General features: G+C 47.4%; 1 protein-coding gene across 4 annotated transcripts; it reads left to right on the forward strand.

Annotated features, from left to right (window-relative positions):
* The first annotated feature begins 27549 nt into the window (after positions 1 to 27549).
* On the forward strand, positions 27550 to 59402 carry Cry2 (cryptochrome circadian regulator 2). 4 transcript variants are annotated; one of them, XM_057780509.1, is made up of 12 exons: positions 27550 to 27768; positions 36001 to 36109; positions 38360 to 38502; positions 39916 to 40100; positions 40639 to 40727; positions 46588 to 46728; positions 48920 to 49231; positions 49433 to 49584; positions 49701 to 49903; positions 50085 to 50177; positions 51047 to 51207; positions 57411 to 59402. In XM_057780509.1, exons 1-11 carry the CDS (start codon positions 27557 to 27559, stop codon positions 51184 to 51186), a joined length of 1779 nt encoding a protein of 592 aa, XP_057636492.1. In that variant the 5' UTR covers positions 27550 to 27556; the 3' UTR covers positions 51187 to 51207; positions 57411 to 59402. The 4 variants fall into 4 exon arrangements, with proteins under 4 accessions (XP_057636492.1, XP_057636493.1, XP_057636494.1 ...); XM_057780510.1 differs by having other exon boundaries at positions 57415 to 59402; XM_057780511.1 differs by having other exon boundaries at positions 51047 to 51188; positions 57415 to 59402.
* The last annotated feature ends 1546 nt before the right edge of the window (positions 59403 to 60948 follow it).

Genomic DNA, 60948 nt, shown 5'->3' on the forward strand with positions numbered 1-60948 from the left:
TGTCTAGAACAAGTCCCAGGAATTCTCCTGTCCTCAGCTACTTGACTGTGATTATAACCACACATGTCTATAAGACTTGCTTCTCCCTGTCTCGAAAAAAAAAAAAAAAAAAAAAAAAAAAAAAAGACTTGCTTCTGTGTGGGTTCTAGGATTGAACTTGGGTCCTCGTGCTTGCCTAAGGGCTCTGCCTACTGCGTTATCGCCCATCTTCACTCATTTAATTTATCACTTTACCTGCAAACGCCACTGAGTTTCGCTGTCTGGAGGACCAGCCTCCAGCAGCGCAGGGCTCGCAAGGAATCCACGGGGTCTTTGGGGTTAGGGAAAGACACTCACACTCTCTCTTGATGCTTTCCTCCAGGCCATTTCTTTATTCCTTTGTATTCTGAATTGTATTCTCTAGTCTCTTTTTAATCCATATCCAGAAATGTCCCTTCTGTTTCTCTTGATGTTTTCCTTCTCCTTCCTTGTAATTCCCTCTAACTCTTGATGTCTTCCTTCTCACTCATTTTAACTCCATCTTTAATCTTTCCCTTACAGCTTATAAACCCCAACTAAATCTTTTGGGCAATATAAAAAATGCAATGTGTTTGCGTTCCGTTTTTTCCAGTGAATACAAGTAAAAAAACAGCATGTTTTCCATATCCCTTACATGATTAAACACTTTACGTATTACAGGTAAAAAACCAATTATCCTAAGAACCCATGTACATTCACGTCTAAATAACTAAGTAACAGAATGTGAGCAAACAGGGTACTTTTTCTCAGCCAATCCTTTTGCTGGGCAGGCCACATATGGCAGGTACAAAGAAAGAATCGTCACTTCATTATTTATCTTGAGAAGCTATCTTGGAAGAAATCTTAGAGGAATGGCAAACCTAAACTTTTATGCATGAAAAACAATCAGTCAGCTCTACTTTAAGTCTTTAGAATATATATGCACTCATCAATAGTTTGTATATCAGGAGGCCGAGGGCGGAAAAGGGTATAAGGAACTAATCATCACCTTTGGTCATCTGCCAGTCCTATCAAGAAAGGTACACCAGCTTTGTTCTTGTTCCCCGACCTTAACAAGTTCCTCATTCAACTACGTGACTTTCTGAAACTTTAGATTGTTTACTTGGGTTTTTCGCCTCAAAGTTGTTTAACAAAAAGCATCTAATATAACCTTAAGTTATTTTAAAAGCTTTGTTTCAGCTACGATGCACTCCAAAATCTGTGAACACACCTCCCAACACTAAGATTAGAAGAATTTAAACTAGCTGGGCTACTGGGACTCAATTATTTTTCTTAACATTTTTTTTATTTATTATGTACACAGTGTTCTGCCTCCATATATGCCTGCAGGCCAGAAGACACCAGATCTCATTACAGATGGTTGTGAGCCACCATGTGGTTGCTGGGAATTGAACTCAGGACCTCTGAAAGAGCAGTCAGTGTTCATAACCTCTGAGCCATCTCTCCAGCCCCTATTTTTCTTAATCTTTAACCACCGTCTATGGCTCCTCAATAGAAACTCATGTGTTCTAGCTGTGTGACACTTCCTTGTTTTATTTTTTATCTTCAAAACTATACTTAAACTAACATTATTATTATCAATTAGATAGTACCGCTTAGAAAGAAATCATCTTCATATAATCCACAGGTAGAAATGCCCAGTAAAATGGGATGCTTCCAGGAGACAAACACACCACATTACAGGCAGTAGGATCTCCCCACACCCACTCACACCAAAGCAGATGCCAGAGGAAGAGGGCAGCAGCAAACGTGAAGGCCCAGCAGAGGACCTTGTCTACCTGAGATCACCCACCAGGGATTTTCCTCCTGATGGCTGACACCTGAAGTAAGTTACTTTCCACTGCTACTCCTCTGGCATGGCCAACAGCAACAGGACCAGAGAGATGGCTTATGGGGAAAGGTCCTTGCTGCCAAGCCCATGACCTAAGATGAATCCCAGGCACCCTCATGATAGAAGAGGACTCACACTCTGATCATTCACACACACCAAGGCAAGAAAGTGTGTACAAACACATAAATAAGTAAGGAAGAAAATCTTTTTAAAGAGTCTTTACACCGGGCGGTAGTGGCGCATGCCTTTAATCCCAGCACTTGGGAGGCAGAGGCAGGCGGATCTCTGTGAGTTCGAGACCAGCCTGGTCTACAAGAGCTAGTTCCAGGACAGGCTCCAAAACCACAGAGAAACCCTGTCTCGAAACGCCCCCTCCAAAAAAAAGAGTCTTTACAATATTCATTTAATTGTCAAAGCAACCCATTGTGGGTACTGTTGTCCCCTGTGTAAGACAGGGAGACTGAGGTACACAGGAATGAATGATTTGAGCTCACATGGCTAGCAAGAGACAGAATTGGGAGTCAAACCCGGTAGTTCCTATCTCAGCCATAAACCATGTTGCTTTTTTGAGTATTAAAAATCTATATTTTACCGAGAGGCTCATGGCTCGTTACCTCACATCTTGCTTCCCAGCAGCTGCTAGCGCCTCCCTTGACGGCCTTCTTTCTGTCTGTCTCTGTTTGGATTTCCTGCCTAGCTGTATTCTGCTCTGCCCTAGACCAAAGCAGATTCTTTATTAACCAATAGTATTAAACATAGTCACAGCACACAGAAAGGCGTCCCACATCATGTGGCCATGTCTGGCTTTTTATCTGGATGGTGCACATCTAAATGCACATCCTCATGATGTTCTGTGAACTCTAACTCTTTGAGGCAGGAGGGCTGGCTACAGAGAGAGGACTTGAGTGTTGCCTGTGGACATACTGTTGCAGCTTCCTTGCTGGCAGGGACCTTGAAACACCATAGAGTTGTGGCAATAAACATGGCTACAGTCGGTACCTCCGCAATGAGCCTGGAAAGCTAAGGAATGGGCTGGATCAAGCCGTCAAAGCCATGGCTTTAATCCTCTCTATAAAGACTCATATGGTCAGAAAGAGAAAGGTATACAGTAAAGAGAGATTCAAAGATGAAGAAAACCTCTAAATGTTTTACAGTGTGTTAAAAATATATGGAGGCTAAAAGTTAAAGTCCTTAAAAATAAAAAAGAAAGAGAGTAGTTGGGTGTGGTGGTACACACCTTTAATCCCAACACTTGGGAGGCAGAGGTAGATTGACCTCTGTGACTTCAAGGGGCAGAGGAAGATTGACTTCTGTGACTTCAAGGTGTGGTAGCACACACCTTTAATCCCAATGCCTGGGGGGCAGAGACAGGCAGACCTCTGTGAGTTCAAGGACAGCCTGGTCTACAGAGTTATTCCAGGACAAAGATATACAGAGAACCTGTCTCAAAAAGTAAAAGTAAAAATAAAAGAAATACAGGTTAAAACAAAGCTGCATAAAGATGGAAAATACACAGAGAATCTTGATACTGTATGCTATCATGTTCTCTTTGAATTGTTTATTTTTTATTTTTTTTAAAGTTTTTTTAGATTTATTTATTTATTATGTATACAACATGCCAGAAGAGGGCACCAGATCTCATTCTAGATGGCTGTGAGCCACCATGTGGTTGCTGGGAATTGAACTCAGGACCTCTGGAAGAGCAGTCAGTGCTCTTAACCTCTGAGCCATCTTGCCAGCCCTCTTTGAATTGTTTAAATGCTGAGGAAGGAGCAACAGCTGCTAAAAGATATTTGCTTATAAATGCTGTTTAACTAATCCAAGATAGATATTTTAAAAATACCTTGACTTCAAAATTGAAGTCGAAAGGTATGTTACTTTGGAGAAGAGATTTTTCTTTTGTTTCCACAGGAAATGAGAGGCTGTGGATCGCCGCCCAACGTGGGGCATGAACCCATGACCCTGAGATTAAGAGTCTCATGCTCTACCTACTGAGCTAGCACTGTCATGTTGGACTGGGCAGGGCAAGCCGGCAGTACCTGGTTTTGACCTAGGAATGTCACAGCTTAGATTCTTCAGTGCTTAGTGATTTAAAACTGCAAAGCAAAAATGCTCATGGATAGTAAAAAATTACAGATTCACAAGAGGACAGATTCATACATAAAAGACCTCTAAATGGGTCATACTGTTAGGTAAACGTAGGCTTGGGAGATAAAGAAAAAGAGTATAAAGAGTCATAAAGTTAATGTTAAAAAAGGGGTAAAGTCTTTAAAGAGACAGAGTACAGATAGTTATAGATTAAAAGAAATAAAGAAAAATAAGATACGTAAAAATAGAAAATTCACAGAGAGTTTGGATTCTGTATATTGTGGGTTTTTTTTTAATTTTTTGACTGTAAAGAAGTACAGAGGCACATCTCATTGTGTGGGCTGCTAAGATAAACCAGGACATATATTATAAAGCTATCTTGACTTCAAAATTTGGATCTAAGAACATGATGCTTTGGAAAAGATGTTCTTCTTTTGTTTTCACAGAGGATGAGACCCTGTGGATTGCTTCTATCCCAATATGGTATGATGGACCACGCCCTCCTGAAAGGTTGCTGTGAACACCTTCAAAAAATTACTTCACTCAACTGCCGACTGAGATGAACCTCACACACAGGTTACACCATGAAAGACCTGATTAACAGTGTCCCTATACAGCAAGAAGCAGTTTGGAGAGAAATAACTGTGCCCATATTCCCAAATATTGTTTATAAATGTTCTTTTACATTTAAAGGGGGATATGATATAGATATGAATAATTTGCATTGGTATAAATTTTATAATTTTGTTATATGTATATGTATTTCTGCTCTTGATTAAGGTATTGTGATTGTGTAGTTCATTTAAAAATGTAATGTTTAATTAGGAAATATAGGTTGTTAATGGATAATCATCGATAATAATCATTTGTAGTCATGTTAGTTAGACTTTCTAGATGTACATAGATATATTTCAGATAGGCATTCTTCATATCTTTCAAAGACTACAGAATATGGCATTTAATGTTTTAATAACTTAGGGCTTTTCGTGACAATGAGACACGTCTGCCCCTGGCAGCACCAATCTACTTCAAAAGGAAGATGGGCATCGAAGAGGCTCCTTATGGAGTTGGTTAGCCATTTGGGCAAGAAACTGCTCTTGCCTGGACTGTTGCATAAACTGGACACAAAGAACCCACAGAGAAAGGACTGTTGAACTTGCCTAAAGATGAGATGGTCTTTCAGGGTTCCTGTTTCATGTGAGACATTCTGCAGGACACAAAAGAAAGTGACTGAACTGTCTTTGGAATTTCCTGCTTCATGGAAAAGTCTGCTGGATACTATGGGCCTGTAGGCTGAAGATAGATGCCCTAACGGTACAAAAGAACTTTGGGTGACTGTACAGGAAGCGAGATATCTCTGTCATTTCTAGAGTTTTGGAAGTTGTTTACTTCTTGTTTATTTGGGTAATATTATATTCTTCTGGAGTCTTTGATAGAGTTGAAGAATGGTTAGTTATAGTTATAGTTTTCCATTGTTATGATAAAAGATAAAATAGATATAAATATCGTAACTGTAATTCTTGCTTGATAACTGTTTTGTTATATGTAATTTTACTATGTTAAAGTTAAAGCCTTCCTTTTTGTTTAAACAGAAAAAGGGGAAATGATGTAGGAGGATCTTCTATCTATCTGTTGTTTCATTGGTTAATTAATAAAGAAAACTGCTTGGCCTGATAGGTCAGAACATAGGTAGGCAGGGAAGACAGAACAGAATGCTGGGAGAATGAAAGCAGAGTCAGGAAGATGCCATGATTCTCCTCTCTGAGATGGATGCTGGTTAGAATCTTCCCAGTAAGCCACCACCTCGTGGTGCTACACAGATTATTAGAAATGGGTTAACCAAGATATGAGAATTAGCCAATTCAAGGCTAGAACTAATGGGCCAGGCAGTGCTTAAATGAATACAGTTTCCGTGTGATTATTTCGGGCATAAGCTAGCCAGGCGGGACGAAATAAGGGGCCTGCACTTCTCATTACAACACACTCTTACCTCCTCAGCCCAGGAAGTGTTTCTGTGGAATCCCCATTATGGCATGAAGGGAATGCAAAGCAGAGGAGCTAGCCTCTGGTGACCAGGACACAGCAGAAAATGCCTTCACCGGTTTTCTCGTTTCCCCTTTTGTCCATCTCAAGGGTTAGCGGCACCTACACTCAGGTAGGCCTTCCACCTTTAATTAGTTTTGTCTAGAAACACCCTCAGAGCCACAGCCAGAATTACTAATCTCCTAGGCATCCATCACAGAAGGCCAGTGACTTGCCTAAAAGATCCCAGGAGCCTGGATCTTTTCATATGAAGATAAACCCTTGTCATCTTAAGAGATCCCTGCCTGTACTTATGTTATAGGGTTATTATGTCACATAGATAATACATTTTTAAAAACTTATTTTTATTTAACATATTTATGGTGTGGGACAATTGTCTATATTCTGTCAATTATATTTTAAATAAATGCTGATTGGCCAGTAGCCAGGCAGAAAGTGTAGGTGGGTCAACCAGACAGGAAGTAGAGGTGGGTCAATGAGAACAGGAGAAATCTGGGAAGGAGGAAGCCCATTCCTCTGGAGTCCTGACCAGCCACAGAAGAAGCAAGATGTGACTACACTGCTGAAAAAGGTACTGAGCCATGAGGCTAACACAGACAAGAATAATGGGTAATATACTTTATAAGAGTTAATATGAAGCCTGAGCTAATGGGCCAATCAGCTTATAGTTAATGTAGACCTCTGTGTGATTTCTTTGGGACTTAATGACTGTGGGAACCATGCAGAACAGAAACCCTGACAGCAAATGGTGCCCAATTTGTGGACGACTGCATCCACATAAAGCCTAACAGAGGTTGGGAAGTAATTCTAGACAGAAAAGAATAGAGTTGAGCATGGCTTATTGATAACAGCATTTTCTCAGATGTGCTCTGTTAACTAGAGGCAAGCACACTCATTTAAGAGAGGCTTCCTGACTCAGCTTTATCTGCAAAACCTTGCAGCTCTTTTAAGAGGTCCTGCCATGAAACACTTAAATGGTGTGGGTGAAAAGCTGACCACATGCTTTTTGGTGGTGGCCGGGACCTTTGAAACACCATAGATTTGTGGCAATAAACATGGCTCTTGCTGGTACTTCTGCCATGAGGCTAGAATCTCAGAAAGCTAAGGAATGGGCTGGATCTAGCTGTCAAAGCCACGGCTTTAATCCTACCCATATTCCTTAGCAAATTAAAGACTCATGTGGTCAGAAAAAGAGAGACAAATACAGTAAAGAGAGATTCAAGGATGAAGAAAACCTCTAAATGATTTACAGTGTGTTAAGATTATATGCAGGCTTGGGAGAGAAAATAAAAAAGTTAAAGACCTTAAAATAAAAAAGAAAGAGAGTAGTTGGGTATGGGTGGTACACACCTTTAATCCCAACACTTGTGAGACAGAGGCAGACAGATCTCTGTGAATTCAAGGTATGGTGGTGCACACCTTTAATCCCAGCACTTGGGAGGTAGAGGCAGGCAGATCTCTGTGAGTTCAAGACAGCCTAGTCTACAGAGGGAGTTCCAGGACAGCCAAAGATACACAGAAAACCTGTCTCAAAAAGCCAAAACTTAAAAGTAAGGATAAAAGATAAAGCCACATAAAGATGAAAAATACACAGAGAGTCTGGATACTATATGTTTATTATGCTCTCTTTGAATTGTTTGAATGCCGAGGAAGATGCAACAGTTACTAAAAGATATTTGTTTATAAATGCTGCTGAATTAATCCAAGATAGGTATTTTGAAAATACCTTGACTTCAAAATTGAAGTCAACAGGTATGTTACTTTGGAAAAGAGGATTTTCTTTTGTTTCCACAGGAAATGAGAAGCTTTGGAATCATTCTGAGTTAAGAAAAATCAGGTTTGATCAAGGAACGCCACCTGAGAAATCTCCGGTAGGAACAGGTGACCCAGATGTCAGAGTTCTACATCCAGAACAGATTCAAGATGCTGCCTGAGATGATCAAGCCCCACAGGATACTTCAGTCAGGACTTGATCATAATTCTAAATTTTATTTAGGTCCCCATAAGATTATCAGCGCCTCCAACCAGCAAGAAGTAGCCTGGAAAACTACACCCACACTTCCAAAAAATGGGCTATGGATATTTTCCTTTGTTTAAAAAAAGAGGTGGAAATGGTGTGAGACAATTGTTTATATTCTGTCAATTATATTTTAAATAAATGCTGATTGGCCAGTAGCCAGGCAGGAAGTATAGGCAGGACAACCAGACAGGAAGTAGAGGTGGATCAATGAGAGCAGGAGAGTTCTGGGAAGGAGGAAGCCCATTCCTCTGGAGTCCTGACCAGCCACAGAAGAAGCAAGATGTGACTGCCTTGCTGAAAAAGGTACTTGTTGTAGGAGGAGCAGGGTCCCTTGTTCAGTCCCGCCTGGCTAGCTTACACCTGAAATAATCACACAGAAATTGTTTTAATTAAATTACTGCCTGGCCCATTTTATCTAGCCTCTTCTTGGCCAACTCTCACATCCTGATCTAACCCATTTCCATTAATGTGTATCACCACTAGACTGTGGCTTACTGGCATGAGTCTAACCAGTGTCCATCTTGGGCAGGAGAACCATGGCGTCTGCCACTCTGTCCTTCCCAGCATTCAGTTCTGTCTACCCCGCCTACCTATGTTCTGCCCTATCAGGCCAAGCAGTTTCTTTATTAATTACCCAATGAAAGCAACACATAGACAGAAGAACCTCCTACACCAGGTACTGAGCCATGTGGCTAACATAGACAAGAATAATGGGCTAATATACATTATAAGAGTTGATCCAGTCTATTTGGTGTTCTGTAAGCTTCTTGTATCTTCATAGGCATATCTTTCTTTAAATTGGGAACATTTTCTTCTATGATTTTGTTAAATATATTTTTTGTGCTTTTGAGTTGAACTTCTTCTATACCTATTATTCTTAGATTTGGCCTTTTCATTGTGTCCCATATTTCCTGGGTATTTTGGGTTAAGCGTTTGTTAGATTTAATGTTTTCTTTGACTGATGAGTCAATTTCCTCCATTCTATCTTCAGCGCTTGAGATTCTCTCTTCCATCTCTTGTATTCTGCTGTTTTATGCTTGTGTTTGTGGGTCCTGATTGTTTTCTCATGATTTCCGTTTCTATAATTCCCTCAGCTTATGTTTTCTTTATTGTCTCTATTTCAGTTTTCAAGTCTTGAATAGTTTCTTTCATATGTTTGATTGCTTTTTCTTGGTTTTCTTTAAGGGATTTGCTGATGTCTTCCAATTTTTTGCTTGTCTTTTTATCCATTTATTTGAGAGAATTTCTCGTTTCCTCTTTAAGAGTTTCTCCTGAAGTTATTTTTTTAGGTTATTTTCTTCTGCTTCATCTATATTTGGTTGTTCAAGTCTTGCTGTTGTAGGTTCTCTAGAGTTTACTTATGTCATGTTGTTATTTGTGGTGTTGTGTGTGTTCTTACCTTTTCTACTCATCTCTTCCTCTGATAGGTGTGGTTGGGACTGTCTGTGATTCTGGTGATTAATCTTCTAGGTGCCAGTGGATCCAAGGCTCAGATGGTTGTTCCTTATGGTATAGTCAGTGCCACTGTTGTAGTTTCCCTATTGGTCACTCTGTGTTCCTGGAGACCACTCAACGCTACTGGGCTTTGCTCCGCTTCCATGGAGTTTGCTGTCTCAGGCCTGCTCTGGTCTAGGTTGTTGGCTCAGACCTGTTTCTGTAAACGTTCCTGGTCTGGACCCACTGCTGCAGAGTTCCCAGGCTTGGGGTTGATCCTGCAAAGGTCTCTGGCTCTGATCTACTCCCTTGGAAGTCCCAGACTCGGGTGTGCCCAGATCTGCAGAGGACCTGGCTCAGGCTTACTCCCTCAGAGGTCCCAGACTCACTCCTGGACTCACAGAGATCTCTGGTTCCTGCCTACTCCCTCAGAGGTCCTAGACTCACACCCAGACCTACAGGGGTCCTGGCTCAGGTCTACTCCCTCGAAGGTCCCAGATTCACGGCCAGACCCACAATGGTCTCTGGTCTGGCCCATTCACTCAGCAGTATCAACCCACTCTTGTGGGAGCTAATCCACTCCTGAGACCAACTTTAGTCCCACCACGAATCACCTCCTAGTAGGTCCCCTCCTTTGTCCAGATCTTCCCACTGGGGACTTGTGGTATAACCATCTCCAAGCTATGGCAGGCCTAAATTTCTAGAACTTCTTTGCAAGAGAAACCAGAAATCTGAAACTTTATATTCAGCCTCTTGGTCTTGAAAGGAAATTCAGGTTGTAAGATACTCTGTGGGCTGGGTGGCAAACATGCATGCTGGCTGCAGCCCAGAGCCCCCATATGCGGCTTTCTTGGCATTTCAATTCTTTGAAAGCTTGCCACATCTGTGAGAAGGTGAGCATCACACAGGACCCATGGGGCAAAGATGGCAGCAAGTTTATAACTGCGGGCTGCCATGGCCTGGCCTAAATGCCCTTCTTTCTCCACCTCCACGAGAGAGAGCTTTCAGAAAGATCTTTCTGGCTGCTCCCACTACTTTCTAAGGCACTAAACAACTTGGGACTGTAGTGAGCCTTTCTTGTCAGACTTTCTTGGGGACCTTCAGCCCCAAATAAATACATGGAGATGTAGTTTTAATTATGAAAGCTTGGCCTTTAGCTTAGGCATGTTCCCAACTAGATCTTATAACTTAAATTGTAGCCTCCACCTGTAATACAGGAGTGGATGTGAGCCAGGAAAGGGGCCTGGAGATTTAAACACATATGCACACAGACAGTCAGAGACACAGGGACATGGGTCATCCTTGAAACAAGAATGCCAACTTTATTGTGTGCAGGGGCAGCTTATATAGTGCTCCGGCCACGCCCCAGCTCTCGGGATCTTTCAGCTGCAGACACCAGAACCCACTTGCCTGTCTCGTGTTCAGAGCAGCTGCAAACTCAGGAAAACAAGTTGTTTTGCTCAGAGCAGCTGCAAGCAAGTTGTTTACAGGAAATTCAGGGTCTGGGGGTCCACAACCCCCAACATTAAATTAGCCTGCTTCTATTAATCTATGTTCTGCCATGTGGGTTTTTTTTTTTTTTACCTCTCCGCCATTCTGTATGTCAGACTCTCTCCATATCTTGCTGGCATCTCTCCATATATCTCAAATTTCTCCCCTCTTCCTGTTTCCCCTGTAATCCCACCTATCCTCTCCTGCCTAGCTATTGGCCATTCAGCTCTTTATTAAACCAATCAGGTGCCTTGGGCAGGCAAGGTAAAACAGTGACACATCTTTACACATCTGTTCAAATATCCTGCAACACTGGACTGTGTGTGTGTGTCTGTCTGTGTCTGTGTAGGTGTGTGTCTAGGTAGGTGTATGTCTATGTGTAGGGGGTGTGTGGGGGTAGGAGAGGTGTCTGTGTAGGTGTGTGGGGGTGGGTAGGTGGGTGTCTGTGTAGGTGTGTGTGTGTCTGTGTATCTGTGTCTGCATGTCTATATAGGTGTGTGTCTATGTGTAGGGGTGTGTGAGGGAGTGGGGAGGTAGGTGTCTTTGTAGGTGTGTGTGTGTCTGTGTGTCTTGGTAGGTGTGTGTCTGTGTAGGTATGTGTGGGTGTGGGTATGTCTGTGTAGGTGTGTGTCTGTGTGTGGGGTGGCTATCTGCATAGGTGTGTGTCTGTGGGGGGGGAGTAAGTGGCTGTCTGTGTAGGTGTGTGCCTGTGTAGGTGTGTGTGTCTGTGTAGGTGTGTGTGTGTGTGTGTATGTAGGTGTGTGCCTGTTTGTGTGTGGAGTGTGGGTGTCTCTGTGTGTCTGTAGGTGTATATGGGTGTATGTGGGTGTCTGTTCTGTGTGTGTGTCTGTATGTGTCTTGGCGGGAGGGGGGGGATTTAGGGGACTAGGATGTTCCACAGTCTTCTTGCTCCTTGATGGGAGAACAGTTCTATGGTTGGTGTTGCGACTGTGATGACAACAGAGTGAATGGAGGACTGGCAGCAAGGCTGGCTGTTGTCCTGAAGACCGCCTGCAGGGGCAGCAAGGCTGGCTGTTGTCCTGAAGACCGCCTGCAGGGGCAGCAAGGCTGGCTGTTGTCCTGAAGACCGCCTGCAGGGGGAGCAAGGCTGGCTGTTGTCCTGAAGACCGCCTGCAGGGGGAGCAAGGCTGGCTGTTGTCCTGAAGACCGCCTGCAGGGGCAGCAAGGCTGGCTGTTGTCCTGAAGACCGCCTGCAGGGGGAGCAAGGCTGGCTGTTGTCCTGAAGACCGCCTGCAGGGGCAGCAAGGCTGGCTGTTGTCCTGAAGACCGCCTGCAGGGGCAGCAAGGCTGGCTGTTGTCCTGAAGACCGCCTGCAGGGGCAGCAAGGCTGGCTGTTGTCCTGAAGACCGCCTGCAGGGGGAGCAAGGCTGGCTGTTGTCCTGAAGACCGCCTGCAGGGGCAGCAAGGCTGGCTGTTGTCCTGAAGACCGCCTGCAGGGGCAGCAAGGCTGGCTGTTGTCCTGAAGACCGCCTGCAGGGGCAGCAAGGCTGGCTGTTGTCCTGAAGACCGCCTGCAGGGGGAGCAAGGCTGGCTGTTGTCCTGAAGACCGCCTGCAGGGGCAGCAAGGCTGGCTGTTGTCCTGAAGACCGCCTGCAGGGGGAGCAAGGCTGGCTGTTGTCCTGAAGACCGCCTGCAGGGGGAGCAAGGCTGGCTGTTGTCCTGAAGACCGCTAACAGGGGGAGCAAGGCTGGCTGTTGTCCTGAAGACCGCCTGCAGGGGGAGCAAGGCTGGCTGTTGTCCTGAAGACCACTAGCAGGGGGCACGCGAGTGAAGACTCAGCACTGCAGTCTACGCACAGTTCCCTCTTCCTGCTGAGAAAGTACCTCTCACCCTCCCTGCAACGGGGCCTTGAGCCAGCCCAGTTGGTCTGGATTGCATCAGTAACCCCTGAATATTGGTCTGGATAGTGGCGAGTACGGAGCTCAGGTCAAAGCAAGTTGAGGGGAGGCATCATGGCAGAGAGGCATCTGATTGGTCATTTTGCTGCTGTAAAAGTGGCTGCTCCATTGAAAATGGATGCACAAAGAGGCAGGAGGAAACTGGGTACTTTATCAGTATTTACTTCATTAGGCACTCTAGCCTTCTGGCATCCATGTTCTCAATTTTCCCTCCTACCTCATAACCTTGGTCCATGCTACTCGCTCTTAATGTGGGATTCCCCTCTGACTGCTGTGAATACCATTGGTGAATAAAGAAACTGCTTTGGACAGAACTTAGCTAGGCAGGGAAAACTAAACTGAATGCTGGGGGGAAGAAGGCAGAGTCAAAGAGAAGCCATGGTGACAGACACACTGAAACCTTGCCAGTAGGCCACAAGCCTTGTGGTAAAATATAAAATAATGGATATGGGTTAATTCTAGATGTAAGAGCTAGCTAAAAATATGTTTAAGTAATTGGCCAAGCAGTGATTTAATTAATACAGTTTCTGTGTGGTTATTTCGGGAGTCTGGGCAGTCAGGGAAACGAACAAGCGACTTCCTAACTATACCCTCTATCTGCAGTATTTCTCCTTTCTGCATCTATTTAGTACCCACTGTCCTTTCTGATCTCAGATCAAATTGTCAAATAAAAATAAACATAGACCTAGTGAGGGAGAGAATTTGGTCAGAAATAAAGACTTTGAAATGGTGACTATAATTAAAAATATAACACTGTATGCTGTAATTTGCTAAGAGTAACTTTTAAATATCCATACCACTAATAAAAGGATTAATACCTGAGGTGATATGTAGGTTAATTAGTTTGATTACAACAATCATCTCATATCATATTCAGACATCAGAATTTTTCTTTATAAGCCTTCAAATTATAAAATTTTTATTTGCCAAAATTAAAACTCAACAAAACCACAAAAGGAAGGAAGGTAAGTAGGGACAATAGGAAGGCTGTCCTGGCCTTAAAATGGAAATGAATTTTATTGACAGGCAATAGAAAGGCCCGCAGAAATGAGTGGTGTGTGTTCTTGGGTGGCCAGACAGGCAGCTAGTAAGGAGAGGAAGCTTCTGTTCTCCTATACATGCTCAGGGTTGAGCAAGTGAATCTCAGACCTGCAGCGAGGACAGAAGCCAGAGCCAGGTTTGCTCAAACAAAGCCGAGCATAAGAAGAGGGCACTGTGCACACTGGTCAACAGCACACTCTCAGAGAAAACCTCTCTCTGCAGCTCTGCCTCTGTGGCCAGACTGCCTGGGATTGAATCTCAGGTCCGCCACCTGCCAGTTCTGTGACTTTGCACAGGGTCTCGTGGATCTAAGGTTGGCCTCAAATTTCCTGTGTAGCTGAGCATGACTTTGAACTTCTGACCCTCCTGTCTCTACCTCCTGACTGCTGGGACTACAAGTATATGTCGCCATATCCAGTGTGTTTCATCACTTAGCCGGTACTGGTTAAGTGGCTAGTGTGGGAGGCTCTTTAAGTGTTCTTGTTTGTTGTTTTGAAGAATTCAGTCACACAAACCACAAACAGTACTCTGGTCTGCCAGAGTTTGCTAAGAGCCTGGGAAAATCCTTGCCCCCACATTGAGCCAGTTGGCCAGTACATAAACAAGAAGCAATATATCAGCCTTCAGATGTTGTGATAAATAAAGATGGTGGAGGCTGGGTTTGTGGCTCAGTTGGTAAAATGCTCTTCTAGCATGTAGGAAGCCCGGTTTTGCATTGCATAAAATCATGTTGTAGTCCACATCTGCAATTATCACTCTCGGGAAGCAGAGACGAGATGGCCAGAAGTCCAAGGTCATCAGTCCAAGGTCATCCTGAGCTACACAGCAAGCTTGATGCCAGCTTAGGCTACACGAGACCCTGTCTCAAAAAATAAATGACAGCGATGAAAGAGCTTGGCCAGGGCACATGATTGTGTTTATTGTGCCTAGAATTGGCAAACCTCTAGAGACAGGAAATGGATGGGTGACTGCCTCAGTCTGCAGCCCCCCTCTGAGGTGGGAGGGAGACGAGATGCTCTAAACTTGTGGTGGAGGCGGCTGCACAGCTCGGGCTGTAATAGAAGCATTGACTTGTACATTTAAGTGGGTGTGACCTCTGCCCTCCTGGAGTCTCTATTCATTCTGCCCCCTAGTCCTAGCATGTCCTTTTCTTCGGCTCCTGTGTCTGTGGCTGCTTCCTCGGTCTCTCCGGCCTTTACCATCTAGCTCAGTTCTCAATTAGAAGCATTAATTGTCACAGCGTGAGAGGTTGTTATGATATCTTCTGGGTAGGAGTAGAAATTCTGCTAAACACAGTAGTCAAAATATCCCCCAAATGACAAAGAACTACCTGGTCCAAAGTAGAGAGGTTGTGCCAGGTGTGATGGTATACATCTATAATCCTAGCCTGTAGGGCACATCTTAGGTGTGGCAAAGCTCAACTCCTGTGGCAGGAGGATTCTGCAAGTTCAAATCTAGCCTGAGCTAGGTAGAGAGGTGTTCTCTCAAAAATGAATTAATTAGGGCTAAAAGGATGGCTCAGCAGTTAAGAGCACTGGCTGTTCTTTCAAAAGACCTAGTTCAGTTCTCAGGACCCAAAGGCGGTAACAACACCTAGAACTCCAGGTCCATGGGATCCAGTACCTTCCTTTTGTCTCACTGGGAACCAGGCACGCACATGGTTTACAGACATACACGCAGGCAAAGCACCATACACATGAAATAATAAAGGCATAAAAATAAAATTAGTTAATAAAACAATACCAGTGTTGGAAAACCACGCACCTGAGGTGACATAATAGTCCTAATAACCAATTATCATAATAATTCTAACTCCACTGCTCAACACTCAGGGTGAAAGACTCTAAATGCATTTGTAAGCCCCCTCAACCCTAAGAAAATGTAAAACTTTAAGAAAAATCTAAAGCCATTTCTGATGACTCTCAGTACTTCCCCACCTCCCCTGGGAACCAAGGACATAACAGCTATGCATGCACGTACTGAGATGTTAGAAACTTTCCATCTCCCTGAATAGGGGCATGATAACCCTTAGGTTATGTCTCAGTTACTGATGTTTTGACTTAGTCCCTGGGAAGGGGCAAAGTGACCTTCAGAAGTTTCCCTTTACCTCATCTGGTCTGGCAATCACTCTCCAGCTAATTATTGGTAATAACCTTTTTAAATAAGCCAATCCAATAAGTTGGAAAACAACCTACAGGTTCTGCCCCCTTGTCTCTGTGGTTTTTTGCTTTAAAAGATGGGCTGTAACAGCTATTGATGTCCTTCATATCCCGAACCTGGGGGACCCTGTCATGACAGAATAAAAAAATCCTCTTGCTGTTTGCATCCGCACGAGTGGTCTCGACTGGTCCTTGGGTAGGGGGTCTCTCCAGAAGAAAGACATCCTTCGGGGGGTCTTTCAAGGGCAGGGTGTACCACACAATTTAGCAATCCTTGCAATAGCCTAGGAGGGAGGTAAGATTATGAGTGCCTTCTTTTTTACTTTTATTAATTTTGAATGATACGTGTGTGTCTGTGAGGGGTATGTGCACATGAGTGTGGTACCCACAGCGGCCAGGGGTGCAGACTCTTCTGGAGATGGAGGTACAGGCTGTTGTGAGACAACTAACGGAGGGGCTAGGAATTGAACTCGGGTCCTCCGGAAGAGCAGGACATGTGCGAAACCATTCAGTCATCTCTCCAACCCCATGAACTCTGCTTTATAGCTATGGGAGCTGCAGCTGGAGAGTTAGGGGCCTTGCCCCGAGTCATCCAGCAAGGATCAGAGTTGGAAAGGCAACACACGCACACACTTTCCTTCCTTGAGCTTAAGCACAAGTTAGTCTTCTTTCATTGGCAACAAGCCGTGAAATGTCTGGTTTAGCAGGAGCAAGGCTACAGGCTGTTTTTAGTTCATGGTTTTTCTCTGCTGCATTAGCTCTTTGTTAATGACAGGTCCACTGTCTTGGCATGCTCCTTGTCACCGGGGCAGGAACTGAGAGCTAGAGGTGACCCTTGGCTCAGTCCCAATGGTTCTGAACACAGCCTCCCACCCCTTCCCTGGCCACACCTAGGCTGGAAGGGCACATCTTAGGTGTGGCAAAGATCAGAATGGCATTGCCCTTAACTCAGGTCAGCAGAGACTGAGGTTGCCTGGCAAGAAGCCAGAGCCAATCTCACTCACTGTAGCCTCGTCCCAGCACCTAGGAAGGCCTGACCACAAGGCACCCAACCACTTTCTGCTGAGGCGAAATCCTGTCTACAGAAGCCCAGGTATTGCCAGCAGCCAAGCTCAACTCCTGTGGCCGGCACAGCAGTCCTCACCGGTTCCTAGGGAGACCCCAGGACACCCTGAACCTACAGCAGGCTCTCAGACCTTTCCAGTCAAGAGTCATTGCTCAGTGAGAAGGTTTATACAACACTGGCTATCTAGCGATATAAAATAGGCATGCAGAGCCAATAAAATGGCTCAGCAGTAAAGGTGCTTGCCACACAAACCTGGTGACCTGATTCCAATCCCCGCGACCCATTTAAATATGAAAAGTATGCTTTTAGCAGGCAGATAAAATTTCCACTCTTCTAAGACCATAACGGTTGATTATAGGAGACAAAGACTGTAATACTTTCCTGTGGCTATTCTTCAGCATGCGAGGATCGCGTTAGTGCCCTTTGGACTGCGTTAGAACTTCATACACATACTAGCGTGCACTTGTGTGCACACACACACAATAATAATAGATAAAATATTGAAAATACATATGCATATCAGATATTACCAATAATAAATAATAAAGAAATTTATTTCAGAACAATTCTTTTTTTTTTGGATTTTAGTAAGGTCTGATTTAATTATTGCTTTTTAAGAAATTGTCTTTAAAATAAAGGGAAAATAATGAAGGCTGGTTAGTTCTTCTTTTTCCTCATCCCCCTCCCACTCCTTCTCCCCCCCAACAATTCTTTAATATACATACAATTTTTTAACTTTTATATACATATAATTTTAACTTTTATATACATATAATTTAACCATTCATTGGCAATGAAAGAAAATTTGCATGCTAATAAAAAGGATGTGCTTGTTTATTTTTATAGAAAGAATTCGATCTTGGCTGAGTATTTGGCACTGCAGGATGTACAATATCTTCAGCATTTTCAGAGTTAACTGAAATTCTGTTCTAATCCAAGCCAACATTGATATGATTATTTTAGTATTTGTTAGATTTTATTTTCTTATTCATTTATTCATTTGTGTGGTTGTGGGTGTGTGCACCAAAGTGCACAAGTGGAGGTCAGAGGACGTGCAAAAATTGCTTCTCTCCTTCTCCACTTACAGAAGTGAATCTCTGGAGTTTAACTCTGGTCATCAGGCCTCTTAGCAGTCTTTTTACCCAACAAGTCATTTCATCAGCTCAAACCTGATTTTCTGTGAGACACAAGCCAGCAGCTTAAACAACAGTTTTTAAGATCAAACATTCAAAATTAATACAGTTCAAATGGCACTAATGGGATACTTGCATGCTGAGGGATAGTCACAGGGAAGTATTAAAGTCCTTGTTTCCTATAATTAACAATTATGGGTTTTTTGTTTGTTTTGTTTTGTTTTTTATTTTCAAGACAAGGTTTCTCTGTAGCTTTGGAGTCTGTCCTGGAACTAGTTCTTCTAGACCAGGCTGGCCTCAAACTCAGAGATCTGCCCACCTCTGCTTCCCTGGGATTAAAGGTGTGCACCACCACCGCCCAGTCCATTATGGCTTTAGAAGAGCAGAAATTTTACCTGCTTGCTGAAAGTACTCAATTCATAGTGTGCTGAGGTGTTACAGGCAGAGTTCCTTGGTGTTGTGTGACCTGCAGCGTGCATGGTGCAGAGGGCAGATGTTGGTCCTCCCATGGCAACATAAAGTGTCCAGATTTGACAGCGCCCATATGCCCAAAAAGGTTGGGGTGCTAGGTAGGAATTTCCGTCTGGCCCCTGAATGATCCAGAAAGCCCCATTCCCATCTCTCTCTCCAAACCCTGTCTGCTCAGAGAGCCTCCAAAGAAAGGTGTCAGAAAATCCAGTGCGCATGCTTGGCAACTACTGCAGCTTCCTCCCCTGCTGCCTCCAGCAGCCCAAATCCCCACCTAACCGCTCAGCTTTTGACCATACTTGGACACAAACTCAGTTGGTGGCCCGCATGTCATCACCCCTCACCTACAACCTCTAAAGTCTCCCTGCTTTAGTTCGAGAGCCTGGCTTCCAAGGCCTCGCTCTCTGTGACCGGAGAACTCACCTGGGAGTTACTTTGCTCAAATAAACCTGCTGTTATACTTTTTTAATGTGGCTCGATCTGGCCCACTGCTTCAGCAGAGAAACCTATTCAAAAGGACAGGTACATCTGGGGGTATGGGGTGGTGGTGCACACCTTTAGTCCCAATACTTGGGAGACAGAGACAGCAAGATCTCTGTGATTTCGAGGACAGTCTGGTCTACAGAGATAGTTCCAGCCAGAGCTACACAAACCAAAAAACTCAAAAAACTCAAAAAAAAAAAAAAAAAAAAAGAAAGGAAAGACAGGGACAAACGGGTGGAATCTGAACCATTACACCAGTCCCAGCTTCAGCACCACTTTTTCTTAAGCCTCTGAACAAGAGCCCAGCATGGATGCTGTCTTAGTTACCTTTCTGTTGCTATGATAAACACCATGACCAGGCAACTCCAGGAAGGACGGGTTTGTTTGGGGCTTACGGTTGGCAGGGAAGCATGGCAGCAGGCACACATGGAGACTGGTGCTCACAGCCAAAGCTGAGGGTTCACATCCCAAACCAACGGCAGGAAGCAGGGAGAGCACACAGGACACAGGGCAGGACATTTGAAACTTGAAAGCCTGCCCCCAGTGACACAAGTCTTCTAGCAAGGCCAAACCTCCTAAACCTACCCTGTAGCAGGAGGGGCTGCTTGTTGGGGTTTCAGTCCCACCCAGTCCCCCAGTCATTTTAGTCCCAGAGAAAATCACACAGAGGTGTCCATAAGATTATAAACTGATTGGCCCATTAGCTCAGGCTTCTTATTAGCTCTTGTAGCTTATATTAACCCATTATACTTATCTATGTTAGCCACATGGCTCAGTACCTTTTTCAGCAGGGCAGACATTCTGCTTCTTCAGTGGTCTGTGCAGGACTGGGGGAAGAGCTTCCTTCTTCCCAGAATACTCCTGTTCTCATTGCCTCACCTCTACTTCCTGCCTGGCTATCAGCCAATCAGCATTTACTTAAAATGTAATTGACAGAATACAGAATTGTCCTGCACCACTACCCCAACAGTGTCACCCCAATTAGGGGTACTGCATTCAAACCACCACATGTACAAACACAGGGATTAATATAAATATACATAGAAATCAAATATATTCCAGTGGAATGGGAGAATGAACATCAGCTAGATGTAGAACTCTAGCCCATTCCGAAAACTTTCATAGACGCACCCTCCGACCCTCTGAGTAAGTGGCCACCACTGTCCAGAGATATCTAAAGTCATATATGGCTTTTTACCGTTGTTTTTAACTTACAAACTTAGGCCACTTCAGTATGGACACAATGGACCTGCTTGTTTAAATTCTTATAGCCGAGCAGTGATGGTGCACACCTTTAATCCCAGCACAGAGAAAACCTGTCTGGAAAAATAAACAAACAAACAAATAAATGAAAATTCTCGTAAACTAGGTGGTTGTGGCAGCACAGGCCTCTAACCTTAGCCTCGGGGCAGGCTCTATGAGCTGAAAGGTCAGTCTGATCTATGTAGCAAGTTCCACGCCAGCCAGGGCTGCACAATGAGACCCTGTCTCAAAAACAAACAAAAGTATTAAAGCCAGCCACATAATTCAGGTAAATAAAGAACCTCATACAGCAACAGAAAACCAATTTTGGAAAAAACAACCAAACAAACAAGGAAAATTGACGGGAACAGTGTTAATGGCTTTTAGAATTTGAGTGGAAAGTTTTACCCTGGAGTCCTGTGCTGAGTTAAGTTTATTTTACTTTTCTGTGGCAATACTCTGTAATTTTTCTGCCAGTAGATTTGTTGAGATGCAGTTCCCATTCCATAAACCACACTGCCACACAGGACACACTTGAGAGACTTAGCTTTTTATGCCATCATTACAACCCGCTTTAGAACACTCCCTTCTTCAGATTCACCCTCAACCCTCTTAGCGCCTTTTGTTTGGAGACGCTTGGCTGCCCTGGTTGCCTTGAGCTCACTCTGTAGCTCAGGCAGACCTTGAACTTGTGATGGTCTTGGCTTAGCCTTTTAAGTGACTAATACTAATATCTCCAGCCCTTCTAACCCCAGAAAACACATTTTCTCTCTCTAGATTTGCCCATTTTGAACATTCTACGTAAGTGGAATTCTGACACATGATCTTTCGCTACTGGCTATATAATATATTTTCAAGATTCACCCATGTTGTAGTTTATGTCAGGACTTCCCTTTTAGAGATTAATTTTATTTCTTTACATGGATATATCATATTTTGTTAATTCATCAATTGAATGATGGACATTTGAGTTATTTCCTCTTTGACTATTTAGCACCAAACATTACTTACTGGTTGTGAACTTCGCATGGTGGATATGTACATTTTAAATTAACTCTTTTTTGTCTGGCTTCTTTCTTTTATGAGGTTCATCCTTGTCCCCATTTCTAACTATAGGTTACTGGTTTTACTCCTGCGTAGTATTCATCTGGTAAGGTATGGTAAATGTGTTTACCCATTCATCCGCTATGGGCATTTGCATTGCTTTCTATTTGAACTGTCATTGCTAACACTCTTGTGAAGATACCAGTGCGTGTCTTTCGGTGCACATGTGCTTTCACTTTGTGTGTGCTAGAAGCTAAGTTCCGGGGTCACAGTGTGCACCGTTTTGGAGCATCCACAAGAGAAGACTGCTCGACAGAGATTTAGGCCAATAGGCACGCCTTAAATCCCAGCACTCAGGAGGCAGAGGCAGGTGAATCTCTGTGAGTTCAAGGTCACCCTGGTCTACAAGAGCTAGTTCCAGGACAGGTTCCAAAGTTACAGAGAAACCTTGTCTCGAAAAAAAAAAAACAAAAACAAACAAAAAAGAGATTTAAGCCAATAGAAATTCTTCACTAGCCAGCTGGCAACTACACTGGGTGTTTGGAATCCCAGGGTAGCCCCAAGCCTTTCTCAGGGTAAGTTTTTAAAAATAAAAACCATATCCAGGATTAACACAAGCTAATAAAAACAGCCTGAAGTGAATTACAGAAGCCCCAAAGCCAGGTTAGCACACTTAGAGACTTTCCCAGAACTATAGACTTTGATGGATTAGGTCTTTGTTCTTGTTTTGGATGGTGGGACTGTCCGTGTGAGACTTTTATGGCCTGAATGGTACTTCTGTCATGGAGTCAGTTGTGCTAAGGTCTGGGGGCCTGTTACGAGGTTGCTTACTGTAGGGTGTTTGGTTTACAAGTTCAGACTGTAACGCCTGCTTTGGGAAGAGTTGTGGTGACGTCACTGAGCCAGTCCCTGGCTGCCCCCAGCACTTCACTTTATCACTTCTTCAGCTTTGCCCTTCCTGGTGCTCCAGTCACAGTAGCTCTTTGTGTTTCCCAGTGCATGAATAGAGGTGAGCCTCTTTCCGTGCTCGCACATCTGTCCTTCAGGGCAGTAGTTGTGGAAGCATGTTCCAGCCCCCGAATGGGGAGGAGTCCATAGGGGCTCCCTGTGTGCCTCTTTTTTGTTTGAAGAATTCTGTCAATAGTCTGGATTTGAGCTCTTTCATTCACTTTGAGTTTTACTTTCTGAGACAGACTCTTGCTATGTCGCCCAGGCTAGCCTGGGCCTTGGAGTGCTTCTGCCTCGGCCTCCACGCTCTAGGCTTCCAGCTCCCAGCTTTAGACTTAAGCTCCTTAGGAGTTACTAGGGCCACCACATCTTCCTCTAGTCTGTGGTTTGTTTTCCAACTTTCTTATTGTTTTTGGTAAGGAGATGATCTTAAATTTAATGCAGCTTCAAATTCCAGCTTACCCTGATGGATGTGGGTTTTTTGTTGTTGTTGTTGTTGTTGTTGTTGTTTTATTTGTTGTTTGTTTGATTTGGTTTTTCAAGAGGGTTTCTCCGCGTAACAGCTCTGGACATCCTGGAATTTCCTTTGTAGACCAGGCTGGCCTTGAACCCATAGAGATCTACCTGCCTCTGCTTCTCAAGTATTGGGATTAAAGGTGTGTGACACCACCACCACCTGGCTGAATGGATGTTTTTCATGTCTTGTTCAAGAAATTATTATCTGCAACATCAAAAGGTGAAGAAATTTGCTGTTTTAGTTTGCTCATTAAGTATAGAGGCGTTTTGTGTAAGTGTTGATGCACTCAGCTTTCTCCTTTTGGTTTTGACATTTTGCATCAGGGCACCTGGTTGACCCATTTCCGCTATAAGAAAAACCATTTTTATTTTTTATTTTATGTGACTGAGTGTTTGGGCAGCCTGTATGTTTATGCAGCACATATGTGCCTGATGCCCACAGAATCCAGAGTGGGCATAGACACTCTGGAACTGGAGTTACAGACATCTGTGAGCCACCGTGTGGGTGCTGAGGACTAAACCTGAGCTCCCTGCAAGAGTAACAGCTGCTCTTAACGGCTGGGTCAACTCTTCAGTCCCTGTCCACTGCCTCTTATAGTTCCGCTTTTGCATTTTCAATTTTTTTCTGCATTCTCAATTTTGAGCCATTTGTCTGCTTACCTTGCTGTCATGCTACACAGCACCTGCCATTTTCGTCTGTTTTTCAAGTAGGAACCGGAGCATGGAGAAATTAAGAAACTTGTCCGAGTAAATACGCCATTTGCTAAGTAATGGTGGAGCGGCAAACCGAACTCAGAGAGTCTGACGTTATACTCCGTGCGTTCAGAAAGCTTAGCGGCTTCTCAAATCCAATAGTTGAAGGGACGATTGTTTTTGTCGCTAGGTTTGGGCGTATTGGAAGCTGCCGCATGGACTCGAGCTTTCCAAGTCCGACCACTAGAGGGCGCGAGCACCTTAAAGTCGCCAAGCATGTCCCGCCCTCTGCGTGGTCACCTCGTCACCAATCATCAGATATATACACAAAGGGCAGGTCCAAAACAGAAAGTTGTCACACACCGTCTCTACAGAGGACTTTGACCAAAGAAAACAAATAAAACAGAACTGATTTGTTTCAAAGATCTCCAGGGAAGACACTTTCTGGCTGACCTGTCACATCCTTGAAGTACCGAGGTTCCCTTCGCTCCTCTCCTGTCTTTAGCGGGAGCTGGGGCAGCTGTTCCTTGCCCTTGTGAACAGGAAGATGCGGAGCTCTGAGGTGGCAGAAATAAAATTCAATGTTCGCTTCTTTAGCCATGTTCAGGCTTGTTTTCCTTCATTCTGATATCTCCACAGTCATTTTACAGTAGAAAATTCCAAAGTGGACTTGGTCCTCCCTATCCTTTTAGGCCCAGACTGACTTCCTGGTCTTGAATGTAGCCTGGGTAATTGACCCAAGCACTAGGCAGCCATTCCGTGGAATGGGTCATTCTTATCAACCTGAATACAGCCACGCAGAACAAAGACGGTGACAGGCAAGATGGAGCTACCCTTCGCTAGCTGTTGAGACCACACTGCCCCTCCCTCTTGGCTCCGACGTTTACCGAGAGTGTCCACGAGAAATTGATGAGTTGTTAGGCTTATCTTCGTTTTTCATGATTGCTGTAATTTTGAGGTTTTTTTTTTTAATTAAAAAAAGTCTCATTCGCTTGGTCACATATGGAACACATGGTATGTGTAAGAAAAGGAGTAGAAATTGCAAGGCAAAATTGGATGAGGAGCCAGGTCTCCATAATAGCAGCTTTTCAGTGTGCCCAAGGAACTATTACACACCCTGCTGTACCTATTATGACAATGACAAGGGTTGGAGAGATGGCTCAGTGGTTAGAGCTTGCTTGTTTGTGGTGGTCTGCATGAGAATGCTCTACGTAGGCTCAAACATTTGAGTGCTCGGTGCACAGCTGGAGGGACTGTCTGGGAAGGATCAGGAGGCATAGCCCCGTGGGAGAAGGTGTGGCACTGGAAGTGGGCTTCCACGTCTCAAGAGCTGAAGCCATTCCCAGTTTGCCTTCTCGGACCGGTGCTGTGGGGCAACGCTCAGCTACTACCCAACACTCTGTCTGCTGCCTGCTGCTGTCCTCCTCATCATGATGGGCATGGATTCTAGCTCTGGAACTGTAAACACTTTGGTTGTGGTGTCTTGTCACAGTGCTAGGAAAGTAACTAAGCCACAGCAGGTGGCTCAGAAGCCCCCATCGCTCCAGCTCCAAGGGATCCAGTGCCCTCTCTCTTCTGTCCTCGCTGACATCCACATTCACATGGCATTCATTGAGCAACATACACAGAAATAAAATAATAAAAGTAAACTATTCGATAACACCTAACAGAGAAATCAGCTTGCTTGTGCAGGGCCACACAGAAGAAAAGCAAGTAGAATCTGAGTTCAGCTCTCTGTAAATAAGACAGGGCGGTCACTGACAGCAGAGGCTCACAGCCTATAGGCATGACATTGTGAGAGTCTAAAGGAGAAAAAAGAACAGTTAACTCCCTGAAAGGCAATTTGTGAAAAAAAAAAGAAAAAAACAACCTCCTTATTTTCCCATTTTCTTCCTGGCAGACCCCCAGTGTTGTGTGGACCTGAGGAGGCAAAGGAGAAAGAAGTATAAAGCCTCAAAATACAAAGAATGAGGGGCTAGAAAGGTGGCCCCGTGGTTAAGAGTGTGCACTTTTCTTGCAGAGAACAGGACTTGTGGCTGGTCCTCAGCACCCACATTGGGAGGCTGGCAATAGTCTGTAATTCCAGTCCCAGGAAACACTCTATTCTAGATTCCCTTGGGTGCCTGCACACAACGACACATACTCATACACAGACACACGGTTAAACATGAAATTAAACATAATGAGAAGCATTTTTAAAAATTAATGTGGGACATTAATTCCCTCAGCAAGTACTTGCAAAACAGATTTTTAAAGGTGAGGGTCAGGCAGACACTGGGAAAGACTTTTTAAGGCACTGGCCAATCTGAGCCTCTTCCTTTCGAGTCACATGGTCCTTCAGTGCCAAGTACTGAGGTAGACCTGGGAAATGTCACTGACTGTAACTTAGCCAAGGTCCCTGCATGTCTGGGCTTATAGTATGATGGAGCTAAGAAATTTCCCTAGTGTGACCTAAGGCCAGTGATCAAACAAAGCACCAAATGAGATGAGGCATTATGCAGGCTGAAAACAGGAGATACAAAGACTAAGGGCTGGGCATGTGGTTTATGTGAAGGAACAACATGTACAAAGCCCTGGAAATGAGGATCACAGCGACGCTCTGGTTAGACATTGGGGCCAATTAACACTAATTGCTGACTAAATTCTAGATTCTATCATAGTGCATTGCCGAGTTAGGGAAGGGTTTTAAGCATGGGATCAAGACAAGGGCGCATTGAAACAGTTCTCCGCTTAATAGCTCCAGCCCTCCAGCCCAACTAGGCCAGCTTCATACATGAAACATTTGCTGTAAGCGATCTGTCCCCAGATACTGTGCTAAAAACTGCAAAGAAAACCGGGCGGTGGTGACACACGCTTTTAATCCCAGCACTTGGGCGGCAGAGGCAGGTGGATCTCTGTGAATTTAAGGCCAGCCTGGAGCTAGCTAGTTCCAGGACAGGCTCTAATGCTACAGAGAAACCTCAAAAAACAAACAAAACAAAACAAAACGGGAAAAGGAAAAACTGCAAAGAATCATAGGGCTTCCAAAGAAGAGGTGGGGATAGTGCCCTCTACATCGCTGATTCCTATATGGAATTCAGTCCAGAGCTGTGCCGATAACGGCACTGTGTCTACTAAACAGAAAGTAAGTGAAAATAAACTCATCTGAGGGCACAATTACTGACTCAGCCCATTCTCTGCAACCCCTGCCCTTTCTCTCAAACACTTCTGCCGCCTACAAGGATTTCTCCTTCATCCTTATGCCTTGCTGCATGCAAATACCAAGATTCTCTGCGAGGAAGTGGGTTAAAAGCAGAAATTAGAAATTTCAGAGCAGAATCTTACTGGATTCGCAAAATTGCGCAAGTCATTCAAACTGGGGCGCCCTAAGCCTGCCTCATCTGCAGAATAAGACTAACAAGCATCTGTTTCATCCGGTTTGTGGAATGAATGTAACTGGGATGAGATGAGAATAGAAAATAGGACAGATTGTGTAAGGCTAACACCGTTCAGCTTGGCATATGAACAGTATGATGAACCGCAAGTAAGAGCCTGGTGACTGATCTGTCAGCCACCGGCAGGAGTCATTGCAACCCCTGTTCTTCCCAGAAGCAGGCGGGGAACGCGAAACGCGTAGGAGATCCGGGGTCCCTCCAGCCTCAGCCCACGCGGGGCCCGCGGCAGCGCCGTCCTGCGTCACTGGTGAGTGGCTACCGGGCGGGGACCACACATGGTGGGAACGTGAGGGGGCGGGGCCTGCGCCGGCGGTGCCGGCCAATAGAGCGGAGGGGAGTCTCATCCAATCACAGAGGCGCTCCAGCCCCCGGGGGCGGAGCCATGTCGGGGATCAGAGGTTTCATTGGTCGGTGGGCGGGCGCTGAGCGGGACCTGCCGTGTGGTCAGGGGCGGAGCGGCAGCCCGGGGCTCAGTCGGGGAGGCGATGGCGGCGGCAGCTGTGGTGGCGGCGACAGTCCCGGCGCAGACGACGAGCGCGGACGGCGCCTCCTCAGTGCATTGGTTCCGCAAAGGGCTGCGGCTCCACGACAACCCCGCGCTGCTAGCGGCCGTGCGCGGGGCGCGCTGTGTACGCTGCGTCTACATCCTCGACCCGTGGTTTGCGGCCTCCTCATCTGTGGGCATCAACCGGTGGAGGTGAGGGGACCCTACACTGCAGGGTGGGAACAGCGAGCAGACTCTGGCTTGCTGCCACCTCTGACACAGCGGTTTCCCTCGCGGCCCCCTCTGAACTCCACGACAAGGTGGGGGACAGAGGTCTTGACCCTTTCTGTGCTGACGAAACGCTCATCAGAAACGCGTGGTCTACCTGCAGCCAGTTCCAGACAGAATGGGGACGTTCTGGTCGGGCTTTTAGGGGTGTGCCGTGAGGGGGTGACGAAAAGCATTCTTCAGGGGAAAACCCTCGCTGAGCCCCGCCCCCAGGGCTTCCCTAAGCCTCGGATTTGCCCCCCCCCCCCATCCTGGCTAACCTTCCTACACATTTACCCTGGTGGTGATTAGGAACCCTAGCTCAGCCTTAGCCAGTATTCAAAAGACACCAAGGGCACTTTGTGTCTTGACCTCCAGAGCAGTTCTTAACCCATTACAATTATTATAATTTTTTACATTTATTGGGAAAGGACTTGCTGTGGCGGTGTATAGAGAGTTAAGGGGACAACTTGTAGGTTCTCATTCACCATATGGTTCCAGGGATCAAACTTGGGTTGTCAGGCCTGGAGGCAGGTGCCTTTACCCGCAGAGCTAGTTTCCAGGCCCTCTTAACTCATCCGAGAGGATCCCTTCTGTAGTTATAATTCGCTAGAAAAATATTCAGAGAGGATGACGTCACTATCAGCTCTTCCTCCAATTGTCATGATATGATTTTTAGAGGACAGTTGGACCATTATAGATGAGACTTTTAGGGACCACAAAATTACAATGTCAGGAGCCCCTGACAACTCCCAGGAGGTTGGGTCCTTTCCCACATTGTGTGACACAGTAGCTGATGTATTTCTCTGTAGCCAGTATTCAAAAGCAAGTTCTGAGACATCCTGTACCCATCACTCTTTGAATGCCGCCTAGCATTTGCCTGGTTTGTTTGCATGTTTGCTTATGGCCTTGTTGCACAGATGAGCAAGGTAATTCCCAAGAGACAGTGGCCCTCAGCACCCCATTCTTTCCACTCCAAGAGGGGTTTGCCCTGCTAGGAGAGCAAGTGCTCCTAGTAGCATGTGTATCAAATGCCCCCCCCCCTTGCTGCCCATGTATGCAGTGGGAACAACTAAAGACAGTCCTGTGGAGAGCCAGCCCACACTGGTTCAGGCTGCGCGACCGCTCTGGATCCCTCCAGTTTCCATAGCTAGGAGGTTGAGTGTGACAAACACCGGCAAATGACCGGCTCTACTGTGGACGGTAAACCAAGCCTCAGACTTTGCCCTCCCCTTCCTTTTGGCAGTGTGCCAATCTAGACAGTCGATAGAATCTGACTGTTATGTTTTTATGAAGGTGTTTTTTTTTTTCTTTTACTGGGATTTTGAGGAGCATTGCCCATTCCTTTGTGGTAGTGGAGATGAAGGAACCACAAAACTGGTTGGACTCTAATGTACTAGGAACTTGGTTTTATGGGTTTTTGTGTGTCACCTTTTTGTGGTTGGCCTTTCAAGAGACTGAAGCAGGAAAGAATGAGGCAGCTCAGATGCCTGGGTAAAATCTTAAAATCGTGTGGAAATGCAGATATTGATTGAGAGGTTATTTTGTGAGTTGTAGGTGGCAGGCTGCTGCTAAGCACGGCCGTGAACGAGCAGGTTCGGGGGAGCTCCCACAGCGTCCAGAACCTACATTCGAGTAGAGAAAGACAAGAAAACAACCATGGTGGAGGAGCCCAAATGCCATGAACACAATAAGATGGGGGACAAACTACAGATACGTTTTTAATATTGGAATCACTTAAGGATCTTTGAAAGCTTCCCAGACTCCCCTCCCCCATTTTTGATTCAGTTGTCCTGCCTGGGTTGCTTTTTTTTTTTTAAAGCCATTGCAGCCAAGCGTCAGAAGTGCTGCACTAAAGAACCACAGAGGCCAGGCAGCCCGGGGAGTGTGTTGCTTCAGTGCATTGACCGGAAGTCTAATTAGCTTTGGCATTTCAGGAGAACGAGGTAAAATAACACCAAACAGATCGAATATGGTAACTGCTCCTGAGCCAGCAGGCACACACACTCCAGAAGCCCCATCTTTGCCCTTGCTCCTGATGAGAGCAGGGCTGGATGCTGTTTGGTGCACAGGGTTGGAGGCAAGGAGTTGCCCCTCCCACTCCAGCTGCACCTCTGCGTAACTGCAGTGTGTGAGATCTTCTGGAGTAGTCTAAGAGAATGTGGCTGCAGCGACGGCCCTGCTCTGAAAAGTCTGTGTGTATGTGCCTCCTGCAGATGGAGGGATTAAAATAGCCATAGCATCAGTTAAAGAGAAAGGCGGCCAGAGTGTGTGTGTGTGTGTGTGCCTCCTGCAGATGAAGGGATTAAAATAGCCATAGCATCAGTTAAAGAGAAAGGCGGCCAGAGTGTGTGTGTGTGTGTGTGTGTGTGTGTGTGTGTGTGTGCGTGTGTGTGCGTGTGCCTCCTCTGTGCCAACAATATACATGGCCTGTATATTCTGCTAGCATAGAAGAAGACTGCCATACTCCTTGCCTTGGTGATAGTAGAAAATCTATGGGAGCCGTTCTAGCTCTGTGACTCCCAGGGATGGTTTTCTTTCTTTTTTTCTTTTTTCATGGCAGGGTTTCTCTTTGCAACCTTAGCTGTCCTGGAACTAGTTCTTGTTGACCAGGTTGACCTCAGACACACAGAGATCCACCTGCCTCTGCCTCCTGAGTGCTGGGATTAAAGGTGTGCGCCACCATCGCCTGGTCCAGGAATGTTTTTCTAGCACTAATTTGCTATTTTCTTCTGTCCTTCCCCAAATTTGCTATATCTAGGAAGACAGTACTACAGGCAAGAACCAAAACAAAAGGCAGCTGTGAGTGGCTTCTAGATTTTAAAATTGGGTCAGACGAGATCCATTTTTTTTTTATTGAAAAAAAAATTTCCGCTTCCTCCCCACCTCCCATTTCCCTCCCCCTCCTCCTGCCCCTCTCCCCCTCCCCCCACTCCTCTTCTCCTCCCTCTCCAGTCCCAAGAGCAGTCAGGGTTCCCTGCCCTATGGAAAGTCCAAGGTCCTCCCCCCTCCATCCAGGTCTAGGAAGGTGAACATCCAAACTGTCTAGGCTCCCACAAAGCCAGAACATGAAGTAGGATCAAAACCCCATGCCATTGTCCTTGGCCTCTATTGGCTGGAGGCCACAGCTCCTACTACAGGCCTCTCGTCAGCTCTCATTGTCCGCCATGTTCAGAGAGTCTGGTTTTATCCCATGCTTTTTCAGTCACAGTCCAGCTGGCCTTGGTGAGCTTCCAATAGATTGGCCCCACTGTCTCAGTGGGTGGGTGCACCCCTCGTGGTCCTGACTTCCTTGTTCATGTTCTCCCTCCTTCTGCTCCTCATTAGGACCTTGGGAGCTCAGTCCGGTGCTCCAGTGTGGGTCTCTGTCTCTATCTCCATCCATCGCTACATGAAGGTTCTATGGTGATATGCGAGATCCATTTTTAATTACCTTCCTTTCCCTGCCCCAGCTTAGATGCTAGCCACAGTGCTCCTCCCACTCTGTTGAAGTAAGTTTGTCCTGACTCTGCTCTACACCTCTCAGGAGCTTCCAGAACAGAGGGTTAGTAGAGAGGTGCTCTCTCTGAGCTGTCCCCTTCCTGAGTGCAGGGGCTGAGTGAGCTACCCAGCTGGCTGTAAAGTGGGTAGCCTGGGAAGGTAGGGGCTGTGCTTGCCAGCAGAGCAGTCTGTGTGCCTTGAGCTGTTCACAGTGCAACTCTGGCAAGGGACTTCACTGTTCTGGAAACCAAAGGCATGTTTCCATTTGCCCAAAAGGGTTGAAAATTTTGATCAAGCTCTTTAAAATTGAGCACCCTCAAGAGAAAAACCTATATTTCTATCTGAATGGACTCAGGAAGCAGTCTCTGCCACAGGCTGTTGGGTTAGATTACCCTTTTTTGTGGGGTTTAAACTCTCTTAATTTCTTAGAAGTGAATTTCTGTCTATTAATATCCTATTCCAGTTTGCTAGCCCATAATATCATTGTTATGGTGAGGTAAGTTTGCTTGAAGCCAAAGAGTTTGGTCAAGGACGGTCTGAACCCAAAAGAAGAATTCACTGTCACCCTGTCCTCAGTGTGAACAGATAAACTGCTCTCAGCATAGCCATTGTCCCTGAGTAGAAATGTGTAACTGACCTATTCTGAAGGGGTAGCCACCTGCAGTTCTTGGATGATAGTTTTCTCTGTATTTTTGGAAATCCCAGTTTGGTTTTCTCCAGTTCTGTCTGCCCTGGCTCCATGGAACCTATGTAATTCTGGTGCACATCTATTGAAAATGCTCCCTCAAGGGTTGTGTGCTCGGCCATGTGGCACTTGGAGCAAGGGTGAGGTTCAACCCCCAACACCACCCATTCCAGTACTCAAGTGGGTTTTTGGCATGGTCGTCTGCAAGTAAAAAGAAGTGGGCAGGTGCAGAGAGGGTTTGAAGGGAGCACGGAGGGAAGGCCCTGGTTTTCCCTGGTTGAGAAAACCTAGACCTGTCTGGTGGCCTTTCTTCAGGAGCAGCTTGCTCCAGTTCCTTTGATGCTCTGCAGATCCGAAAGGTGATACCATGGTGGTGGCTTGCCTGTCCCTGGCAGCCTGAAGGCTGGAAGCTACACAGAGTCCTCCCTGTGTCTCCTTCCTAGTGCCTCCTGGGATGCTGTTTTCTGAGTTCATCCTGGGGAGGAGGGATGGTGGATGTAGTTAAGCATTTCTTTTTTTTTTTCCTTTTTTCTTTTCTTTTTTTTGTTTTTGTTTTGTTTTGTTTTTGTTTTTGTTTTTCAAGACAGGGTTTCTCTGTATCTTTGGAGCCTGTCCCGGAACTAGGTCTTGTAGCCCAGGCTGACCTCGAACTCACAGAGATCCGCCTGCCTCTGCCTCCCAAGTGCTGGGATTAAAGGCGTGTGCCACCATGGCTGGCTAGTTAAACATTTCTTAAGGGCCAGATAGTCTGAAAGGAAAATGTGATCTGGTCGGGGGTGGGGAGCTCAGTTCATCAAGGTCAAAGTGAAGCGCTTTCCACAGAGAGCTTCTTCGGTTTTCACGGAGAAGTGATTGCCCAGGGATTCAGTGTGGGAGGACAATCATATGGAAGGGCAAATTCTGATGGTGGCAGTCTCCGATGGAGCCCAAGAGCGTGTGTGTTCTAGCAAGTTTGGTCATGCACAGCTAGTGCTAGGTGCCTCACACCACAGTTTGAGGAGAAAAGATCTGCAGAAAAGGTGTTAGCCATGAATTGAGCTCCATACTCCCTAAGGGCTGAGCCCTAGGCAGTACCACCCATCTCAGAGTGCATTGCTCCCAGCAGTGAATGTGCTCACTGCTGAGGCCTAGGAACCTGGTAGTTACTAGGTATATCATGTTGGGCAGTTACTTAATCTTTTAATGCCAGTTTTCTCGGCTGCAAAATGGGCACGATAATAGCACCTGCCTCCCAGGATTGTCTGAAATTAAATAACACATTACAAAGCAAGTAGGATTAGAGCCTTGCTCTGGGAGTGCTCTGTAAATGTAGCTGTTGCCGTTGTGAATTGCACCATTGTTTTGTTGCCAGCTGCAGACTTTGCCGCTGCTTCCTGTCAGAGAAGACAAGGGTACTCATCTATCTGTGCTGTAGAGATGCTGCAGGAAGCTCTTCTTTTAGAAAATGAGTCCTAAAAATAAAGCTGTATGAGAAACAGGTCACAACATACTCTAGAGCCTATATTTCCTGTGCATTTCAGTCTTAATAGCTGCAGGTTGATGTTCTCTGAGGTGTGGTGAGCTGTGAAGATAGAGACCCTTAAAGTGTATGGCTGGGACATCTTGGGGGCTTCTGATAGAAGAACCTCCACCCTCCTGAGGTGTGGAATTGTGCCCTGCCCTGTGCCTAGCAAAACCTTCTGTTTCAGGTGCTCCCTGAACCTTTCTTATTTTTATTTTTACTTTGTGTGTGTGTGTCAGTGGGGAGCAGCAAGGCCCCCAGGGAGAACAATTGAGCAGGCTTGCATATCACTTAGCATTCAGAGGGTCCAGATTTTTAAGTCAGAAATTCCCAGCGGGGGAGCTTCTGCTGTCAGTCTCTGGTCTCATTCCCTGAGTGAGCCTACTGCTCTTTAGCTAAGGTGATGCCTCCTGCTGGAATGCAGGTCTGCAGCATTGGCCATGGAATTGCATCAGAGGCAGCTGGGGCCTAGTTCTCTTTGGCGCCCTCCTGGCCTTTGTAAACCTCCAGTAGTCAGGGATCTGCAGCAGGTTCTTGGGAGGGATGATGACATAGAAGCTGGCCTGTTCAGGCTTGAGTCCTAAGGAGGAAGATAGGCCTGTGGATGGACTGCCTGCATGAGGCTTGTGTCTGTCCAAGAGAGGAATTCCAGGCTCAGGAGACTTTCAGCCCTGGAGCAGAGCTTGCTTGACTGAAGTGTTTAGAAATGGGCCATTGAGAAGAAAAATGGCTTTCAGGGTCTGATTAGCCTGGGCCACTATTGAAATGGATTAATTAAAAATGCTGCAGGATCCCTGGATCCCCAGCAGCTGCAGTGATAGAAACACTGCAAGTTCCCTGGCAGCAGTGGGCAGCAGGTCTTGAGAGCAGCCAGTCCTAGGCAGGGATTGGCACAGGTCCAAATGCTGCAGGATCCCTGGACCCTGGCAGCTGCAGCAGCAGAAACACTGCAGGTCTCTGGGTGGCAGTGGGCAGCTGGTCCCAGGAGCAGCCAGTCCTAGGCAGGGACGGTGCAGGTCCCCAAGTGGCTGCAGTAGGCCACAAGGAGAGACAGATAGATAGGCATGCCACGAGACCACGCTACAGGTCTCTGAAGGTGGCTGGTCCAGGGCAGGGAACCATGCCAGGCAAGAGACAGATGGATAGGCACGCCATGCAGAGTGATGTTGGATATTTATTTAGTGGGTTATGGAGGGGAAAGGGAGAAGGGGAGAAAAGCAGAGGGAGATAGAAAGAGGGGGGGAAGGGCAGAAGTAGAGAGAGAGACTCAGGCTGGAAGCTGAAGATCAACTTGCCTCAGCCACAGAGGTGGGTGGGGGTGGGCATGGCTTGACTCTTAAAGGGACGGGACAAATAATTACAACTAAGCCAGCTCAGTCACTTAAGAGCTATCAGTTTTGGTAAATTCCCTAATCTCTCTTGTCTGTTTGTTTGTCTGCAAAACGGGGATAGTTCAGTTTCCTTCAAAATGTGCTGAGGGGTCAAATTAAGAAAATACTTACAAAGCGTAACAGATTCATAATCAGACTGCTAGTCTTGGTTGCACCCACTTATCACTGGGATTGTGAACCACATCAATAGTTACCTGGTTAAAATGTTAATTTAATTTAAAATAACACACTGATGGACTCAGCAAAAGTTCATTTCCTTTCCTGTCCCTTAGTGACCCAGTACTCTAACACAGGCTTTTGATTTTTGTGTCCCTGTCATATACCCAAGCATGCCACAGTATCTAGCCAGGACACCTTTAAGCCCTTGCCTCTTTTGATGAGAACCTTGTTTCTAGAGTAACGGAGAGACCAGAAGAATAAGCAGTTTGCCAAACAAAGAACCAAGAACAACCTAGTCCATGTGCAGGCCTGAAGTATCAGATATACCTGCAACCCAAGCCATGCATCGTGTCTCATGTCTGTAATCCCAACACTTGAGAGGCTGAGGCAGGAGGATGGCAAATTCAAGATCAGCCTTAACCACACAGACAATACAAGTCCACTGTGCTTGAGGCTCAATGGACTGTGGGGCATAGAGTGACCTGGACAGTGAGCCACCTACCAAGCAAAGCCTCAGAGACAGCCCAGCTTGCGGAGCTGGCTTTAGTATTTAGCAGGCAGCTCACATTGATCATGTGGACTCTATGACCAGGCCCTGTGTCTGAGGGTTTCCTTGCATTATCTGATTCCACGAGTACTAACATCTTAGCAGGTCTATAGGCTTTACTGTTAATTCCAAACCACGGATGAGCAAACAGCTAAAAAGGTTAAAGCTACTGCTTTATTGGCACATGGCTATGAAGTAAGCTGGAAGTTAACCCCATCACTCCTGCTCTGAGCTCAGGCCAGGCCGCCAGCCCTACAGATATCATACCAACTTGATTGGCATGAGCAGTGGCTGGGTTCTTAGGAAGGTGTGTGTGTGTGTGTGTGTGTGTGTGTGTGTGTGTGGTGTCCTGTCATTCACCACCTCTATTTCTCCCACCCCCATGTCACTAACAAGGCCTTTGTGGGTTCTGCAGGTTCCTACTGCAGTCTCTGGAAGATCTGGACACAAGCTTAAGAAAGCTAAACTCCCGTCTGTTTGTAGTCCGGGGCCAGCCAGCTGATGTGTTCCCTAGGCTCTTCAAGGTGAGTGTGTAGGGCCGAGAGGGAGAGTCTGCTGTCTGCTGCCTGGCATCTCACCACAGAGTGAAATGCTATTCTGGCTGGCAAAGTGGAAATATTGATGCCTGTTTGGCCACTAAAATGGCTGCTAGGGAGGTCAGAAGCAGAAACAGCTGGTCAGTTTGCCAGCAGGGTGGAAACTGGTAAGGGAAAAAACTGTAAAACCAGTGTTGTATTGGAAGGATCCTCACTCAGCCCAGACATGCAGTTTGCTAAGCCCTTCCACCCCACCGTCGCTGGCTTCCTTATGTTTCCTTGGCTCAAGTCTGTATTTATTAGGGTTTGTTCCTGCCAAGACTGTGAGGGTGGGGTTTCCTGTCTAACAAGGGGTGCTGCCCACCTCAGCTTGTCCTGCTTATTAGGAAAAATGTCAGCCAGCATTTGAGAGATCGTCACTGTTTCTCTGTGGTACGCAATTAATAAAATCTTCATTTGGGGGCCATATTGGAGGCAAGCCCATTTATTTCCTCTCAGCCCCTTTAAAATGCATGTTTTAAGGTCCAAGCAGAGGCAAAAGTTCTCATGGATAGAGCATTCTAGAGCATTCTCCTTCGTCCACAATAGCACTCTATGCCAGGGAGAAATCTGATGTCAAAGAAAATAGCTTCACAGTGTATCTGTTCCCCCTCCCTCCGTAATTTTGTACACACCTATGAGTCACTGGACACTAGTCGCCAGCGTTCTCTGAGGGCTGACTGTGAGTCCTGTTCTAACTGCTAACACGCTAATGCCTACCCTACAGCAGCCCTGACAGGTAGGTTCTGCTGTCCCAGGTTCATAGGTGAGGAAAGAGCGTGCTGCCTGGCCAGGAAGTGGTCTCAGGCTCTCTGACACAGAGCTGGTGTTTACCCGCCATATCACACACACGCTTTTGTTAGTCTGTGGCTGCGGCTCAGTGCCAGAGCACTTGCCTAATATGAGGCCCTGGGTTCTGTCCCAAAGTACAGCAAGACCAAGAACAGAAAACTTTCTGTCTTTCTTAAATCCCTCCACATTGCTCCTCTCTCTCCCAGCAGCTCAGAGGCCTAGCAGGCTGTTGCACAGAAGCATAGACCTGTTGTTCACTGAGTCATGGATCAGGTATTTATTGGGCTGCTAGCTCAGGCCCCATGCTGGCTGGTAAGATGAGAGTGGTGGATACACAGCACAGCCCAATTTCTGCTCTGAGTTCACAGACGATGGGCAAAACAGGCAGGTAAAGGGCAGCTTCATGCTGTGGTAGAAATAGGACAGAGACACAGGAGAGTCCTCCTGAAGGAGTGTGGCTATCATTTAATGAGAATCTCCTTAGTCACAGGGTTTTGTGACTATGTAATGATGTCATCTATGCAAACCACTTAGTATAGTAATGGCTAAATAAACGTTGAGTGCCTTTGTGCTCTGAGGAGCCTTGTATCCACCCTGCTAAGCATTCACTGACTCCCCTGGACAGAATTGAATTATTAGGACATTTGCTTTAAAGGCCTGTGACCACAGACTGGTTCGATTGTTTGCTTCTTGTAGTTACATGCTGTAGGGCTTTCTGTGACTTGTCTAGATAACTTCCACTGGGGCAGCTTTCTCCTGGTGTTGCTGGGAGACCAGGCTATTTCTACCAAAGTGACAGAAAGCTCAGAAAAGAATTCCCCTCTCACAACTTGTAGCCCCTCCAGTTTGTTTTCTTCTGGACTATGGATTGCTCCTTCTTCTCCAGTTCTGAGAGCTATTAGCTCTGTTTGCTTCTGGCCTTGGGAGTGTTGCTGTGGAAACCATTAAGACACTTTACATAGCACAAGTCGGCCAAGAAAACTAGGCCACAAGTTAGACAATGAGGAGGTCTGGGAAAAGCTGCAGAGCGGTCAGGCGGTAGTGATGCTGTGTGTGTCTCTCCCACCGTTTCCACTGCGAGTCAGTGCCTCTCTGTGGGCTAGGGCTCCCTGGGAGCATTGTATTTATAGCTTCATTCTCTCCCTTCAAGGCACAGTGAGTGCACAGAGCCCTCCCACTGACTCTGCCACAGCAGTGCTATTGGCCTGACCCTCCTGACTGCCTGCTTCACACTTTCTGAGCCTCAGTATCTTTGCTTTAAATTTAAACCATTGTCTGATGCCCTTAGTTTGTTCTGTAGCCCTTGTAACATAGCCAAGATTGGCCCTGTTCACTCCCAAAGAGGAGCTGAGTGCCTAGGTCTCACTTCTCAAACAGTACTGAGCATAACAGATTATCTCCCCACAGGAATGGGGGGTGACCCGCTTGACCTTTGAATATGACTCTGAACCCTTTGGGAAAGAACGGGATGCGGCCATTATGAAGATGGCTAAGGAGGCTGGTGTGGAGGTGGTGACTGAGAATTCTCACACCCTCTATGACCTGGACAGGTAAGACCTGTTAGTTCTTGGTAAGGTTGCCTGTGAGAATTGGTGACTGGGCCCCTCCTAAGTGGAATAGACCAGTTCAGCAAGAGGGCCACCTGGCTCGTAAGGTATGGTACTTTCTAGGAATTGAACAAGAATAGGCCAGAATTGGGGGTTAAAGAAGTCACTAACAGGTTACAGAGTCTTGGTTAGGCCCAAGCTGTGGAAGAAGGGAGTCTCCACACAGAGTCTTCGTAAATCTAGCTAAAGCTAGCTCCCTGTGCATCATGCTCCCCACTCCTCAGTGTCTTGACCTTGACAGACCCTATCTGTCACTCCTCCCAACAGGTCTCTACTCCCACAGACCTAGTTCCCAGCCCTGGGATGATTGCCAGGTCTGTTCAGCCTATCTGGGTGTCCAGGCCATGCATTTGATGCTGTTTGAGGACTCTAGAGACCCCTGCAGGTTGCTGGTAACCACAGCAAGGTCTCCTTCCCCAGTGGCCAGCCCCTATGTGTCTATCCCCCCTTCTGTCCCCAGTCTGCCTACTGGAGATGTCACCCTTCTGTTGTTGCTGCTGCTCCCCGCCCTCTTCCCCCAATCCAGGGCTGACTGCCAGAAGGCTGGGTCACACAGCTGTGCACGTGAGCCAAGCTCTCAGAAGGAGAGGCTTGGCTTGGAGCCCTCCCCTGCCATGTGCAGAAGAGGGGCGGGGCTGCAGAGGTAGCAGCCAGCTTCTATGTGGGCTAATGGGGACAGCGCAGGGAGAGCAAATAGGGAAATGAACTCACCCACAGGCAGGTCTTGCATAAGCTCCTTCTCAGGCAGCAAGAACCATCCAAGTCTATGCTTATAGAAGCAGTGGTGTTCTTTCTTCAACCCTCATGCTGTTCCTTCTCGCTTGTAAAAAATCCTTGGCACACTTCAAAACTCTTCATGGTGTTGCTGTTTACCACAGCCTCTGATTTAGGGAGCCTTGACTGGCCTCTACATCTCTGCTCTAGTAAACAGGGCTTACAGGAGGATGATCCTCCAGGCAAGGAGTATGTCACAGCCCTCATCATACGTGTTCAAAACTGGGTAGAGAGAGGCCCTTGGTGTGGTCACGTATGTGCCCGAAAGGCCCATGGGGGATTTTCTGTCTGATTAGAGAGGTATGGTCAGTCTCTGTCTCTAGGCGGCTCCGCGTGGACACCAGGGAACCTGGAACTGAGTCCCAGCTTTGACCCTGCTTTGCTCCATTCCCTGAGGCACCTGCTCCAACTCTCTGGGCTTCATTTTCCCTCTCGGTAAAATGGAGATGCAGCTTCCCCTGCCCCCCTTTCTACAAGAGAGCAAACCTCAGAGCTTCTGAGTTTGGGCTCATTTTTGGGTGGTCAGGGACCCCAAAATAAAAGACCTCAGGAGTGACTTTAGATGTGCTTTGGACTCCCCAGAATCATCGACCTGAATGGCCAGAAACCACCCCTTACCTACAAGCGCTTTCAGGCCATCATCAGCCGCATGGAGCTGCCCAAGAAGCCCGTCGGCGCTGTGAGCAGCCAGCAGATGGAGAGCTGTAGAGCCGAGATCCGGGAGAACCACGATGACACCTATGGCGTGCCTTCCCTGGAGGAACTGGGTACGTGCTGCTGCTTCCTGTGTGGGATATGGCTTTCCTGTTTCTGTCAAAGTTAGAAAATACTGGCCTACTGGCACATGCCTGTAATCTCAGAACCTGGGAGACAGAGACAGAAGAGACAGACCAGCCTGGGCCGCTGGAGAACTTGCCTAAAAAACAAACAAATAAACAAAAAACAGAAAAAGTTGCTATTAACTATCTCGACCCCCTAAGACCATTGTTTGACCTCCAAGACCCATATATGCCCTGCCAGACTGCTTTTTCTAGCTGGAGCCTCTTTGTGTAGTTCCCTTTCTCCAACAGTAGAGGCGCTGTCTGGTGCTGGTCATTGGGCTTCTCCACCTTTCTTCCATCTTCTAGTCTGAATGAAGCTGGCCTTCTTCACTTTAAGGGCTTTCTCAGTCCCAGTAGCATCAAGTCCAAGGTCTGTGGTTTCATCTAAAGAACAAATCAGTATGAATAGTGCCAATTATCATTTTCATAATTGTAAATCAGATGACCTGACCTGCAATGCTCTGGCCTGCTGCTCCTTTTGTAGGGTTCCCCACGGAAGGACTTGGCCCAGCTGTCTGGCAAGGAGGAGAGACAGAAGCTCTGGCCCGCCTGGATAAGCATTTGGAACGGAAGGTATGACCCTGTTTCTGAGCCCAGAAAGGCAGGCGCAAAAGTTGTGGATCAGGTTTATGTCCCTAGAGCCTCAAATCTCCAAGTGGTTGAAAACTTTCTGATGGCAAAATTAACATCAGCTCCTGGTTAGAGAGTCCATCCCCTGTGCTGACCACTGGCTTAACTACGTGATTGCGATGTCCCTCTTCATCTGCCCAACCATCCCACAGGTGGGCATTAGGCTTTCTGACAGATTACAAAGCTAGGCTTAAAGAGGTCGAGTCACACCACTGGTAGGTAGCATAGGGAGGCATAGTGCCACACGCTCACACCATTAACTTTCTTCTGTGGACAGCTTCCGCTTGCTGAAAGGGCATGCCAAATTGATGCTTTAATCCTAGCATTAAAGAGGGCTGAGGCAGAAGGATTGCATTAGGTTCCAGCCAGACTGGGCTGCAGACTGTCTCAAAAGAACCAAATCATAGAGCTTTTCTGTTGGTAGAGCCCGTAATGTCCATCATTCGGTGTCAGATTGCCCCTCCCCATCTTTGTTTGTCTCCTCCACAGCTTTACTTCTATTTGCATATAGAACTGGCGCTCTTATATGAGCTCAGCAAGAGGAAGGGGGGTGTCTGAGGCCCCAGAGGTTCTGTTCCACACTGGCTAAGTTCCTCACCTGCCTGTGAGCAGAGGAGCAGAGCAGGCTCCACGGACTGAGGACTCTTGCCTCCTAGCTCCCTGACCCTGCAGCCTCTGTAGTCCGCCCCTTAAAAGCACAGCTTTTACTGTCCCCACTGAATGACAAGACATTTTTCCAGCAGCTAGATGATAGCAGTGGAGCAAGGGCCCATGGCAGCCTGCTTAGGAAGGATGCTCTCTTAGGCTCAGGAGTGCCCAGCCAGCACCGAAGGCAGTACTGATGGCCTTGATCATTCTCAACTCACCAGACCTAATATTCCCATTCTGATGTTTCTCTCAGCTGAGGCTAAAAACAAGTTCCTCCAATTTGAGTCAGTAGCTACAAGGGACCAACTTTCTGTGTCCACATTAAGAGTTTTGCCCAGGACCGGGTTGTAACTTGGTGGCAGAGTGTTCCAGACATGCTCAAGCCCCCATTCCATCCTTGTTGTAGGAGCTGCGGGCTGCGTTCCTGCCACCCAGCTCCCGGCCACCTGGCTAGCTTATGCCCCAAAATAACAACACACAAACTGTATTCTTTTAAACACTGCCTGGCCCATTATATCTAGCCTCTTCTTGGCTAATTCTCACATATTAATTTAGCCCATTTCTAATAATCTGTGTAGCACCCCAAGGTGCGCTTACTGGGAAGATTCTAGCCTCCGTCCATCCTGGGTTGGAGCTTCATCGTGTCTGCCCTGGGAAGCAGCTGCATGGCATCTAAGCTCACTTCCTCTTCCTCCCAGCATTCTGTTCTGTTTACTCCACCCACCTATGTTCTAACCTATGAGGACCAAGCAGTTTCTTTATTAATTAACCAATGACCTTCCTCCATCACATCCTAGCACCAGATGAAAGGGAAAACAAAACTCTGCGCCCAGAGCAGGGATGGAGGTAACAAAGGAGCGACAGGAAGAAAGAGCAGGACTCGAGCATACAGAGTTAACCTATGGCCTCGTAGATTCTCATTCTTATTACCTTGAAATGTATTTTGTGGAGGACTGCTCTCAAATCATGATGTCAGGAGCCCATTTTCCACACATCCCTGAATGCTACTCCGCTCACTGGGGAGACCCAGAGGTGTTGAGTTGAAGGAATGAACCTTTTTGGTTCTTCAGATCTGAAAGGAGAAGCCATTTCTATCAGGATGTTCTAGGAGCCAGAAAGACATGGAGAAGCTTCCAGATGAACATCCTATGTAGTTACAGATGGCCTAAGGATAGGAAACCGTCAGGGCTCAGAGGGTTGCAGGAACAAAGAGCATCAGGATTAGTTATCAGTCAGTCAGGTGTCGCACTTGCAGCTGTCTTTTGGAAGAGGAGTTTTTAAAACTAATATAATGAGGAATCTAAGGTGTAACTGAAAGGCGTAGCTAGATCCAGGTATCCCAAGAATATCTGAGCAGATGTCTGCCATCTTGGCTTTGCTGTCCTCTGTGGAGTCCCCTCGCAAGTCAGCTTCCTTTAGCAGTGGAGAAGGTGGTCACGTGGCCTGTCTTCTGGCTGGCTGGCTCACCAGAGGAAGGGGCTTGCCTCTTTTTCAAAAGCTTCAGTAAAAGTCCAAAGAAGTATTTTCATTGGCTTGGCTTGGGTCATGTGCCCTTCCCTGGCTCAGTTACTGTGGCCAGGGATGGAGTGTGTCCCCTGATCACATTTGCATCCTAAGCTGACTCCTAGAGTCAGAAAGTAGGCTTAGATCTTCCTTGCCTAGTAGAACTGAGATTTAGAGAAGTCAGGTGCTCCACTGACACCCTTGATGCTCTGACCAAAAAGGGGAATGTTGCAGATTATATGTTCTTTACCTCTGGAGCTCTTTGTAATGACATTCTGATTCTTCAAAAAAGAATGATTTATTTTAATTCTATGTATCTGTTTTGCCATCATGTGTGTTTATGCACCATATGTGTCTGGTGCCCACAGAATCTGGAAGAGGGCATTAGATCCCCTAGAACTAGAGTTACAGACAGCTTTGAGCTACTGTGTGGGCTCTGGGGTCTCTGAAAGAGCAGCAAGTGCTCTTAAAGACTGAGCTCCAGTATTCTGATTATTAAATGAAAAGAGATAGTAGAATTAGAGTGCCACCATTTTGCAGCCTCTGATGACACATGCATTAATATCCACGGCCACCATCAGAGAGACAGGCAAGCACCTTCACAAAGGATCACACCCAAGTTCAGTCTAGTCTCTGGTACCAGCCAAGTTGTAGGCAGTGCACAGGGCAGACTGTACCATGGGTATGTAGGCATCAGAATCACACAAAGTGCAGCTCCTGTGTCCTTCCACAGAAACATCAACAGGACAAGGAAGGGGTAGCAGAGAGTATATGCTTCAAAGAAACTTTGATGTGACTACTTTTTAAATGGCTGAGACTGAGCTACAGGGCCGACGGATGCACAGTTGGGTGGGGGACAGTGGCTGCTTAAAAACCCAAGAATAAAACTGCTCCAAGAACACTTCGCAAAAGTAGAAAAATGTAAACATCTCAAAAATGTAGGAAGTGATAATTATAAAAGCTGGGGCAGGGGGAGGAGCCCAGCTTCCTGGGTGACTAACAAGGTCCTGTTTCCAGAACTTTGCTGATGATTACTTGGATGCTTGTTTTAAAAGAATTCACGAAGCCACATGTTTGTGTGGATCTCTCTGTCTGTGTTTCATTTAAAATAAAAAGATTGAGGGCTGGAGAACTGGCTTGGGGTGGGAGGGTTTTATTTCATAAGCAGGAGGACGGAGCTCAGACTCCAGTACACACATGCACAGCTGCTCATGTAGTCTAATGTAGGTGGAAAATTAACTTCTGCCAGAACAAGAAGAAAGAAAAGCTGATTGTGACCTCACACACCTGTAACTCCAGTTACAGGGAAGATCACTGGGACGGTCTAACCACCAGTCTAGCCCCCTTCCAATAAGAACCCACACAAACAAGCTCCAAGTTCAGTGAGAGTGCCTGTCTCACTGAACTACATTAGAGAGCGGCATCTCCTCTAGCCTCCACACCTGATACCGGTACACGGATATACAGGCACACACACACGAAATAAACAAATGAAAATTTTGATGGGGTTGAAGCTGCAGGATCAGGGAACTGGGAGATGCACTGGCAGAAGTATCCTGTTTCTGTTAAAAGACACTTAAGCAGCCAAGTGAAAGTGCAGGGGACAATAGGCACCAGATGGGAACCACATCTGCCACTGCTGATGACAGCCAAGTATTTGAGGAACAGGCAAGGAGAGGCCAGAGAAGCCTGGGCTGCTTCGGAGCTGTGTGCCCTTCTCAGTCCTCTGAGCAGCGCCGGCACCATCCCCAGTGTGGACAGTGCCCTGGAGGAGCTTGTCTTCCAGTCTAGATTTGATCTTAACAGTGGTGAATGGAAAGAGGACCCATCTGAGAAGTCTGGGTGGAACAGTACCAGGACCTGAAGAAGTAGGTCTGTTCTTGAGTAGTGAGATAGATAAAGTTGCTCCCTCTGCAAAGAGTCCCGCACAAGTGTGAACTTAAGGAAAAGAGTGAGTTCTGCACAAGGCAGCGGTGGAACCAGCTGGGCTACAGCTGTAGACCTGTGCCAGCCAAGAGATCGGCCTGGGGCAGAGGCGGAGCCCAAGCTGTGACACTGAGGGATATAGAAGAGATGGACTAACAGAGTAAGTACCTAGAGTGGCTGGCAGCTAGCCAGGTAAAAGTACGGAGTCATGATAGACTGTTGATTGGAAGGCAGAGGTGGGGAGTGAGCAGCAGGATGTGGGACAGCAGTGCCTGAGCACTCAGTGTGTGGGAGTGGTTGCAGGATGGTCAGGAGGAGTAGACCGCAGGCGGCTGGAGAGTGCAGGTGGGGGTGGGGTAGTGGAGATGGGTTGGCTGTGGAAGAAAGGACCTGGTGCAAGAGGCCCATGACTTCACAAGTCCTCTGCTTTGTTGGTTGTTTGTTTTTCAGAGGAGAAATGAGGTCATTATTTCACATTCTTGGCACAGAAATTGTGGGGGAGAGTGTCTGGTCCCAAAAAAACCCAGGACAAGCCTCAGTCAGAACCTGTGGCTCCTCCTAGCACTTCTCACCCCGCCCCCTACCCTAAACCTCTCCAGCCCAGGGGCTGGGCTTCCCTTCCCCCAGCTTCTGATTTCTTTATAATCCAGTCTGCTTGCCCTCTCTCTCTTTTTCTCTCTTGCTCTCCCATCCTCTCTCCTCTCATGGCCCTGTTGAGTCTGTACCCTTCCAGGTGCCTCTGACTGAACTTTCCCTCATATCTACAGTACGATCCTCCTCCTCACCTGTACCTTGGAGCAGTCCTGCCCTCATTTTCCTTCAGAGAGGAAGAGGGTGCCTGACAATTGAGGAGTTTCCTCACCTGGCTGAGGACGGGTGAGGTTTTTCGTAAGCTGCTCCTGCCTGCTTGCCATAGGAGGGAAAGGCACCTGAAGGCTGCTAGGGGGTACTGGAGTGGTCAGGAAGGAAAGCTGTCAGGAACAGAGAGATCTACTATCTACCTGGAGACTGCAGTCTAAAGTGAGACTCCCAGGCTCTCTTGTGGGTCACTAATCCCAAGAGAGTCACAGTTTGGGTTTTGTTTGTTTGTTTGTTTGTTTGTTTGTTTTGAGCCTGGTTACTCTGTTTGTAGAAGATAATAGCAGAATACTCCAATATTGTTAAGGTCTAGTGAGAACCCTCCTGGAAAAGGAGAGCGGTGTTCTAGGGGCTGTGGACGAGGAAAACAAGACCAGTAACGTTAGACAGGAGGCCCCAGAAGTGAATGGCTCTGTTGGTCTCCGGAAATGGGTTGGGAGTTTCCTACTTTCCTGGCTGTTTGACAATGGTGAAAAGCCCTGGGTGCCTTGGACTCAGCAGTGGCAGCCTCTCTTCAGGGACTGAGCTAGGAGCTGTTTTCTGTAAAGCAGATGCCTTTCCCCCTTCTGTATAATTACAGAGTTTGTTCCATGCTTTCCGCATTCTTCCCTACTTACTTAATCCCCAGAGACAGTAAGTGTTCTTATTTAATAGCTAAGTAGTAAATAAGTCATTCAGTCATTACCATAGACGAACATCGAAGTCAGAGCAGGAACATGGACGGCTCTCCTTTCTAGGTCCCTAGGCAGGAGAGTGGAGTCTGTGCAGTGCTCAGAGCCTGGCTCCAGGCCTTTGTTCTTTGTCCTCAGGTGAAGAATCCTCACTCTTTAAGACCTAGATCTTTCCTCTGTCCCTCTCTCTTCTGCAGGCCTGGGTTGCCAACTATGAGAGACCTCGGATGAATGCCAATTCCCTGCTGGCCAGCCCCACAGGCCTCAGCCCCTACCTGCGCTTCGGATGCCTCTCCTGCCGCCTCTTCTACTACCGCCTGTGGGACTTGTATAAGAAGGTGAGGGCAGTGAGCTCGCACAGTCCCCAGTCACTGCCAGTCGCCCCAGAAAGGGCCTTGGGGCTGGGCTGTGAGAGCCAGGGAAGTCGGGGGTGGTGGGTTTCCAAGAGGTGACAGCTAAGCTGAGTCACTGATGTAAATAAACCCAGATTCTCCTTTGGTTCTGAGGAAGAGACAGAAAACTGGCCTCAGGGAGGGGTTTTAGCAGCTGCTAGTGAAGGCTGGGACCTCTGTGTGGAAGTGAGCTCTGAGGCCAGAAGCAGACCTAAGCAAAAGGGCATGTGTGCCCTGAGGCTGGCAGGAAGTCCAGGAGTAGCTGCTGCCATTCTGTAGTGGAGGGCTGGCCTTGAGAGGGCTGCAGGTAGGACAGAGAGACTCCTCAGAGGCTCCACAGGTCGTACTGTGCCTCTGTGTTTTAGTGTGACTTTGCCCAGACAGCATGGCTTCATGGAACGGACTTTGGCAGTTTGGTGGATAAGTGATCAGGGAGGAGAAATCATTGTTTGTGTAGTCCAGTCTATCCCTTTCATGTCTCTAACTCTTGCTTATACATTATTTAACCAAAATCCAGACTTGGTACTTACTAATTTTTTTTCAATTGAAAACAGATTTTTTTCATATAGTATATTCTGGTTACAGTTTCCTATCCTCCAATTCCATCTAGATCCTCCCCACTTCCCTACCCACCCAAATCCACACTTGTTCTTTCTCTTTCATAGAATATAAACAGGCATCTAAAAATAAGATAAAAATAAACAACCTGAATAAACAAAACAAATGAATGGGTCGGAGTGGGGCAAAGAGAAAGTCTAAGAAACACATATTAACACAGAGACATACATTCACGCACACAGAAATCCCATAAAAACACAAAACCAGAAACCATAATATATAAGCAAAAGATCTGTAAGGTTAAATTTGAAAAAAGAAATGCCCAGTCAAAGCATTATGAGACCAAAAAAAACCAAAACAGAGCACCCTAAAACCATTGACTCATCCGCTGCTGGGGATGGGGCCTGCCCTTAAGTATGATTTGTATACCCAATGCGACCCCATTGGAGAAAACTGTTTTTCCCTTGTGAGTGATTATCAATTAGAGGTAACTTCTGGGGTGGGGCGAGGGCTTGTGTCTACTTCCTCTCTCAGAGCGGGGACCACATGCAGTGCAGACTCCTGCAGGCCCTGTGCATGCTGCCACAGTCTCTGAGTTCATACGTGCTTCAACCCTGTTGTGTCCAGAAGGCTTTGTTCCCTTGGTGTCCTCCATCCCACTGGCTCTTAAACCCTTTTTACCTTTTCTTCCCAAGCCCTGATGAGAGATTTGATGGAGACATCCTATTGAGGACTGAGTGTCTGAGGTCTCACTCCGCACACCGTCCAGCTCTGGGTCTCTGTATTAGTTCTGAGTGAGGTCTCTCACTCTGCACACCGTCCAGCTCTGGGTCTCTGTATTAGTTCCCAGCTACTGCAGGAGGCGGCTCCTCGATGATGGCTGAGTGAGACACTGACCTATGAGTATGGCAGAGTGCTGTTAGGAGGCATTTTATTGCTGTGTCCCTTTGGTTTTCCCCTAGATCTATGACCTATCCACCAAGGTTCTTGGCCACCTGGGCAATGTCAGGGATGAGTTCCATCTCATAGTGTGGGTTTCTTAAATCCAGTCATCAGACAGTGGTTGGTTGCTTCTACAATGTTTGTGCCTCTGTTGTACCAGAGTATGGTGCAGGCAGGTCACCATTATACATCAGAGGGTTTGCAGCTGGGATGGTGTTTACCATTCTCCTCTGGTAGCACACAGAGTACCTTCCAGTACCACGAACACTAGTCAATAGAGGTGAAGGCTCTAGGTAGGCACCAGTTCAACTTCTCTGGGTTCAGTGATATTTAAGTGTTTAGACCACATTTTTTAATTGATGATGTATAAAATCCCTTCAGCCTTCTAGAAGATAGAGCCACAGAATCCTGAGTGGTCTTGAAGGGTTTGGTTCCCGTAGCATCATTTTCTCACTGCTAGCCATCTGAAGCCAGTCTTGGTGCTCAGAGCAGGGCCTGCATGTCACACATTATAAGCCTTGTGATCCTGGTCCCTCTGCACACATAGGGGATTGTTCTGTGCAGGAGCCCTAAGCATCACAGTGCTGAGAACCAGGCAGGTGCTCACCTTTGTGTGCGATGCCCACCCCTCCCTCAGGTGAAGAAGAACAGCACGCCCCCCCTCTCCTTGTTTGGACAACTCCTGTGGCGAGAGTTTTTCTACACAGCGGCTACCAATAACCCCAGGTTTGACCGAATGGAGGGGAACCCCATCTGCATCCAGATCCCCTGGGACCGCAACCCTGAAGCCCTGGCCAAGTGGGCCGAGGGCAAGACAGGCTTCCCTTGGATTGACGCCATCATGACCCAACTGAGGCAGGAGGGCTGGATCCACCACCTGGCCCGGCACGCTGTGGCCTGCTTCCTCACCCGCGGGGACCTCTGGGTCAGCTGGGAGAGCGGGGTCCGGGTGAGTGCAAGCTGGCCTGTACCCTGTGACCAGGCCAGCCAAGGTCAGCCCCCTTCTAGGCTGGGGGCTGGGGTGGGATCCCTGGGTCAGGAGATCCTTTCCATGTGCTCAGCAGAAGAACTTTGCTCCTTGGGGTATTACAGTGACTTGGAAAGAACCAGAGCGTCAGGTCTCCAAGGAGGCTGGTTGTCCCTTATCTAGGTATTTGATGAGCTGCTCCTGGATGCAGATTTCAGTGTAAACGCGGGCAGCTGGATGTGGCTGTCCTGCAGCGCTTTCTTCCAACAGTTCTTCCATTGCTACTGCCCTGTGGGCTTCGGCCGACGCACAGACCCCAGTGGGGACTACATTCGGTGAGGATTCAAGCCAGACTGTCTGACTTTGAACCACTGTGCCCTCCTCTGGTACTCTGGACCCTTCTTCTTAAAGAAGAGCCAGTGTGCTGACACATCACCCGTATGTGTTTCAGGCGATACCTGCCCAAATTGAAAGGGTTCCCCTCTCGCTACATCTACGAGCCCTGGAATGCCCCTGAGTCGGTTCAGAAGGCCGCCAAGTGCATCATTGGTGTAGACTACCCGCGACCCATCGTCAACCATGCTGAGACAAGTCGGCTCAACATCGAGCGCATGAAGCAGATCTACCAGCAGCTGTCGCGATACCGGGGACTCTGTAAGGAGCTCCTACCCACTGACATCTCACTCACCCTGGGGAGGACACTGCAGGCTAGGCCAGACTAGGCAGCTTGGGGTGCTGGGAAAAGGTGGAGGCTGTGCCCTGATCCTGCCCTCCTGGCCCCTCTGTTTCTTATGACCTATAGCTCTCTTAATCTGACTGTCCCTTTGTCTCCAAGGTCTTCTAGCATCTGTCCCTTCCTGTGTGGAAGACCTCAGTCACCCAGTGGCAGATCCCAGCTCTAGCCAGGTTGGGAGCATCAGCAACACAGGTGAGTTATTACACTGGCCTCTCGCCTCTCTGGCCTTCTATGACCTGTGCCACCGCTTCAGTCATTCGGGGCTAAGGCCAAAATGAGCATATGCCTGATGAAGCTTATATTCCCCCAGGGCATGCTGTAAGACAATCAAATATGAGCATTCAGATAAGAATTTTGGAGGGCATTGAATGGCTTGCTGTGGGGCTAAGAATAGGGTATCTTTAGGACCACTTTAAATAGGAGCTGTATTGTTTAGCAATGTCCTGATAAGAACTAGGGAAGGAAATAGCAAGAAGAGTCCCAGATGCAGGAGCAAGCAGAGCCCACTCTAGGAACAGAAGGAAGCCAGAGCAGGCGACGAGTGGAGCAGAGCGCTCATATTCCCCATCCTCTGACTTCCTGCACTGAAGGGAGTCAGCAGGGCAGGGCAAGGTCCCACTGGGCTTCTAAAACTGCCCGCGACATAATAAACAGTGGACAGTGAGGAGCAGTGTAGGGATGGGGAGGCACGGAAGAAGGTGACACAGGGGTCTGGACAAGAGAAGCAGGGAGAGAGTGAGGGTGCCGGTCGACTTGGTGATGCTCCATAATGCAGAAGTGGCCAGAACTCCGGGATTTTCCCAGGGCTGCAAAGGGAATGCCTCACCTTCAGAGCAAGGCAGCAGATATGCCACATCAGTCTCTGGCCTGGAGCCAGGGACTTGAGACCAGAAGTTGGCCCTGCTGCCAGCAGGCCAGGCCATGCCCTCCTCACACAGCTCCCACGGGAGATCACTGCTGAAAAGGAGGCCAGGGCAGGGCTCCCTGTTTCTAAAGAGCAGGCATTGCACAGCATGACACCCTTGTGATGTGGAACTTTCTGTCTCTGTGGTTCTTCACAGGCCCCAGACCCATAGCCAGTGGCCCAGCCTCCCCTAAACGCAAACTGGAAGCAGCTGAGGAGCCTCCCGGTGAAGAATTGAGCAAGCGGGCTAGGGTGACAGAGATGCCTGCCCAAGAGCCACCGAGCAAGGACGCCTGAGAGTGAGTCCTGCAGAAGGAGGTAACATGACTCAGAAAGCTGTTGCTTGCCAACTGGAGGTTCAAACAGCAAATCAGATTAAGGGGTAGGATTTCTGCTCAAAATCCCACCGGTCTGACTTTCAGAACTTCTAAACCAGTGGTTCTCTTCTCAGCCTTCCTAATGCTGCAGCCCCTTTAATAACTCTCAGGGTGTGGTGACCCCCCCATCATAAAATTGTTTTCATTGCTACTTCATAACTGTAATTTTGCTACTGTTATGAATTGTAATGTAAACATCTGATATGCAGGATGTCTGATATGTGACCCCAAGGCAGTCGAGACCTACAGGTTGAGAACCATTGTTTGAGATAGAGCCTCACTGTATGGCTGAGGCCAATCTTGAACTTGTAGCAATCCTCCTGCCTTATCCTCTTGAGTGCCAGAATTTCAGATGTGAGCCAGCATGTCCAGTTTACTTCATAAAATCTAAAGGAAGATTATTATTTTTTAAGGAAAGAAGATTTTATTTTAGAAGAAAGAAATTTTAAAGTTTAAGTCCTTTGTTTTCTGACTAGCAGAAAAGAAAAGGGGTTTAGCTTTGTTCTGTTTGTTTGCTTGCCTTTTCTGCCTGCTTATGAGTCAACTCTAATACCCAGATGTAAAGCTGGCAGGTGGAGGCTGTGTTCTGTAGTCAGGCCAGATGAGGGCAACATTGAGCTTCAGACGCCAGGAAAGAGTTCAGCCCTGGAAGGACCAGAGGGCCCAGCTGTCTCTCTGCTTCTGCTTACGGGGTCTCTGATCTTTTCACAGACCTCGTAGCTTTGCACATCCTAGTCAGGGCTCACATCAGACAGAATGACAAACAGATTTGCCTCCTCCTTGTTCCTTCTTCCCCAAGGCAGGAAAGGCTTGTATGCCAATATTGAAGAAATGTAGCTTGCCACCCCCCTTAGTCATTATGTCAGGCTATTCCATACATCTGCATCAGTAGGTTGGAGGGGGCTTTTCACTGTAGAGCTGTCTGGTTCTTTTTCTGGTTCTAATCACTTCAAGGCCTCTCTGGGTCTGTCTGTGTGGGGTGTCTCTCTCAATTTGTGCGCTCAGTGAGATGGCAGGCACGTGGTGCCTTTTCCTTCTAGACATTGCGAATAGGAGGACAGGCTGTGCTGCCTCGTCCCTGAAAGAACCGGCCACTATAGATGCCATACTGTCTGTGGTGTGCTGCTAAGCATAGCATGTTATGGCTAATAAACTTGCTTCGTTAATGCCCTGATTTTGAGGAAAGATTAACAAATAGAAAGGTTAGGTGTGTGTGTCAAGACTACACAGTAAGCTGATGACATACAGCACAACACGGGCTTGTTGTGTGCAGATATATGGGGAGAGTGACATGTAAAACATGTAAGTGACATATAAATTGACATATAAAGTCATATTAGTGTGGAATACAGCCAAAGCAACTTAGGAAAGGAAGACTAATAGCCTATAGTTCCCAGAATAAAGCAGTACAGACCTTCAGCTTATGAAGGTGGGTTGTGTGATCACGGAAGTGAGACTGAGAAGAACTGGATTCAAGGGTGTTTTGAACACCAGAAACATCGACGTTTGCCTGATCTTGTACACATGACTTACTCTCTCGGAAGGTGGTTGCTGTTCCCGAGAGTAAGCACAGGTGTCGGTCAGTCACGGATGTGTGGAAGTGCGGATGCAGGTTGAGCATCCCGTAATCCAACCACCGAGATCCAAAATGCTGTGGCATCCTAAACTGTCAGCAGTGGAGTCTGTGCAGATATTCCTAAATTCAGAAAGTCAGATAATGGACATTCAGCTTGTGATACCAAGCCCCCTGCTTGGCTAAAACAGATAGGAACATTTTTCTTACCTTCCAGGGGGCTCAAAGGTGAAGCTTATGGGTTGTGGTCTGGCAGATGGAAGATGGCTGTTCCAGCTCAGCTGTCAGTGCCTCTTCAAGGCGGGGACAGGACAGCAGGGTTGGCTGTGCTCACTCACTCAGTTAACAAACATTCATGTTCCCACGATGGACCCTAGATTCGGGGCGCATTATGAACTGGACTGGCAGCCCCACCTCCACCTTGGGAGATACTGGTAGGAGGAGACAGTGAAGCAGAGGTGTTTTAGTAAGGGGCCATAAGTATTAAACAGAAAAGGTTTCCTGCCTGAGAAGAAAGAAAGGAAGGCAGGGACACGAAGGGGTTGCTGTGCTGTAAGGATCACTGGCTTGGACTGTGTCTAGAACAGGCCTGTGGCGGAGGCCCGCACGGGGGCACAGTTAGCTGGGAAGTATGGATCGTGGTGGGCATCAGCAGTGTCACAGTATGTGGGCCTCACAGCCTGGGCTGCTCACAAGTACTGGAGCATGGTACTCCCTGCTGGGATGGGCATTATTGGGATTATTGTCTGTGCAGTCTGATGTCCTGGAAGCAGAGGGGCCCCTTGAGGGAGTTCTGGGAGAGAAGCCTCCTATGGAATAGGATGGTCTACTGCATCTGGAGGAGAATTAAACACTGGATGGGGCCCTAACAGAGTCAGGTGAAGTGGTGTCTGCCATGCAGAGTGCCTGCTTGCCCTATAGTTTGGGCACCCATGTATCACCTATTGAGATCTCGGGGGCTGTTGTTAACGACTTTGCCCTACATCTTTATTTAGGTAGTTAAGCCAGGCAAAGCTCTTAAAGGTGGAAAGGAGCCAGGAAGTCAGAGGATGTGACAGGAACAGACGTCTTCCAAGACAGAGTGGGAGCACCATGTTTTTTGGAAACCCCAAAAGAAAAGTGCCTCCTGTGTGCAGGCTAGGGCATCTAGGCCTCATCTGTTGTATTAGGCGCTCTAGAGGAACAGAACCTACAGAATGTTCGTGTTTACAAAAGAAAGTATTAGATTGTCTTCACAGTGGACTAGGTATTCCAACAATGGCCATCTGCACACTGAAGATGTGTGCAGGAACTGCAGAGTTTGCAAGGCTGATGCTGAAGGCCAGAGGGACTCCTGGAGAGCCACTGCTCTTCAGTATGAGTCGGAAGGTCGAAAGGGTTCTCATGTCAAAGAAGAAGGGCAGGAGCAGCAGGATAGATGCGTTAACAGCAAGGAGTGCAGGCAGACAGACAGGAATGGCCTGCCTTTCTCTGGGACTCCTCCGCTGGGCTGCTGCTAGCAGGGGCTGCCCTGGGAAAGGTGACAACCAAGATTAACCCTCACAGCTGTGAAATGCTTGGTAGCTCTTGTCACCTGCCCTACTGCTGGGACACACATATCAGGATATCAGGGGGAAATCAAACTCTTTGTGTGAAAGGTCTAACTGTGAGTGGAGCACACTGGGCAGAGGCGGGCACAGTGCTGCCTTTGCATGTGCTTTGGGTGACTTGTAATCACCTGACTGGTGGGCACAGTGAGGAGGCTGTAGGTGCAGCCAGAGTTGTGTGGATGGGAAGATGTCCTTCCTGGCCATCCCCTGTCACATGTCTTGGGCTGCAGGCCAAGGCCTGAGTAATCATTCCCTGCTTTTAGTCTCTTAGCTTTGCACTCATGGCATTGTGACCTTGCTGTCTCTGGCACTTGCTGTCTCATGAGAAGTCATTACAATTTAAGTCAGTATGTAGAAAAACATCTCTAAGATCATTGGGTTCCATGGTTTCCTCAAACCCATGCCAACTGAATGTTCTACATTTAGTTTTTACAATGTTCACTAAACTGAACAAGGAAAATAGTGAGCTTCCAAATAGCAGTCATGTCAGCGGGTTACGTGACCCCAGCTGCTGACACAGGGTTGGCTCCGTCACCGTCCAGTTCTGCACTGGCTTCCCCTTTCATCAGTGATCTTTTACAGTGGACTGCACATGGGCTTCCCCCTCCAGCTCTGCACAGTGCTCTAGTGAGCGCCCCATGCAGAGAGGGCCAGCCAAGGAGCCCTTCCCTCACTGGCCTGTGCTTTGTTAGTACTGAGGTTTCACTGCCTAGACCGCAACTTCCAGAATCCCCCTTTTTACTCCGATACTTGTGCAACTGGTGCAGGACAGGTGTGTCACTACAGCCTATCCAGTGTGGAGATGGAGGTAGCCTAGCCCTCCAGAGAGCATGGCTCTGCTTCGCAGGCCTGTGTTCCTGGTGAGACAATGTTCAAGTGTTTCTAAGCTCTGGTTCTTAGCTCCTGGCATGGAAATGAGCCATAAGAAAGGAGCTGAGTGTCTTCCATAAATGATCAATGTTGGTGGAGCTAGTTTAAATACACCATGTGTACATGTGTTAGAACAGCACAGGGTAAACTAGGCCTAGTCATGCATGCCTGGAATCCCAGCACTCAGAAGACTAAGGAAGGAGGATCAACAGCCCAAGGTTCTTAGTTACATAGCAAATTCAAGGCCAGCCTGATTATATGAAATCTTCATGTCTATAAAGTGAAGAGGGAAGGGGCAAAATAGTTTTTAAAAATCACATGACATGCCATTATGCATCACTTAAAATGAATTTAAATTTTAAGAAGATATGTCCATAGTTCCGTGAACCCCAAGAGTTGAGAGCAAAAGAAACAAAATGGAGATGGCACTAGAGCTGGTGTTTCAGGGGGAAGCTCATCTCAGGTTTAACAGCAGGCTTGCTCTGCTTGGAAACTACTTAGAAGTGTGTCCATAAACACAGTGCACCTAACGGGAGAGCGTGGCTGCCTGCTGCAGCATTCTCCAAGGGGAAGGTGGATGGCTGCAGTTATACTTGGTTTAAAGGACAAGGCCCCAGGAACTGCCCGCACATGTATCCACTTCTGCCCAGCTTCTCTAATCCAGAGACTACGACAGAGTATCACTCTCCAGACGTAGGCGGCTTCCAATGGAGTGTGCAGCCCTAAAAGGGCTGCCTGAACTCTGAACCCCCATAGTCCTAACACCTAGGAAGTGGAAGCAGGAAGATCGGAGTCCAGGCTGCCTCAATTGCATAAGATAAATACCCAGAATAGGCTGGAATGTGCTAGAAGGCCGAGTTTGGATTCATGTCTGCAAATGCATCTGACTTTTAAGAGTGTGTTTGCTCATCTCTAACGCCTTCCATTTTATTTTGTGTCGGTATCAATCTCCATGCCAATGTGTTGAATTTCTTTCTTTTTACATCTTATAAAAGTGTTGGTGAGGAATAATACAAAGTTCGCTTACTGGTTAAAATCCAAACAACAGGGGCCGGAGGGAGATGCTCAGAGAAGCCTCGGCTGCTCTTGTAGAGAAGCCAGGGTTTGATTCCCAGCACCCAAATGGTGACTCAAAACCGTCTGTGACTCCAGCTCCAGGGATCCTGGCTTCTGGGGGCACCAGGTACTCATGTGGTGCACAGACATAGATGCAGGCGGAATTCATACATCCTGAGAGCCTGGGGATTCCTGTCTTGTGGACACTCATGCCAGTTCAGTGTCTCATTTATGAAAATGGAGGTGTAGCAGGTTGTCTTGGCCTGTGAGGGTCTGTGAGGCCCTCAGAGCAAAGCACCACAGAAGCAAATCCTTGGTTCTGGAGTCGGGAGTTCAAGGTCATGGTCTCTGTTTTATCTGGGTCAAAGTTCCTTTTCTATTTTAGGTCACCCTGGTCATCTCATTTTTACCTAAAGAGAGTCACAACCTAAGGTGCTGGGAGTCAGGACCTGAGCCATATAAATACCACTGCATCAGCCTGTTGTTGCAGACAGCCCAGTAATTACAGTGGTGTTTCTCTCTGCCCTACATCCAGAATGTTCCAGATCTTTAAAATGAGCCATCGTGTGTCCCTATTCCTTTCTTCTTCACCCATTCCCCCACCATTATAACCCTGTGCTAGGTTCTGTGATTGGTGTGTGGAAATTTTCCCTGCTGGTTCTAAACCCAGTCATTGCCTTATTCTTCAGAAGTCACTAGAACCAGGAAACTTCTCACACAGCTACTTTTCCTGGCCCCCCATCTTTGAAGCAGCAGCTGTACTTGTCATTTGTGAACAAGTATCCTTCATGGTGTCCAGTGGTGGCCATGTAGCCCTGTCCTCTGCTGCTCTCATTCCTGGTAAAGGGTGTGCAGGGAACAGTAGTACTGGGTTTAGAGACCCAGTATTCAGCTACCCCATGGTTGCTCAGCAACAGCCTGGCCCTAGGGACTGTGGCCCAAGCACTGAGTTGTCCCACTCGCAGTCTGGGAATCCCCAGGGAAGCAGCCAGAGGAGCAGTGCCTGGCGACTAAGCAGCCTCCTGAGCACCCTCCACATGTGTTTTTCTCTTTCAGCTAGAGAGTCATCGCTCCATGACAAAGCCCGGGTACCTGAACTGCCACGGCCTACAGAGAATCCAGTCACCAACAGACAGCGGACGAGTGTATGTGTGTGTGCAAAGGAGGCGTGGTGTGCCGTTTGTGTGTGCATGCATCTGTTTACACTCTCGTGATCCTGAATGTTGCCTCGGCTGAAAGACTCTGGATCATCCTTGTCACCGGAGCTGCTTCCTCATCTCCAGACACAGGACTAGAAACCACAGCAGTGACCTTCAGCCCAGATCTGTTCCTGGGAGCCCCCTTTCTTGTTCCAGTAGAAAGTGGTGGTAGGGCCCTAGCTGGAATTCTGGTCTCTGCCTCCCCAGACTCTCCTTCCCCTCAGATAGCTGGAGGACCACATTTTTTGACCTTCACCTAAAGTTTGAGGTTCCAGAGGTAGCCAGAGTCCTGCTGGCTTAGATGACACTAGAACCTGAGCAACTGGAGCAGATGCTTCTCCTTCAGACATACCTAGCCTGACCATGCATATCTGTCTGTGTAGGACCTTCTAGAAGCCAGGTGAGGACTAGACTCCAGTCCTCTGTTCTTTCCCTAGCCGCTAGGGCCCAGCCTCGGCCTCCCAGGAGCTGTAGACAGGCCAGGGTCAGGGCTGGTGGAGGAAACCAGGTCCCATGGCTTAAAGGCCGCAGCTCCTCTGGCCCATTCCCAGGCATGTGCTCTAGCAAGTACTGCTGCTATCCAGCCAGGCAAGCTGGCCAGTCTGTTCTGCGGGCTTCCAGGGCCCACCCTGGACTAGTCAGCACCCATACTGCCATGTCAGCTCTTCAGGACTTAGACAGAGGGACCTCATGAGGGCTGGGGCACTACCATGGGCAGTTGGTAAAAGGTCAAATAGAGATGATACCTGACACACCATCCCCTTTCCCAGAGTGGCAGTGGAAGGTTTGGCCCAGAGAAGCCAGGCCTGTGTTCCAGGGGAGCCTCCTCTCCCTATGTATGTACTGCCCTACATACTCACGCTTCTGACCTCCTGGAGATGCTGTTGAGTCATGTGGAGATAGCAGTTATGAAAAGAAGGATTGTGGGTAACTGAGCAAGTCTTCCTTCCACTTCCACCCCCGTGGCCTGCACATGAGCCACAGTGTATGCGTGTGGAGTGAGTGAGTGTGTGTGTGTGTTCCTGTTTGAATTTTTGTTCTCACATGTAACATTAAGCTGGCCTCTGTGCCCTTTCCTCTCTACCTCCCCTGTGACCTTGCCGAGCCTCAGAGTTGTTGATGCCCTTGGCCCCTGGCCTTCACTGTGTCAGACCAGAATCTGGGGCCAGGCTCCCCTCTTCTCCAGCTGTCCAGCACATCTGACAGGCTTCTTTTTGAGATGACCTCAGGTTTTCTCAGCAGAGAGCTGCCTTTAGTCCATCATTCTGACTATAAACGACATATGGTCGAGTGGAGAAACGGCACGAGTGATGTGTATTTAGAGCCCTGGGGTTTGGCCTCCCTGCTCCTGAGCCCCAGGCTCAGAGGAAAGAGCCAAGGGATCTTGCTGGAGGGAAGTAGAGTGAGCCTGGAGAGCTGGTCTGGGAGGGTCAAAAACTAGGTCTGGGTCCAGGATTCATTTTGCAACACTTTCAGCTATGGGGACAGAGTACCCTCTGCTCTTTTGAGGATGGCTTTCTTCTCAAGGTACAAGTTGACAAGATCACCTGCCCCTCCACTGCCTTGACATGCTGGCCCATTTTCAGGATAGCTTCCCAATGAAGGAAGCAGAGCTCCACTCCAGAGCTACAGGATGGAGTGGCCTGGAGCCCTGGGGTGACTCCAGGCCTAGCTTGAGTGGCTCTGAGGCTGTCACAGAGCAGTGCCCCGTGTTCTCCTGTGACCTAGCATGGGGAAGAGATGGTCACAGGCAAGAAGCACTTTACAGTGTTCCCTGTTGTTGGGAAGGTTGTGTGTCTCCCACAGTTTGTTTGTGAATATTCCCATTTTATAAACGTCTGATCCTGTCTGAGAAAGCTGTGTTGTGTAGTCGATCTTGTGGGAGGTCTGGGACCTGCGGCTGCTGAGGTTGAACCTGGTAAAGCTTTAAGCTGGTTCTCTTGAACAGAGGAGGCCGTGTAAGCTACTGTAGCAGGCTGGCAGCAGCCCTCGACCTTGGTCAGAATCAGGTAGCTGAAACAGTACAGGGCACAAGGCGGGTTCCTGAACGTCACCTCACACTGCTCACACTGGCCCAGCATCTATTTTTTTTTCTTTTTTTTTTTTTTTTTTTGATTTTTGAGACAGGGTTTCTTTGTAGCTTTTGGAGCCTATCCTGGAACTCCCTCTGTAGACCAGGCTGGCCTTGAACTCACAGAGATCCGCCTGCCTCTGCCTCCCGAGTGCTGGGATTAAAGGCGTGCGCCACCACCGCCCGGCCCCAGCATCTATTCTTTATGATATTCTAAGAAGGTATATGTGTCCTCTGGACACAGTTATGGAAGCCAAGGCCTGGATACTGGCTCTGTCTTGCACTATCTGGCCAGAGTGCTGTGCACATGGGTGTTCCTGGTGGGAGAGGAGCTCAGGCAAAGCCAGAGAAAACCTCAGTCTGCTCTACAGACGGGAGAGGGGCTTTACTCAGTACTCCTCTCATTCCTGGCTCTGCCTCCAGTGCCCGCTGGCCTGCTCCTACCAAGTCCAGAGCTGGCCTCGCTTTCTGGGCTTCTCATGTAGTTCTGACTTGGCTGGAGAAGCTGAGAGACCTTTGATCTTGACAGAAGTTTCTTGAAGAGAGAACTGCCCTACATACTCATGCTTCTTACCTCCTGGGGATATTGCCCATCTGAAACAAGCACACACCAGCCATAATAGCTAGGCAAGACTGCTTTCCTGGGAAGAAGGAAGGCTCCATAACAGATGGTTAGGGTAGGGCCTAGTCTAAAAGGCCTGGGCCAGAAGAGGCAGTGAAAGTGGCCAAACCACCTCTTCAAGCCTCAATGGCAGGGAGGGGAGAGGCCAGCCAAGGCCTCTGAATGTTTTCAAGGCTGCAGCCTCATGCCAGAAAGGAAAAGGAGGCAACATTCCCAGTTTGTCCTGCTCTACCTATCTTTTTTTTAAAAAATATTTATTATGTATACAATATTCTGTATTCCTGCAGGCCAGAAGAGAGCACCAGACCCCATTACAGATGGTTGTGAGCCACCATGTGGTTGCTGGGAATTGAACTCAGGACCTTTGGAAGAGCAGGCAATGCTCTTAACCTCTGAGCCATCTCTCCAGCCCCTGCTCTACCTATCTTAAGGGCAGGTCTGTGGCCAGAGGAATAGTGAAGATGGGTGGGAGGCACCAAAGCTGGGGCCCTGCCCTTGGCAGCCTATGGAGTGTGAGAAGACCTAATACAGGGCCAGGAAGAAATCACAGCTCAGCCGGGCGGTGGTGGCACACGCCTTTAATCCCAGCACTCGGGAGGCAGAGGCAGGCGGATCTCTGTGAGTTCGAGGCCAGCCTGGTCTACAGAGGGAGTTCCAGGATAGGCTCCAAAGCTACAGAGAAACCCTGTCTCGAAAAACCAA

The sequence above is a fragment of the Chionomys nivalis genome, chromosome 9 (assembly GCF_950005125.1).
Source record: "Chionomys nivalis chromosome 9, mChiNiv1.1, whole genome shotgun sequence".
NCBI classification, from domain to species: Eukaryota; Metazoa; Chordata; class Mammalia; order Rodentia; family Cricetidae; genus Chionomys; species Chionomys nivalis.

Bases quoted from the DNA above. Each gene is read 5' to 3' on its own strand.
- Cry2 (XM_057780509.1), top strand. From the start codon at position 27,557: ATGGCGGCGGCAGCTGTGGTGGCGGCGACAGTCCCGGCGCAGACGACG. The intron at 27,769-36,000 runs GTGAGGGGACCC...TGGGTTCTGCAG, and splicing joins GTGGGCATCAACCGGTGGAG to GTTCCTACTGCAGTCTCTGG. The intron at 49,585-49,700 runs GTGAGGATTCAA...TATGTGTTTCAG, and splicing joins CCCAGTGGGGACTACATTCG to GCGATACCTGCCCAAATTGA.